The 60,948-nt window shown below is 36.7% G+C and overlaps 3 protein-coding genes across 4 annotated transcripts; 2 read left to right on the top strand and 1 right to left on the bottom strand.

Annotated features, from left to right (window-relative positions):
- Positions 1-24,901: 24,901 nt before the first annotated feature.
- Positions 24,902-26,312, top strand: LOC113283980 (tropinone reductase homolog At5g06060-like). 2 transcript variants are annotated; one of them, XM_026533374.1, is made up of 6 exons: positions 24,902-25,062; positions 25,149-25,356; positions 25,454-25,670; positions 25,770-25,876; positions 25,959-26,152; positions 26,243-26,308. In XM_026533374.1, the coding sequence occupies exons 1-5, from the start codon at positions 24,983-24,985 to the stop codon at positions 26,145-26,147; spliced, it is 801 nt and encodes a 266-aa protein (XP_026389159.1). In that variant the 5' UTR covers positions 24,902-24,982; the 3' UTR covers positions 26,148-26,152; positions 26,243-26,308. The 2 variants fall into 2 exon arrangements, with proteins under 2 accessions (XP_026389159.1, XP_026389151.1); XM_026533366.1 differs by having other exon boundaries at positions 25,959-26,312.
- Positions 26,313-26,457: 145 nt separating this feature from the next.
- LOC113283973 (tropinone reductase homolog At5g06060-like) lies at positions 26,458-28,221 on the top strand. Its single transcript, XM_026533356.1, has 5 exons — positions 26,458-26,852; positions 26,934-27,141; positions 27,250-27,466; positions 27,560-27,666; positions 27,850-28,221. The coding sequence occupies exons 1-5, from the start codon at positions 26,770-26,772 to the stop codon at positions 28,036-28,038; spliced, it is 804 nt and encodes a 267-aa protein (XP_026389141.1). The 5' UTR covers positions 26,458-26,769; the 3' UTR covers positions 28,039-28,221.
- A 56-nt stretch (positions 28,222-28,277) lies between these two features.
- On the bottom strand, positions 28,278-29,693 carry LOC113283963 (tropinone reductase homolog At5g06060-like). The gene is made up of 4 exons (XM_026533343.1): positions 29,245-29,693; positions 28,946-29,162; positions 28,753-28,859; positions 28,278-28,640 (listed from the first exon to the last, which is right to left on the bottom strand). The coding sequence occupies exons 1-4, from the start codon at positions 29,542-29,544 to the stop codon at positions 28,452-28,454; spliced, it is 813 nt and encodes a 270-aa protein (XP_026389128.1). The 5' UTR covers positions 29,545-29,693; the 3' UTR covers positions 28,278-28,451.
- Positions 29,694-60,948: the final 31,255 nt, after the last annotated feature.

The raw sequence follows: 60,948 nt of genomic DNA, 5'->3' as shown, positions 1-60,948 counted from the left end.
TCAAACATGTTTGTCAATGTAAGGTCTAAAATCGGTTGAAAGATTCTAGTCCGCGAACTTGAGTAGGTTGTATCTAAAATCGGTTGTTCTTGAACGCATGTTTATATGAACTAAGGAATGCTTTTGCAAACCATTCTACAAAGTTCATGAACCGATTCGAGTGAATCAAACCGTTTTTGCTTCGATTGTGTCTTGTGTAGTTACATAAGATCTAATCAATTGAAAAAATCTATAACTAGTTCATTTAAGTCATTTGAACTAGTTATGGTGAAGTAGAATATGGTTGATATGAAAGTGATCATATGGCTAACCATTTGATTGACTATTGTTGAACCAACAAATGTGCAAGTTTGGGTACGGTTACACAAGCCTAGAAACGTGCATTTCATTTGTATGTAAGAATCTAGTTTTCGATCTAACGGTTCAAAGATATTAGCTTGAATCTAAATCAGGTTTTCATCTAACGGTGAATATTGAATGCTTTGTTACCAAGCTAACATTGATTGCAAACCCTGATTTGAAAGACTATATAAGAGAGAACTCTAGCAACTGGGAAACCTAATCCCCACACCTTCTGTGTGATACTAATTATGCTAAGCTAGATTCGATTCTCCTTTAACCTTTGGTTTCTTCTTCTAAACTAGTTTAACGACTTAAAGAATTCATTGGGATTGTGAAGCCAGACTGGTACTACTTTCTCGTAGTTGTGTGATCTGATCTTGATGTTTCTATCGTACAAGTACAATTGTAATAATTGTATTGAGATTGATATCTCCGATAGGCAAGATATAAAAGAAATCACAAACACTTCGTCTCATCGTTTGTGATTCCACAATATCTTTTTTCGCTGCGTCGATTAGGATGATTGTGGGGTGATTGATAATACTAGGCTGTTCTTCGGGAATATAAGTCCGGTTTATCAATTGGTTCATGTTCACCTTGATTTATCAAAAGAAGGAACAAAACTCGTAAGTATATTCGTGGGAGACGGATTTATCTATCACCGTATACTTTTCTGTGTGATACAGATTTGTTTATTAAAGTCTTCGACTTTGGGTCGTAGCAACTCTTAGTTGTGGGTGAGATCAGCTAAGGGAATCAAGTACGTAGTATTCTGCTGGGATTAGAGACGTAGGAGCATAACTGTACCTTGGATCAGTGTGATATTGATTGAGGTTCAACTACAGTCCAGACCGAAGTTAATTTGGAGTAGGCTAGTGTCTGTAGTGGCTTAATACAGTGTGCGTTCAATCTGGACTAGGTCCCGGAGTTTTTATGCATTTGCAGTTTCCTCGTTAACAAAATTCTGGTGTCTGTGTTATTTCTTTTCCGCATTATATTTTGTTATATAATTGAAATATCACAGGTTGTCCGTTGCTCAATCAATTAGAATATCCGACCTTTCGGTTATTGATTTAAATTGATTGGCACTTGGATATTGGTCTTTGGTACCATCCAAGTTATCTCTCTAGTATTTGATAAAGACTCGCATATTTCTATTTGCTTGAGTATATATCAAATCGAGAGATTGAGATATAAACTCTTTGATATACTTTTTATCTAGATTGAGTCTGACTGTCTAGTTGATTCTCTAGAAAGTGTATTGGAGTTTGTCCATACAGATTGTTAAGTGAAATATTGGGTGTGGTTGTTGTACCCCCACTTTTTCAATTTGTATCAAAGCAGGCAAACACGTTTAAGATCTTACAAGTCTGTGTCTGTAGCGATCTGACTCTATGGACAGAGGTGTTATCTCAATTAACGTACCACCAGTCTTCGATGGCTCTAATTACTTATGGTGTAAAATTGTTATGCGAGCTTTTCTTCAAGCGCGTGATTTTTAATCATGGGTATATGTTGTTAATGGCTATAATGCTCCCGTCATGGCAGTTGGAGATGCAAACGTTCCCAAGCCTATTGGTGAATACACCCTTGCCGAGATAAATGCTGCAAAGCAAAATTCCGACGGTTTGAATGCCATTATACATGCCATTACCCCAAATCTTCAGCACCATGTGTCAAATTTCACGAGGTCTAAGGATGCGTGGGATATCTTAGAAACCGTATTCGAAGGTAACTCCAGTGAAAAGGAAGCTAGGATTCAAAACCTTAATTCCGATTGGGAAAACCTCGTATGGCATATGAAGAAACATTTGATGAGTTTAATCACAAAGTGTCTGAAATTGTTAATGCATCTTTTGCATTGGGTAAGACTATTCCTGAAAAGGACATTGTGATGAAAATTCTCAGATCGCTGCCATCTAGATACGACTCTAAGAAGCACGCCATAGTTGAGGAAAATAACCTTGATATACTATCCATAAATACTCTTGTTGGAAAGTTGAAAATTTTCGATCTTGAACTTGAAAAAAGAGAAAAAAGTCATCATTTTAGCAATCATGTTGCTGCATCTGACCATAAGTCTCGACGTTCTAGATTGACTGATAAAAGTAATGAGAATTGATCTAATTTGACTTTGTCACTGTTTATACAACAGCTTTAGAAAGCCCTTAGACAGAGGAAAAGAAAGTCTCAAAAGAAAGCTCAGTCAATCAATAAAAAAGTTCAGAAAAACTATGTCAACAATTCTAGTTTCAAGTGCTATAGAAGTGTTCACAATGCTTCTATTCATCCTGATACGGAGAAAAGAGATATGACTAAAGCATGGATGGATACTCTTGACTACTATCCTGAGGATGAAAACTATGAAGGTTCTCTTAATCTATTTGTTGATAATCACGCGTGTCCTCCTAACAGTCCTGATTATTCCATGATAAACAATCTTACTTCCTCGGAAATACTTCAACTTGAAAAGGAAGTCTTAATTAAAAGGATTGAAAATATGGAATTCCAACTGTATAATTTAAAATTGGAGATGAACAATCGTGATTCTTACAAGACGACCTTGTACTGCCAGCAAATTTCTCCTGATTCTATATCACTCTTAAGTCACCTTGACGACAAGAATCATACAGAAGATCACAAGGATTTATCTAATCTCAAGATTTCCTCATGTGATCACCAGGATCATCCTAAAACCCGTGACACCTTGAAACAGGAAAAGTACCCCTCTGTCAAACGTCGTTTGCAGAAGAAGAAAAATAAATCTCGTATAAAACCCTCATCTTTTGTAAAAGATATTTCAAAAAGAATGCTTAGTTTACGAAAATCAACAATCAAGGTATTCAAATCTGTGCTAAAAGAAAGAAAGGATGAAGTACATAACTCTTCTTTCTTAAAAACAAGACAAAAACAAAGTATATCAAATACTTCATCCCTTCGAAAGAAGTTACCCAGTCCTGCAGAGGATTGGAACAATTACAGTTTATAATATTGTTTTAATGATTCTTGTCTATCCCTCTTAGACAAAAATCATAATCTTCAAAAGGGTTGTGATAAGTTATTTTTGTTATTGTCTTAGCCTAGAACTGTTTTGTTTTCAAACATATTTTCTTCTTAAGACTCGTTCTGAGGATAATCATTTAGGGTTTTGGTCAAAGGTTATTTTGGATATTTATCCCTTATCCTCAGTTCCTCTTTAAATGAAGTTTTTCTCCTTTGCATAAACATTTTATATATCTCTTCCATTATTTCCTCTTCAAGTCTTTCAAGCAAGGAAAATGATGTTTGGACTGTTCTCTTTCCATCTAAGAAGATACGGTTTGATTCTTCTGATAATGCGATGAGCCCTGATCTTCACGGCTCTTTTCTGTACGGGGACGTCTTTGTTTCTCATTTTTATAAACTCTCTTTAACCATGAATCTCGTTTTGGAATAAGTTCGTGCCCTAAACAGTGAACTCGAAACTTCTTCTAAGAAACTTGAAGAAAAGATGGATCATCTGGAGTCGAGAATTGATCTGATCGAAGATGAGCTTGATGAATACAGAGAATATGAGAAGAGTATTCAAAGTAAGTAAAATGCTTTATAGGAGTTTATTTACCTAGTAAATCTTCTATTTTCTTGTTTTTGTTAGAAGAATAACTCGAGTTTGGAATATCCATTATTGTGATTACACATTGCTATGTCCAATGTTTTCATCTTCATGTTTTTAGATTTATTGGTTTAAATTTTAAATTTGTTTGGAAGATGATTTTTTCAGTATTAATCTTTATGGTTTTATATATTGCAAATGTGTTATGGGATATGTGTGTTTACGTCCGTGAACTTAGACTGTCCCATACCTTGTCAAAAGTAAAGTCTTTCGTATGTTGATATGCATGTATTGATAAAAGAATGAATAGACTTTTGACAAATACAAAAGTTAAGCCTATTATGTCAATTATTGATGGAAGATAGGTTAAAATATTTTGTTTGCAAGGATTATGTCTATTGAATGTCGTTATGCGAATAGTGATGGAAAATAGAATGAATCCTTGTGTATTCCGCAGTATTGATTTTCCCTGATCCATATTTTATGTATTACTTTGAGGCTCCTCAAAGTGTCTTATGTTGAGCATTGAACGACCAAGTTGATTATTTTTATGATTAACTATGTTGTTGTTTCGTGAGGTACTTTATGTCGAGCATATTCAACTAAATTAATCATCTTGTTTGGTTATTTAGTTGTTGCTCCGTAAGTTTTCTTATGTCGAGCATGCCCAATTAAATTGATTACTTTTGTGATTAGTTTAGTTGTGTATTTCGATTAGATTAATTATGGGTTCTCTTGTGATTAATCTAATTGTTTGTTTTTAAGTCTCCATAAGTTCACTTATGTTGAGCACTTGTCGATTAAATTAATCATGGATTCTCTTGTGGTTAGTTTGATTGAATGTTTTTGGATTCAAATTCGTACTTGTATGTGATTTTTTATGTCCAAAGAAATCCTTCTTTTCTTTCGAAATTAAGGTCGCTCTTGTTGTTCTTTCGGGAATGACATTTTATGGGGGAGAGTTCTTAATTGAACTTGTGCTTAATTGCCAAATATTTGTGGGGAATGCGACTGTGGAATATTATAGGGGTTATCTTGTATCTTTACAAACTACTTGATGAATGCATTTGGCTTCGGCTTTATGATTGCATCTAAATAAGATGATATATTTTTGCTTTCTTTTGGTCAAGAAATGTCTCTTTCGGAAATTTCATTAGGATCCCGTTCTTGTATCTTTGCCAATTTTATTGACAAAAAAGGGGAGAATTAATATATAGTTCACACTACAAATACATATGGTTTTTGGATCATTATGTAAGGGGGGTGGTTTCATGTGAAATGGAGTATTGACTAAGGGGTAGTGATACATATCACCATAATATTGTTGTTGAAGTTGTGATACAATTGGACTTTGACACTGTGTAATGATACTATGGCATTGTATGACAATGATTGAGAACTCTTGTTTTCTTGTTGTTATAGCTATGGATTTTCGACAACGATGATGCTGAACTTACAACCTTTGGGATCATTGGAGTACTTGGAAGTGACAAAGATTTCAAGTAATGTTGAAGATTAGGCGTATGGAATAAGATCTACAAAAGTTACTTTATTTATTTTTTTGTATTCCATATGTATTGTTAGTTTTATCACTAAAATTGACAAAGGGGAAGATTGTTAGAGCATTGCTCGGTCGAACTCGCATGCGTTGCTACCTCAAGCATGTTTTTCGATTTTAGTGATCAAAACTATAAGTCTTGATTTCTAGTCTACTATAGCTAAGGTCGCGGACTAGGATAGAAAGTGTAGTCGAGCTCAAGAACTCCATGGCAATCATCATACAAGACGAAGGACTACTCAAGGAACCGGTGGATCTTCATCGACTAAAAGGTATGTGGAGACTTGAACTTATCTATCACTCAAAATTCTATCTATTCTATCTCCTACTCTTGAGACAAAAGTCGTGCTGATGTATAGACTTTCATTATACACATTTTCTATTTCGAGCGAGTTTAACTCGCCTATCTATTTCTCGAAATATGTGTTGGTAAGCTTTCAGAGCAGAGAGAGATCTTTTTTGAGTAAGAAAGAAGTATATAGGAGAGAGAAAGTTCAGAGCAGAGATCATTCTTGACTTCTTTATCTTTCTTGTAAGAACATTCAAAAGTTAATCAATAAAATTAAGAATATAAACCTAAAATTGAGTTGATCAACAATGAAATCGTATGAGGGGTGTAGTGTAGGATTTCCTGCAACTACATAATGGCGCTAGAAACAGGGAATTGAAGATCAAAAGTTGAATATTGTTGATTGAGAATATTCAAATCAAGAAAGTGATTAAATAAATCAGTGAATCAGTTAGAAGAAAGATGAGTACAATTAATGAAAATGGCAAAACATTGGAGTGTAATATGATAAAAAAAAGATTGATTAATGAATTTGATGAAAACATCAAAGGAAGAATACATAAACGAAATTTTGAAGGAAAGAAAGTTATGGCGGTAGAAAAAAAATCACCCTTGAAAGATTGGGAAAAGCAAAAAAATTGCATTCGTGGCAGAAGAAATACCAAAAGAAAATTTGAACCATACATCTACGTTAGTCATCACAGTGCCTATTACACGAAAAGAGAAGGAGACAACAATAAAATCCACAAGAGAATGGATGTTGAACAGAACTTTAATCGATACAGGAAGTTCAGTTGATATAATATTTTATCATGCATTCTGGGGAATGGGATTTAAAGACGAAGAAATGTCCAGTTCAACATATTTTGTTCACGGGTTTGGAAAATCCATAACAAAACCTAAAGGAGAAATAGTGGTACGAATTCCACTTGGAGAAATCGAAACACATGTAACATTGTGCGTGGTGGATATGGAATCGCCATATAATATGTTATTAGGAAGATCATGGATACATGCGATAAAAGATGTGATATCAACGTTGCATCAATGTATTAAATTCCCCACTCCAAATGGAATAGGTGAAATCAGAGGAGATGTTGACAATGCGAAATTATGTCATCAAATTGAAGTAAAACATTATGAAGAACAAGCAAAAAAGAAACAATTTCGCAGAAAATTGGCAAAAGAAGCAAAGAAAGAAGAAGAATTTAGAGTATATATGATAAGGGCAAAATAAGGCAAAGGAATACCCAGCGAAATTTCGGAAGAAGGGGAAAGACCCATAAAAGAAATAAAATAACCAACACCAATGGGAGAACCTAAACCCAGTTACACTGCCGCTGAACCAACAAAAGAAGTAAATGTTGGGACTATAGAGGAGCCTCTAATGTTGAGAATTGGAACCAAAATGGATATTAAAGAAGAAGAAAGAACTGTTAACTTGTTGCGAGAATATAAATATATTTTCGCAGGAAACATGGATGAGATACCAGGAATAGATCCATCAATTGCATGCCACAAATTGGAGATTAACAAAAATGTGAGACCATTTAAACAGAGAATAAGAAAAATAGCAACAACTTACCATTCTCAAATAGAAGAAGAATTACATAAAATGCTTGAGGTAGGAATTATAAGAGAAGCTAAATACCCAGAATGGATAGCGAATATGGTAATTGTCTCAAAGAAAAACAAGGGAATCAGGATTTGCATAGATTTCACTGATTTAAACAAAGCTTGCCTCAAAGATAGTTTTCCGTTACCAGATATTCCTCAAATGGTGGAATCCGCGGCGGGAAATGATAGGGTATCATCTTTAGATGGGTACAAAGGGTATAACCAAATCCCTCTCGCTGAAAAAGATCAAGAACATACTGCTTTCTTTGCCCCTAGAGGTCTATATTGTTACATGAAAATGCCATTTGGTTTGCGAAACGCGGGAGCGACATATCAAAGAATGGTAGAGAAGGTGTTCGCAAAATGGATACATAAAACATTAGAAGTGTACGTGGACGACATGTTAGTAAAGAGTAAAGAAGCTAAAGACCATGTGCAAGACATGAGAGGAGATTTTTGAACAAATGCGGCAATATAACATTAAATTGAATCCTGAGAAGTGTACTATTGGAGTTGCATCGGGAAAATTTTTAGGCTACATTGTATCAAAGGAAGGAATACAGGTTGATCCAGAAAAAGTGCAAGCAGTTCCTGACATGCCAACACCAGCAACAATAAAAGATGTACAGAAATTGAATGGCTTGTAGCTTCACTGGGGAGATTCATTTCGCGATCATCAGACAAATGCAAATATTTTTTCGATATACTCAAGAAGGGTGCAAAATTTAAATGGAGTGATGAATGTGAAAAGGCTTTGTAAGGAATAAAAGAACATCTTATGAGTACAACTATTTTACAAAAGGCAGAACAAGGAGTAGAATTATTAATTTACCTTGCGACAACGTCGCATGCATTAAGTGCTGTGTTATTGCGAGTAAACGCAGGAGTGTAGAAACCCATTTATTACATTAGCAAAACTTTTAATACCGCTGAGAAGAATTACTCAAAGATTGAAAAGTTAATCTTAGCATTAGTTTATGCATCATTTAAGCTCCGCATATACTTTCAAGCACACAAGATAAAGGTATTAACAAAAGTACCAATTGAATCAGTGATGAAGAATTCTAAAAGATCAAGAAGGGTGGAGAGATGGAATGCACAAGTAGGCCACTTTGTTATTAAATATGAAATTTTGTCTTCACCAAAATCACAAGTTGTTGCGGATTTCTTGGCAGAATTTCCTTTAGAAGAAGATGAAGCAGTAGAAGAAATGATGGATGTAGAAGAAGAACATGGAGATCCAAAAGATTTATTAACAGAACCAAATAGATGGGAAATATTGGTAGATGGATCATCAAATGGAGAAGGAAATGGAGTTGAAATTGTTTTAATTTCGCCAGAAGGAATAAAGATGGCTTTTTCATTCAGATTGGAATTTGCATCCACTAATATGAAAAAGAATATGAAGTTGTGATACATGCCTTAAAATTCGCAATAGAAATGAAACTAGAAAATGCCAGGATCACTAGTGATTCGCAGCTAGTTATTCGCCAAATAAAAGGAGAGTATACTACAAATGAACCATCCTTGAAGAAATACAAGAAGCTGGTTGAAGAATTATCAGCGAAAATCCCAAAGATAAAATGGAGGCACATTTCAAGAAATTATAATAGACTCGCAGACGCTTTTGCTTTCATCTCAAGCATGATGACAGATCCAACTGCGAGATGCATAGAAATACAAACACTTCTGTTACCATCAATAAATAAAGAAGAGGAAGATGTGGATGTGATGATAATAGATAATGAAAAAGAAGAACAAATAAACAATATCGCAGACTGGAGAATGAAACTTCATGCATATCTGGCGAAAGGAGAAACACCAAGAAATAGATTGGAAACACACAAGTTAAAAAGCCGAGCAACGAATTATGAATTAAAAAATGGGTTGCTATACCGAAAATCCTTTAGTGGACCATCACTCAGATGTTTGACACGAGAGGAAGGAGAAAAGGTGCTGAAAATGTTACATAGTGGAGATGCTGGCAATCAAAGTGGAGGAAGATCTTTGGCACATAAAGCAAAAATGCAAGGTTATTATTGGCCATACATGCATGAAGATGCAAAACAAATATCAAGACGTTGCAAAGATTGTCAGCGGCATGGAAAGAAAATACATGCACCAGGAGCACCATTGTCATCTTCAACCAGTGTGTGGCTTTTTGGAAAATGGGGCTTAGACATTGTGGGGCCATTTTTTACCAGGAACTGGACAAAGAAGATATTTAATAGTCGCAACATATTATTTCACAAAATGGACAGAAGTGAAGGCGGTACAACATATTTGCGACAAAGATATCTTTACATTCATATTCGAAAATATCATTTGCAGATTTGGAATTCCTGCACAGTTGGTATCTGATAATGGGAAACAGTTTGAGGGGCAGAATATAGAAATGTTACTTAATGCATTCAAGATAAAATGTGGAAAGTCCACTTCTTTGTATCCACAAGCTAATGGGCAAGTAGAAGCAACATATAAAAAAAATTGCAGATATATTAAAGAAGAAATTGGAAGGACATCACAGATCATGGTGCGAACAAGTACATAATGCAGTATGGGCTTATAATACAACTAGAAGAGAAGTTACTGGAATGTCACCTTTTTGTTTAACATACGGAGTTGAAGCGGTGTGACCAACAGAAGTTGTTATTCCGACAACAAAAAGATAAGCTTGGGAGAAAAATCTTAGTGCGGGCTTAATTTTAAACAAACTTGATGAATTAGAAGAAAGAAAAGAAAAAGCTTTACAACATATGGAGAATTATCAGCGAAGATTAGCTCGAGAATATAATAAACGTGTCAAAATACGCGAATTTCAACCAGGAGATTTAGTTCTGCGAGAAACACCAATATATCAGCGAGAAAATGGTGGAAAATTAGCGAAAAAATGGGATGGACCTTACATCATTAAGGAGATAGTTGGAACAGGAGCTTATAAATTAATGGATCCAGAAGGAAGAGATGTTGGTCATAGATTAGACAGACCATGGAACAGGTTGTATTTAAAAAGATATTATCAGTAAGAAGCTTTGAGAAGTTATGAATTCTAAAAGAATAATTGCAGAATTACTCATATCAAAAGAAGATCATGATGTGCGAAATTGTCGCAGAGATAATCACAGAACAATGACATAAAAGAAAGGGGAGAACCTTTATGGCGTACACCCTAGTTCGCGAATAAAATTTCACAAGAGGCAAATGTAAGACCTAAAGTAGGTCATATTAGGGGGTACCTGTTACATGGCTCAGGGAAAGGCTACTCCGCCACCGTAACCTGAGTCATGGAGATTTGGGGTCAATGAAGCCCATCCGGGAGAGGCACCTTGGATTCTCAACTTAAGCGTATGACTTAGGTTTGGCGACTAAGGTAATAAGGACTCTCTCAAGGAGTGCAAAATATGTTCAAGGTTCCGAGATACACGGTTGAATCAAGAGTGCCGGGGGCGTTTGAAGCGTCCTTGCCATTCTTGACAAGTCTTGGCTCATACTGCACTCGGCCTGAAGAAAACCCCACTTAGGGTGCAGTCTCACAACCATAATCCCTATAGGCAAAAGGGATAAGAGGCTGCGAAAACAACTGGTTGTTGTTAATACTGGATGGGAGTACGCCTCCTTGAAGGGTAAACCAGAGGGAGATAAGGGCGGCACCCTCCATTAGGGAGCTGATAAGTGTCTTAAGACGCAAATGTTATGAGGCTTTTTATTTGCAAGGATATTAAGGCTTGTCATATTTTTGCAACAATCCTGAAGAGGCAATAATACAAAAGAAAAGGATAAGACGAGATCAATGGGTTTTCGCATGAAAGTGCGAAGACGTCCTGCGATTTCGTCGCAAGACGACAATGTCATGGGGCTTTATTTTCGCAAGAATATTTAGGCCTGTCATATTATCGCAACATTCCTAAAGAGGCCATAATACAAAAGAAAAAGTTAAGACAAGATCAATGGGTTTTTGTATGAAAGTGCAAGGACGTCCTGCGATTTTGTCGCAATGACAAGAGATGGCATAATAAGACCTTAAATTAGGAAGGAAAAATAAGACCATATGATAAAACAAATTAATTATAAGCATTCATAACAGATTATTTTTTGCAAGAAAGATAATGAGAGGCAAGTATGGGAATCGATACACAAGAAGCATTATCTTTCTTATCAACAAAATATTAAAAGGAAAAGTTGACTCCAAGGTCGATTGAAAAATGTAACTCTCAAAAGTGATAAAAATAAGAGAGTTCAAGCAAACAAAGCTAAATTAGAAGTTCAAGATTCAATATTAATGTCAGTAGCAGGAGATGACAGAAATTCTTCGCCAACATTCTCGCAAGCTTCTCCTTCATTTCGTCTTTGATCTTCGCAATGACTAGCATCTTGATTTTCGCCAGCAATTACTTCTTCAGGAGAAATTTTTTTCTCATTCTGATTAACACCAGCAGATACTTCTTTAGAATGAACCTCTTCTTCATCTTCCAGGAAATTATCATATGCACCGCTTTCGTAATCATAATCACTATCAGCAGGACGAGGAACTTCATCATCATCTACTTCTAAAGGATCAATTGATGTAGGAGGAAGAGAGTTGGACAATAAAATGTCATTTACAAGGACTTCAGCCCGGAGATGAACTTGGCGAAGAAGTGCTCTTTGATGATTCCTATCTTGAATATCCTTAAAATAAGCAAGATAATCAAGTCTTCTTTCTACTCGGTCGCGAGAACCAGTAAGGTTAGAGACGAGCAATGCATTCTCTTTGCGAATTTTAGCATATTTAGCCTCCATATCAGAAATAGAAGAATGAAGATTCTTCTTAGACTCTGCGAAAAATAGAATACAAAATTTTATTAAGATAAGGAATTCAGAGAGATATAACAAAGAAAAGATAATTAAGGCAGACAAACTATTATGACTACCTTCCTTTTGCGAAATAAGGTGTTGAATCAAGGATAGACAACTATTCTCCCAATGGTCCATTGCGTCATCAAATTTATCTCCAACTAAACCTTTAAGTCGAGACTGAAGATTTTTCTCTTTAGAAATAAGAAAGGCATTCTTCTTCGCAAGAGAAGAATAAGATTCTTCTAATTTGGAATATTGTTCTTTAAGATGGTTTTCCTTCACACTTAAAGCTATTCTACCTTGAATGAGTGTATCTCTTTCAGCGATAGATGGTTTTATTACTTCTTTAAGTTCATTTCTCAAAGAGCGAAGAGATTGCTCTTGGTCATCACATACTTTTTGGAGAATACTAAGTTGTTGCGAAGATATCGCCATCTTGTTTAAATGAGATAAGGTTTTATTCTCATATGATAAAGTTTTCATCCCTAAATTAGCTTTAGTAAAAGAATAAGAAAGACGAGATACTTCATTATTTAATAGATCTTTTCTTTGAACTAATTGGGTATTTTCATTGGTAAGATTATTTATCTGATCAAGAGAATATGAATAGAGGTTATCTAATTGGTTATATTGATCCATCAAGATTTATTTATCAACACGTGCTTCTTCAACAGCTGATTCAAATTGATATCTCTCCATTATTCATTTCTGATTTAATGCTTAACATGCGAAAGAGGGATTTAAAGGATAATTAAACATGGGAAGGATAAAACCATTGAAAAGGCAAATTAAAGACATAGATAAGGAAATCATACCTCTTAATTCATCATTCTTCTTGCGAAGATTGTCGCGATCCAGCAAAACATTCTGAAGCTTCTGATTTTCAAGGCGAAGAGCATTACATTCTTTTTATAAAGCTGTCTGCGAAGCAGCTCTACCAGAACCCAAATGCTTGCTCAAAATCTCGCAAACATTAGACTTGATGGGACCAGTAGAAGACTTCTTGCCGTCATCCAGAATTTCAGATAAAACTTTGAAAGCAATATATATCCCTTTCACGGTCTCTTTCGACAGAGGAAGAGACTTGGGTAGAGAACTGGTAGAGACAGAAGGTTGAGAAACATTCTCAATGGGAAGAGAATAGGTTTCATTCGCAGAAGGATCCACAAGGGCAATTTCAATTATAGAAAGGTCAACTGAAGAAATGAAATCAGAGGAAGCATTTTCGCGAATTGGAGATAAAGGTTTATCTTGCGAAGATGTGCAGGAGATTTGGAAGAAATGAGTAGGTGGAAGGGAACATAAGTTGGAACAGTTTTAAGGTGGCGAGATTTCTTGTGAGGTTTATGAAGATCTTTATCACCCTGCAAATTACAATCCAGATAAGAAACAGAGGCAACAATATTGTTATTAGAAAAAGATAGTGTTTCTTACTACCTTCTCATTCGCAGACTTTCTTTTATGTGCGACAACCTTATGCTGTGATTTGGGATTGTTAGGGTTCTAAACTGTAAATTTAGTGTTGGAGCCGCTTTTGCTGAAATAACAAGAGTATGGGAATCATATAGACAACATCAAATAAGGCAATAAACAAGATCAATTTCAAATATATCAATTCAGCAAAACTCATAAAGAAGAAAAGAGAAGACTAACCTTGATGAATCCATGAAAAATAATAGCAGGGAGATTGTCTCGAAGAAAATTACGAACTATGAAGATCTAGTATGAAGATGAAGAAGAACTTAAGAAGGTTGAAGAAGAAAGAAGAAAAGTTGCAACAATGGAATTTGCAGGAGAACGATGAAGTTGCAGAGAAAATAAAAAGAAGAAAAAAGAGAGTGAGAAGGAATATATATAGAGGGAATTTCTCCTCGATAAAATCAACACGATTAATACGGAAAGATATAAGCGGTTAAAAGGCAACGATTACAAAAGACGTGTCGAGAAATAAATGGAAGAAAGAATACGTGTGATAAATGCAGAATATAAAGAAGAGAACAGTGCGGCATTTCTCACATCATTCTCTACTTGGTAGAGAAGATATGAGAATAGGAAAGATGTAGGATCAGAATCTCGCAACAATTATGCCTCAGCGAAGTTGTCAATGGTACAGCACAATAGCGTCGCAGAACAATTTCAGAAACGACGTCAGTAAGGATGTTGAGAAAGATGTGATAATCCTGCGAAAATTAGAGAGATTGCGAAATTAATATTTGTAAGGTTGCGAGAATGTCGCAAACCATATCCGAAAATAAAGGACAGATTAGCTGTCATCCACTATGTATATCCTTATAAATAGTAATTTGAGTTGTGAAGGAGGGAGAGATCTTTTTTGAGTAAGAAACAAGTAAATAGGAGAGAGAAATTTCAGAGCAGAGATCGTTCTTGACTTCTTTATCTTTCTTGTAAGAACATTCAAAAGTTAATCAATAAAATTAAGAATATAAACCTAAAATTGAGTTGATCAATAATGAAATCATATGAGGGGTGTAGTGTAGGATTTCCTGCAACTACATCAGCAATTGCTTGTTCAGTAGCAGAGAATTGAAGACCTTCAAGACTCGATGGAGTAAAATTCTGCAACAAAATTAACAACATTGGCTTCATGATTCTAATGTTAATAACAATGAAAGTCACGGTGAGAAATATTGGGAACTCACCAAAGCACCAACTGGGGACTTTACGGTATTGGGTAACATCTTATAACCTTTATGCCTGCCTTCTCCGCCATGAATAACCGCCTAAGTCTCTGAGAAATATACACCGATTCGAGGTCGTGTATTACGACCGTCCTGTGGTGAAATCCAGTAATATAATCATAATACAGTTCTTATAATTTCGGGAAGATTATATAAAAGAAAATACCTGAGAGCATCCTGGAGACGACTTTCGTTTATCACCAGAAAGATACTTCAATCTTGGTCGACTGGAAATCATCTCAGCCGAAGGAAGATCCTTGAATGGAGATCTGGGAAATCTTACAAAGCCACGCTAACGCCCAAGTTGTTGATCCCAGAACTCTACATAATCTGGGGTTATATAGGCGAATCTATCAGAACCAGGAAACCAGTAGCTACTCCCATCCACGTGGGTATGATCCAAATGAGTCTTGAGTTGCTCAACTGATGGCTTCCTTCTCCGTATGGTTGGAACACACTGATCCATACCCATTTGTCGAGCTGCTCTATCAATGTTATACTCCTCCATTGAAATCTCTCCAAACGTGGATGATAGCAAATGACCAGGGGTGCAACTCAACATGAAAGATCTTTCTCCATCACTCAGATGCACACCAGACGTCAAACTCGTGCTTTCTCCAGTATTGAAAGTCATCGGCTGAGAAACATAATCAGGGACTGACACCCACGGGCGAAAATTGAACTCGGATTCTTCATCTAACACATCAATAAAGCGTATTTTAGAATGAGGCTGCTTTGTGGACCAATGCATGATCCTAGCATTATCTTTCTCAAGGAAAGTATGGCGCGCATCAGTATTCAGTCCTTGCAGAACATTACGTGGAGTAGGTGCATAATTCTTAAAATGCTCCCACATCAAAGCTTGAAGAAACATCGTGTTGGCATAACACTCAATCTTCATAGAGTCGTTCGACACACTGGAGTCTATAATCAAGGAGTCCAGGTTGTAATACAAGGAGCCTAAGAATAAACTACCTATTGGAAGTTGCTCACCTTGAGCCATCTTAATAGCAAAGGGAATCAGAAAAGGCTTCAACAAGTTTCCACTATCTTCAAAAACGTCTATGGACAACCATAAACATAAGAAAGCAGCAATGGGTAACATACTGTCGATGGGTTTATCAGAAACCTCGTCTTTAGGCCACCAATGTGTCAACCAGGAAGCATAGCATCCTTTAATACCAGCTTTATTCGCTTTCTCCATTGCAGCTGTTAAGACATGAAATACGGCGGTCTCCTCATCTGAAAGATCCCAAGGAAGATTGCCCGTGACCGGGAGGTGCATCAGAGCCGCCACGTCTTCCAAGGTAATGGTAAACTCTCCCCATCTACATATGAAAGTGTGAGTGGGAATGCACCAGCGAGCAAACAGAGCTACAATACCACTTGCGTCATGATAAATGAACAACTCTCTAGAAGCTTGAATAGCTCTCTTCACCTGCGCCTGGTCGAGCATAGTCCTCACATGGGGAAAACCCAACATATGCCTCGCCCAGCCGGCAAATTTCTCCAAAGGTCGTCGAGAAAGCTTGAACTCTATGATTGATGAGGCGAAGACCCCTCGTTCAAGACAAAATCAAATCACTGTCTTAGGAGTCACCAATTTCTTCTGAGTAACAGTTCTGGGATTTATCAAAAGACAATACACCAGAGATTTCAGATGTTGCTCAGCTCCTGGAATATCTTTTTCAAAGAATGCATCATCTATGTTTGGGACATTCTTAATCCCAGGGATTTCGTCTTCGTATACCCCAACGGAAGTTTCATCCATGCATGTCTCATCTATGGAGATATCATCATCAACGCACATCTCTTCCCTCGAGGCGCCGTCATCTTGGGAATTGGACATCTTTTCTAAGTAGTTGAAAATGTTCACACTACATTCTACTTCAGTATGCCGTCCAGATATAAATCAAGGAAATACAAGAAAAAAAGGTAACTCTTAACTCTTACCTTTTATACTTCCACTAACAATAGTGATAGTAATGCTAGAGTTAATACCTCAAAATCGTTCGTCTCTTCGAAAACTGCAAAAACGAACGAAACTTTATTTAATTTCCGAAACTGATTTTTCATGAAATCACGGACACAATTTTCATAAATGTGAACATTCACACAACTGGCCTATGAATTTTACAACAATAAAATATTTCATCATAAATGTATTGTCTATCTTCAAAGGTTCCTCAAAACACACGCTTTGATTTTTCAAATAAAAAAACAGCAATTAATGCAACTTGCATACATAAACTCTCAAGGATTTTATTTAATGAAAATAAACTCATGAAAATAAAATATATCATCATATTTTGCACAATATATATCACGGCTGCATATACATATATATATATATATATATATAAAAATTCCTTCGTATCGTCGTTATTTGTCTTTAAAACGAAGGTTTATTTCAAAAAAAAATATTGTGAAAGTTCACATCTCATATATATGATAAAGTTTTGTATTTACATGAAAGCTCATAAGCAAAATTTTATCACTGGACACATGTTCATCATACATATTTTCCTTCGTGTCATCGTTATTTGTCTTTAAAACGAAGGATTATTCCGATTTCATGAAAATTCACTTCTTTTATGATAAAACCTTGGTACATATGAAAGCTCATAAACTAAGTTTTATCACTGAACCTAGGTTCATATACTAAAAAAAATTCTCTCTTAAATCAGGAATTATAGCTAGTTTACAAAACTAACTATCGAACGAACGTACGTTTTCAAAAACGAGGGTTTTCATAAAACTCACACTAATATGCACACATGTATATAACTTCATCATGATTAAAGCATGAACAACTCATGAGGATCATAAACATCAGCACAAAAAAAATACACGTACCTGGTCGGCCGGAATTTGGCCGGCGGTGAACGGACGGCGACTGGCGGCGGCGGCGCCCGGCGGTCTTCTCCTGCTGCTGGCGTGAAGGCGCTGAGGTGGTGGAGAGATGGTCGTGTGAGGAAAATAAAAAAAAAGAAGAGGATTAATCCCTTTTATATCAATTTTATTTCCAAAACCTAATTTTCTAAGGATTTCCTTATTGGGCCCGACCCGCGAATCCTAACCGACCACAGACTCGTCATCCAAACCAGCGGTCCAACACCAATTTATTCTCATCAAACGATGCTCCAATCATGACATTGAAGCCTTCATAGAGTCGTGGTTTGCTCATGATCTATAAATATGGTAACGCCTCAACTTACGACTAAGTTCAATTACTAGTATTATTATTTATGGCCGGAAAATCACCATTTAATGTCACCTGAGGAACACAGCTTTCCTCAGTAAGCAAGGGACTTAATGTGGATGGTGGATTTTCGACAAAGGCTAAATTCGTAAAATCATAATTATACGAAACTTTGATCCAGCAATCGGACGTGAGTATCGAGACACGAGTCTCTCATCGAATTCTCAACAGAGAGTACTTTCTCTCAGAGTACATGTAGATATGTAGTCTCACGAATGGACAACGGCATATCTCATGAATACTGAATACTTTCAGTGATTATTTCTATACAGCATCACGTGATGGACGACTCCTAGACAGCTTGCTCTGCTAGTATAGAGCGACAACATCTTCAGGAATAAACAACGAGTTTACCCTGACTATATAAAGGATATGACTTACCGACAAGCTCATATCGGGATGATTAATGCTCCTAGACAGCTTGCTCTGCTAGTATAGAGCCACAAAGTTAATTATTCCTAATTACAATCGCTCATATTCCATGGTCGAATCCACGACTGGTCCCATGGAATGACAATAACAATTTTTCTGATTCTATGAATGAATCCACAACTTTATCTCATAGAATAACAATAACCATATTATCTCATTACTTCGATTTCATGATCGAATCCACAACTGGTCTCATAAATGGTAATAGATAAACCTTAATTACTCCGATTCTATGGTCGAATCTACGATCCCATGGAATGGTAATGCTCACTTTATTATTCTGAATCCGCAGTTGAATCCTCAGCTGATCCTATGAATTAATAATAAACATATTATTACTCAGTTTTGTGAAATATTCTCCATTGAATTCCACAATTAGTAATAAATAATCAACAACTGGGCGTCTGAGCTACCTCTAAGTAAGGCCCGATTCAAATGGTGAAGGTGTATTCAACGATGATACACTAACAGTCACCGCACGAACGAGTATTTCAAAAATACAACGAAACGATGAACCTATGCAAAATAGAGAAGAAAATAATAAATAATTAAAAATATTGACCAGGGTGCTGGGAGCACGGACACACGACCGACCGACCGTGTCGTGGTCAATCCCACGCCAGTTTTATATTTTTAATGCATTTTTATTATTTTCCATGATTTGATGAAAATCCTCTCATTTTATCAAATCTCCTTCGTCTCGAGGAAACTCCTCGGTTTCATGGTACTTCCATAAATCCATAAAAAATAATACAAAATTAAGGAAAGGAGTGTGGGGCGTGACCATTGGCCAACCGGCCATGCCTTGGTCCCAATCGGCCCCACACCCATGGTTCTTTATTATTTTATTATTATTATTATTATTTCTCTAATTTCATGAAAAAACTCCTTGATTTCATGGTATTTTTGCACAAATAATAATAAAATAATATAAATTATGAAAACTTGTGGGACCGGGCCTTGTCCGGCCAGCCATGCCCTAGCCGGTCCCACATGCCCTTTTTTTATTATTTTATTATTAGTTTTCCTTGAATTCATCAAATTCCTTGATTTCATGGTATTTCTCTCAAATTAGGAAAAATTCTCTCAAATCATCAAAAATACCTAAAAAATATTAAAAAATTATGAAAACTCGTGGGACCGGGCCCAAGCCGGCTGGCCATGCCTCCACGGTCCCACATGCCCTTCTTTTTATTATTTAATATTTTTTGCTTCCCTGAACTCATGAAAACTCCTTCAGTTCATGGAAACTCCCTAAATTCATCAAATTTCTCAAAATTCATGAATTTTTCATAAAATCATTATAAAATTAGGAAAACTTGTGGGATCGGGACCTGGCCGGCCAGTCATGCCTTCCACGGTCCCAGACGCCCTTGTTTTATTAATTTAATATCTTTTGCTTCCTTGAACTCATGAAAACTCCTTCAATTCATGGAAACTCCCAAAATTCATCAAATTTCTCTAAATTCATGAATTTTTCATAAAATCATCAAAATATTATAAAATTAAGGAAAAGGCACCACGAGACCGTGGTCACGACCGTTCGTCCGTGCCTTGACCACGGCGGTCCCACGCCTCCTCATTCCTTATTTTATAATTATTTTTCATCATCTCATGGTGTTTTTCCTCAGTTTCGTCGAAACCCTAATTTTGGCATATTTTCTCGAATGATGCTCAATTGCACGCCAGAAAATATCAAAATTCTCAGGACTGAGACGCGGACGCCTTGGGGACACGAGCACGCTATCTTTACCGACTAAGATTGGCTCTTTGGCTCACGGAAGCCGGTCCCATCAATTTTCACAGTTTTGACCTAATTTGCACAATTGCTCGTATTAGGTCCAAAACTCTCCCAAACACTTTGGATTTTCATGAAGTGATCGTCAGGCGATCACGGGATAACCCAGGGCCGGTTTCATGACTCCATGGTCGGTCCCTCGCCTCGTCATAATTAATTAGGTTTTCTCACCTAAGGCCCAGACGAGCATTTTTTGAATAAATGATTAAACCAACAGTTAATCATTCTTCCACCAACAAATCGTCAACTCTTCAGGAGTTCTTTGTATTTGCTCACGTGAGCATATGGACACTACATGGTTGATCCATGGTCCCATGTAGTCACTCCCTCCTTCGTCCCATGGTTGAAATTCTGACAACCATGAATTGATCATCAATTGATCAAATTAGGGTTTCTGAATCCAAGGATCATCATTCCAGATTCCAACCTTAATAATTTTACGACGGCCTCATGGTCATTAATTTCATTAACTATGCTCGGTTCAACGACCAGAATTCTAATTAATATTTTTGATACGCTTCCAATAATCCATCATATGAGCAACACATGCTCAGACGATCAAATATTCAACAATTCATCGCATGAGCAGCACTTGCTCAGATGAGGAATATTTGCTCAATATTGGTTCAACAATCAATATTCAACGATCCATCGAATGAGCAATACTTGCTCACTTCATCGTAAGAACTATTCCTCTGCCTCATGACATGTTAAATTCATGAGTTTCATAACATCATGTTCAACTCAACGACTACATGGACTCATCGTCCCATCAAACCACGAAGTCATCAATTGACTAACAAACCACGAGACGTCAATCGTGTCACTTGGGGGGATATCACTTAGGGTTTTTGGTCTTGCGGTCTACGGCACGTGTGTTCAAATAAACAATGGAATATGAGCAAGTCGTGCAATCAGTTGAAGGAATTCACGAGGTAGTGGGTGGAAAATCGACCAAGTATCCACACGTTGAGAAACTGGTTTCAAACACGATCTCCACTTACCCACTCCTTGATTCCATCAACTGTCACACTTCATGGAATCATGGTGTCTACAATTCTAGCAATATAAATAAGTCTCTGAATCATGATTGAATCATCATCAGTATCATCAATCTCACGTCAAACTGACAACACGAGATCATCAACTCATCAATTGAGCAACTACTCTCAATTGAGCAATTTCAATCACTCAGAGCTTATTGCATTCAGAATTCACACACCCACAATCTTTGATTACCATTGATTCCACACATTTCTCAGTTTCCCTCCTACAGATCAACCCATCCTCTCTTGTAACCGAATTTACTTTGGAACGGTCATTGTCTTGATTTAAGCCGGAGTACTACAGATTGATCTCTCGAATCTAAAGCACCCCCTTTGCAGCGGTGCATCTGTGTGAGGTTTAATATTTCGCTCGGTCCGAGGAGTCTCCTCCGTACGGTCGTCTCCTCAATTCCTTAAAAACCAACAAATCGTTTTTCCCCATCTATAACAAGTTTGGGTACGGTTACACAAGCCTAGAAACGTGAATTTCATTTGTGTGTAACAAGCTAGTTTTCGATCTAACGGTTGAAAGATATTAGCTTGAATCTAAATCAGGTTTTCATCTAACGGTGAATATTGAATGGTTTGTTACCAAGCTAACAGTGATTGCAAACCCTGATTTGAAACACTATATAAGGGAGAACTCTAGCAACTGGGAAACCTAATCCCCACACATTCTGTGTGATACTAGTTTTGCTAAGCTAGAGTCGATTCTCCTTTAACCTTTGGTTTCTTCTTCCAAACCAGGTTAACGACTTAAAGACTTCATTGGGATTGTGAAGCAAGACCGATACTACTTTCTCATAGTTGTGTAATCTGATCTCGCTATTTCTATCGTACGAGTACAATTTTAATAATTGGCTTGAGATTGATATCTCTGATAGGCAAGATATAAAAGAAATCACAAACACTTCGTCTCATCGTTTGTGATTCCATAATATCTTTTTTCGCTGCGTGGATTAAGATTATTGTGAGGCGATTGATAATACTAGGTTGTTCTTCGGGAATATAAGTCTGGTTTATCAATTGGTTCATGTTCACCTTGATTTATCAAAAGACGGAACAAAACTCGTAGGTATATTTGTGGGAGACGGATTTATCTAAAACCGTAGACTTTTCTGTGTGATACAGATTTGTTTATTAAAGTCTTTGACTTTGGGTCGTAGCAACTCTTAGTTGTGGGTGAGATCAGCTAAGGGAATCAAGTACGTAGTATCCTGCTAGGATCAAAGACGTAGGAGCATAACTGTACCTTGGATCAGTGTGATATTGACTGGGGTTCAACTACAGTCCAGACCGAAGTTAATTTGGAGTAGGCTAGTGTCTGTAGCGGCTTAATACAGTGTGTGTTCAATCTGGACTAGGTCCCGGGGTTTTTCTGCATTTGCGGTTTCCTTATTAACAAAATTCTGGTGTCTGTGTTATTTCTTTTCCGCATTATATTTTGTTATATAATTGAAATATCACCAGTTGTGCGTTGTTCAATCAATTAGAATATCCGACCTTTAGGTTGTTGCTTTAAATTGTTTGACATTTGAATATTGGTCTTTGGTACCATCCAAGTTATCTCTCTAGTATTTGATAAATACTCGCAGATTTATATTTGCTTGAGTATATATCAAATCGAGAGATTGAGATATAAAATCTTTGATATACTTTTTATCTAGATTGAGTCGGACTGTCTAGTTGATTCTCTAGAAAGTATATTGGAGTTTGTCCATACATATTGCTAAGCGAAATATTGGGTGTGGTTGTTGTACCCCCACTTTTTCAATAAGCACCTTCAACTGCATTTTCACTTTCAGCATCACTTGAATCTTCATTGTCTTCATCACTATTATAAGCAGCTGCAGCTTCAAGATCTTCTACAGGATGGAACTCATCCAGTTCTTTGTTCTCAAGTTGAATTATAATCTCATCTAGTTTATTTTCTTTCATTTTCTTTAACCAATATTCATCATCAAAAATTTCATCATCAACTAAAATTGGTTCCTCATCTATTTGAATTGGTGTACTACTTGATCCTTCTCTCAAATTATCACCAACAACACTTGCTTGAGTAGGTTGTGAACTGCCCTGCCCAAACAACTTCCTAGCAGCGGCACCACCATCACTTTGGTTCATCTCACCTCCAAGTCTTGGGCTTCTTCTCACTTGAGGTGACTTTGATACTGATTTCTTAGGTGTTACATCTCATTCTGGATTTTTAATCTTGACAACCAACTTAATGAAACCATTGCCATTTACCACAATATTGTCCCAAAACCAAAAAAAAAAAAGATTGATCATTCTTTAACGTCCATGGATGTTCATGTTCTGATATCCACATTAAAATAACTTCATCTATATCTTCCAAACACAACTTCGTGTGAATCATTTGCTGAAGCATCCTCAGATTCGTCTTATCTCTCTGTAACTTTTTGAAAGCAAACTCAATCTTATTGTCAGTACAATAACAACTTATGTCTCTAAACTTGCTTTTTCCCTTATCAATGTTGCTACTGAAATATACAGAAATACAAAACGGTATTATAAGGGATTCATACAAATACAAACCAAATACAGACTCAATACACATATAAATACAGACCCAATACACATACAAATACAGATAGAAATTCTAACAAAATTAAACAATTAATTTTCAAGTTTAAATAAAAGTGTTTCATCAGATTCAACTGCAGATTCTTCACATCATCATTTGTTTTCAAGTTTAAGTGACAGACAAATACAAAAGGAAGATTCCCTTTGTTTATCACAGACAAAACAAAATAAACAGATAAAAAATGATGAAAAAGTGAGGGTTTCAAAACATAAAGTCATGGGTTTCACTTTCTATTGATCGAAAAAGCTTCCAAATCATTTGATTAAATCATGCAAGTACAGATCTAACAAAATCAGAACTTAGGGTTTCAAAATCTCTTACCTGAACATCACCTTTTCCTTTCCAGTCGTCGTCATCGATGAAACCATTCAATTTAATCTTCAATGGAATGATCAATCATACCAGAAACATTTATCGATTTAACTAACCTATCGATTCAATTGAACCGCCAAATTTTTTTCTCTGAGACAGAAGAAAAGAGAAGAAGAAAGAGAGTGTCGGTGAAGATATTTTTCCCTTTTAAGGATAAGTGCTGGGTTTATGGTAATTTGACCCAGTTTTTGACTAGTTAAACGACCATTGACTCCATTATGCGGGCCCAAAGGGTGAAAATAAACGGTAAGGACATTTTAGAAAGTTTGAACAAAACGGGACATTAATTTATAGGTTTAGAAAAACCGGGGCACTTTATCAAAATTCCCTATTTTCATATTTCCACCATTTGGTCCCAAGACTCCCCAACCAACACTGCTGGCCAAACAAAAGGTTAGGAACGAAGTATGTACGGCTCTAGTTGTGAGGTCTGTAGATGGCCACGCCCTTGTTTATCTACTCTCCACATAACAATAGCTAAACTGTGTACTTTACTGATAGTAAAGCTACTTCCAGAGAGGAAATCAAGCAACCATGGCCGACAGTAATCTGAGTCTAAGATGGTCTCTCAAAGGAATGACTGCTCTAGTCACTGGTGCAACCAAAGGAATTGGGTACTCATGGTTCTTTTTTGTCTGCTTAGATTTGAAATTTTCTAACGTTGGTTTTCTGCACTTAAAAATCTCTTCGTAATGAGCAGGTATGCTATTGTTGAGGAATTAGCCGGGCTAGGTGCAACGATTCATATTTGCGCCCGTACCAAAGACGACATTGATAAGTGCTTGAAAGACTGGGAGGCAAAAGGTTATCAAGTTACTGGTTCAGTATGTGATGTTTCTGTTCCGGCAGAACGCGAGGAACTGATGAAAACAGTTTCTACTGTTTTCGGTGGAAAGCTCAACATCCTTGTAAGTTGACTCAACCAGCCGTAGCTAGTCATATGAATATTTGAAATTATAGAGATGATATCGGGTATGACAACCGAAGCTCTTTGTACGATTATAGGTAAACAATGCTGGTTTATACATATTTAAAAATACCTTGGAATTCACTGCTGAGGATCACACAAAAGTCATGACAACAACCTTGGATTCTGCTTACCATTTCTCAACACTTGCACAACCTCTCTTGAAAGCATCCGGTTCAGGAAACATTGTTTTCATTTCCTCTGTTGCTGGTGTCGTTGCTTTACCAATGGTATGCAGTTATTCAGCTTGTAAAGGTAATGGATCATTTTCATTCTGACAAAAATAGAAGACTGAAGCAGTTTCAAATCCGTGTCATTTTCATTCTAAATCTCTCTATGAATAAAATTTTGCAGGAGCAATAAATCAAATTACCAAGAATTTCGCCTGTGAATGGGCCAAAGACAAGATTCGTGTCAATTCCGTGGCACCATGGCTTATCAAAACTCCACCTATCGAACAGGTATAACTTGTTTGTGGCGCCTAAATTTGTCGAATTTTTCCTTTAGTGCCTCGCTGATTCACTAAACCTTTGTTCATTACAGCTAATGCAAGACAAGGAGCAGCTAGATAGCGTCATCTCACGAACCCCAATCCGTCGCCTAGGAGAACCAGAGGATGTCTCATCTCTGGTTGCTTTCCTATGCCTCCCAGCTGCTTCTTACATCACTGGCCAAGTTATTTGTGTGGATGGCGGATTTTCAGTCAACGGTTTCCATCCATTACATGACTAGTAGCAGTAAGAAATTGGATATTCCTATATGTTGGAGAGAATAACAATTAAGTATGCTATTTGATTAAATCCTTGTCTGTTTCGTTGATGTGACAGAACAACATATTAAAATGGCGTAAGAAAGAAACAAGCACAAGCAATCAAATTTAATAGTTGTATTTTAAGAGCCAATTTCTTCCCGGTTGAGTTCTTTATAAGCCATGCTGTCAGTGAAATCCCATCATCCGTCATTGCAACTTTACAAGGGGATTGGTCGGCTACTCAGGCGGCCAACTAGAGCCGTAGAGCCCCATATTCATTGACATATACCACAAATTCCATTTTCCCACAACTCCTTGCAACACTATCAACTCAACAAAAGTCGGTGCATGCAGTTTATCCAATTTTGGCAGATGTGACATTACGATGAACCACAACCCCTTACCTGAAGGGGGTTACCCAATCACAAGATCAATCAGAATCATTAAGCAGGACTTTAATAATAGTTAAAAATTACGTACACGTAGATGTTGACATTTCTGTTCTATCTATAAATCCTAGCTGGTTAATGATCCCATTGTATCATCAAGGAGATTAGTGCTAATTAATAATAGTACTACTTCCAGAGAGGAAATCAAGCAACCATGGCAGAGAGTAGTAATCTGAGTCTAAGATGGTCTCTCAAAGGAATGACTGCTCTAGTCACCGGTGGAACAAAAGGAATTGGGTAATTTATACTACTACTAGTCATGGGATTTTGCTTATACCTGAAATTTTTTCTACTGTTCACTCTTTGTTAAATGAGCAGGCATGCTATTGTAGAGGAATTGGCCTGGCTAGGTGCAGCGGTTCATATTTGTGCCCGGACCAAAGACGATATCAGTAAGTGCTTGAAAGACTGGGAGGCAAAAGGTTATCAAATCACTGGTTCAGTCTGTGATGTTTCGGTTCAAGCTGGACGCGAGGAATTGATGAAAACAGTTTCTACTGTTTTTTCTGGAAAGCTCAACATCTTTGTAAGTTGGTTCATTATACTTATGTGTGCTATTCCACATCCTATTGTTGCTTTGATTGAAATATGCTATTTCATATCCTTTGATAAATATGATACTTGTGCGTTGCAGGTAAACAGTGCTGCTGCATACATATTTAAAGATACCTTGGACTACACTCCTGAGGATCACATAAAAGTCATGACTACAACCTTTGAAGCTGCTTATCATTTCTCAACACTTGCCCACCCTCTCCTGAAAGCATCAGGTTCAGGAAACATTGTTTTCATTTCTTCTGTTGCTGCAGTCGTTGCTATACCTCTGGTGTCCAATTATTCAGCTTGTAAAGGTAATCATTTTCGATATTGACAAGTTTAGATTACTGAAACACTAATTGAGTTTCAGAAGGACTAATTCAAATTTGTATCAATAAAATATCCAGGAGCAATAAATCAAATTACCAAGAACTTTGCTTGTGAATGGGCCAAAGACAAGATTCGTGTCAATTCCGTCGCACCATGGGTTATCAGAACTCCACCTCTCGAACCGGTATAACTTGATCTTTCTGCCTTAACTTGTTGCAGTTTTCTACTTGTCATTTTGTATGAACTATTATCGCAACAACTAAGTGACATTAGAGGCAACAGATGCAACTTAAAGGCCGGAGATGAATACTGATAATGCCTATGATAAATGGAACTTATCTTGCTTTTCTCCTTTAACTCCTTGCAGAGGCTGCAAGACAAGGCGTATGTAGACACCATCATTGCACGAACTCCGATCCGTCGCATAGGAGAACCAAGTGATGTTTCATCTCTGGTTGCATTTTTATGCCTCCCAGCTGCTTCTTATATCACTGGCCAGATTATCTCTGTAGATGGCGGATTTTCAGTCAACGGTTTCTATCCATTGCATGACTAATAACAGTGACAATTTTATAATTCTGGATACTGTATTTCAGTAATTGATACATTGCAGCAGTATGTGTGATTGCTCAAATAATGGCTCTGGTTCCTGCATTTCAGCATCTGGTGCAGCGAACAATTTATCTTGTGTGTTCATTTGAAATAATATCAATTACATGCTTGCTTCGGTTGAATTTAACATTAATCCTCTGGAACCAGAAACAAACACTTTACATTTCTCTTTTTTCGCCCGGATTCATGTAAAATGATCTCCATGAAAATGTACTCAAACTTATATACATTACGATGTGAATGAAGTAACGAATAAAGAGAAACGATAAATATACGTTATTTGTTTTATTTGACACTTGATTCATAATTCAAATAATAACACAACACTGCAATAACCAATTACTGAAATTCACTGTACTAGTCATGTAGTGGATGGAAACCATTGACTGAAAATCCACCATCTACGCAAATAACTTGGCCAGTTATGTAAGAAGCAGCTGGGAGGCATAGGAAAGCAACCAGAGATGAGACATCCTCTGGTTCACCTAGGCGACGGATTGGGGTTCGTGAGATTAAGCTTTCTACGTGCTCCTTGTCTTCTAGCATCTGCAATGGAATTTGTTTTAGAGAGATTTCGTCATGAGCAAACTAGTTACATATCAGTCAAGGCCATCAGGCGCCTTGCAGTCAACTACCTCGATGTTTATACAAGTTTTACCGTTTGGAGCTTAGGGGTTCTGATAACCCATGGTGCAACACAGTTGACTCGAATCTTGTCTTTGGCCCATTCGCAGGCAAAACTCTTGGTTACTTGATTGATTGCTCCTATTAGAAATAGTAATTATATCTTGAAATTAGATTTTTGATCAAAACTTATCTAGTGCACTTACAGATTTTATCACAAAATTTACCTTTAAAAGCTGAATAATTTGAAAGCAACGGTATTGCGACGACTCCAGCAACAGAGGAAATGAAAACTATGCTCCCCGAACCAGATGCTTTTAACAAAGGGTGTGCAAGTATGGATAGACCATAACCAGAATCAAAGGTAGTTGCGAAGGTTCTAGCATGATCCTCGTCGGTGTAATCCACGCTTTCCTTGAACACACCTGTCCCGACATTGTTCACCTGAACAGTAGCACAAACCGGCAATCAAGAGCTATATGATATCGTGATAAAAATGATGAGGAAGTGACAGTAAATTACTTACAAGGATGTTGAGTTCGGCATCAAATACACCGGATACAGTTTCTATTAGTTTCTTTCTTTCAGCCGGAACTGAAACATCACAGACTGAAGCGGTAACTTTATAACCTTTTTCCTGCCAATCTTTCAAGCAGTTTTTGATACCGTCTTCGTTCCTAGCCGTAGTGTGAACTGTTGCTCCTAGTTCAGCTAACTCCTCTACTATGGCATGTCCAATCCCTCTGGTACCTCCAGTGACAAGAGCAGTCATTCCCTTGAGAGACCATCTCTGCTGTGATTGTACTGTGCTACTGCTGCTTGTCATGGTCTTTTCGCTGTTATCCTTCTCTGCAGTTGTTAAGAAAATAAATCAAATGGTTGAAGAGCGATTCACAATTCATTCAATTTTTTGTTTTTAATGGAGTTCATTATGGTACAGACCAAAAAAAAAATGTTTATATTGTGTCAATTCTTTTTGGTAGTGGGTGGAACACTGTAGTGCTGGAAAAGAGTGTGTGATATCAAATAGTGGAGCCACATCAGAATGATCGCATGTATCTATGGAGAATCAAATCCTTGTCTAAAATAATCTCTAGATTCAATAATTAAAGAGAGACTAACAATTAATTAATCATGTCTTTTGGTTAGGTTCTTGTCTATGTTAACATCCGACGGGACATATATTAAAAAATAAAAAAATCAGACAAACCAGTTTCCTGGTCAAACAAAACAAAAATACGTTCAAATTTTGCAAGATTGCTAATAGGGGTATCAGATTAAGCGGGGTATACCAAAATCAAGATAATACAAAACAAATTTTCATATATGACAAAACAAGTTTTGCCTTGGCTTGGTATATCCCCACTTAACCTGGCACCCCCATTAGTAGCCTTGAAAATTTGTGGCCTCGCAAGTTTCAAGAAATAAAGGAAAGGGTTTATGCCTTATGGAGTTCACTCTAACTGTAAGAACCATGGAGACTAGGACACTGGGAGTATAAATCAAGATTGCTACGGGGTAGCAATTTAATCAGGTGTACACCAAATCTGATGTAATCATATACGTCACACAAGATATCCTGAAATGGTACATCCCCGACCAAACTGGTACTATTAGCAGCCATACTATATATTAACATCACAGAAAATAAAAGAAAGACACTTACTAGCATAATTTTGGGAAACTCAATCCATACCAAATTTACCTCTCCGAGGAACTTCCGAAACCAATCAAAAATTTCTTTTTCTAGTGTACCGCTGTCTGATTATCATTTTTTTTATAAGCATTCAGATTATTAATTTGTTGTATTCATATATTATTATTTTCTGACCATGACATAGCTACACCAAATATGAGGATATTTTATAATCTACCAATTGATAATCACGCTATGGTTTATGACTGATTTTGCATGACTGCGATAAAAAAATACCAGATTTCATTGAAACTATTAAATTCATATAAAATAAAACTGAGGTTACCAAATTTCATTAAGGACACTAAATTCGTATAAAATAAAACAATCAACACCGCTAGTTTTACCCGATTAGTGTCTTTCTAGAAATTTAGTAACTCTTATAACAACCTTATGATTTTGCATTAAATGATTTTGAATACTTAGGTCTTGAGTGTGCCAGTTGATTCACAAGATGTGCACAAACCTAACCATTTTGTTTGAGCGACGAATCACTTTGTTCTGGAACTGAAACGATAATTTGGAACTAGTGCTAAGAGTTACATGATTCGTAAGGGAAGATCAGAGCATCATTAATGTTAGGAGTCAAGGTCATCCTATGTGGAGGTCCGGATAACACCCTTTTTTGTGGGTCATTGTTATATACTTATATGACAAAAATAAGGTGAAAACAAGGCTTTCTGCCATAAAATACATCTATAATGTTAGGGACCAAAAAATTCCCGGACACCAAGTGGGGAGCTCCAGGACCCGATGGATTTCAACCGGGGTTTTTCAAGGCTAATTGGGAAATTTTCGGTTCAGATATTGTTAATACAGTACAAGAGTTCTTTAAAACTGTTATTCTTGATACTGATATAAACCACTCCTATATTACCCTTATCCCACAGATTTCAACTCCTCAAACTCCGGGTGATTTTAGACCAATAAGTCTAAGTAACACCATCTACAAACTAATCTCGAAAATTCTCGCGAATAGATTAAAGCCTATTCTTAATCAAATTATTTCTCCCAACCAATCTGCTTTCCTTCCGGGAAGACAAATCACCGATAGTATTATAATCGCACATGAGCTCATCCATTCTATGAAAACTTCGAAAGCGACAAAAGGGTATTTGGCCCTTAAATTAGATCTCTCTAAAGCTTTTGATAGAGTGGAGTGGAATTTTATTGAAAGGGCCCTTCTTAGCTTTGGATTTGATGAAAAATGGATAGATCTCATATTACAATGCATTTCCACTACTTCTTACTCAATCCTCCTCAACGGATCTCTCGGGTCAAAATTCAAAACCTCGAGAGGTTTAAGACAATGGGACCCCCTTTTTCCATATCTTTTTCAGATCTGCATGGAAATCCTATCTAAGCTTCTAGAATATGCGATAGTGGAGAAGAAAATTTCCGGCCTCCGAATCAATAAAAATGCTCCAAATATTTCCCATCTCTTTTTCGCAGACGACTGTTTCCTTTTCGCAAAAGCTGATCTGAGGGAAGCAAAAAATCTTCTAGACATTCTATCGTTATTCGGGGATATAACGGGACAAATGGTAAACCTAGAAAAATCCAGTGTCTACTTCAGCCCCAAAATTCATCCTAAACATGGAAAAATTATAGCCAGAATTCTTAAAGTTCTCCTGATGACCAAAAATGATAGATATCTCGGAACTCCTCTATTTTTTGATAAAAACAGGAAAGCGAACTTCGAGACGCTTCTACAAAAATATTATTCCACTTTACAAGGCTGGAAATCCAAACTCCTATCTCAAGCGGGGAGGACGGTTCTGATAAAATCTATCCTTCAATGTTTCCCAACGTACCAAATGCAGGTACTTGCCTTACCGAAAGAAACCTTGAATCAATTTAGATCGTATCCAAAGAAATTTCTGGTGGAATAAAGAATGGCAGAAAAGACAAGGAGGGTTTATCAGAGCTTGGAAGTACATATGCAAGCCTATTGCTCAAGGTGGTTTAGGTATTAAAAACCCTCATCAATTTAATATAGCACTTCTCACTAAACTAGCCAACATATTTTAATTTAAGAAAAAGACCAACTATGGGAAAAAATTCTCAAAGCAAAACATTTCTCAAATTCTAATCCTCGGGAAGCTTCTAAAGTTTCTAAATTATCTTGGATTTGGAAAAGCATCCGAAAAGGTCTAGATTTAATTAAAGGAAACTTCATCTGGCAAGTTAAAAATGTAAACTCAGTTAAAATATGGGAAGACAGATGAATTCCAAATCCGAAAATAATACCGCAACCACAAGACTCGCAGGACATAGCTCCAAAAAGAGTTCAAAGGCTCATAACTGTAGAGAATAAATGGGATCAAGGAAAACTAGAAAGTTACTTTAGCGCGGAGGTTTGAAAGAAAATTCAAGCCATTACCCCGAGAAAAGAAGAAGAAGACAAAATCCAATGGTTACACCATCATTCAGGACTCTTCTCGGCAAAAAACATTTATAATTTCTTAGCAAATCAAGCTCAAGAAGATGATAATTCATTAATTGATTTCCCATGTAAAAGTATATAGAAAATTCAAGCAATTCCAAGAATTAAACTTTTTGTGTGGAAGCTAGTTGGAAAAGCTTTGCCTACATCTTCGAGGCTAGGGGCGCATAACCCGGAAATTGACCCAAACTGCCAACTATGCAGTTCTCAAGTTCTGGAAAACGAGAATCACCTATTCGGATCTTGCCCTTTCACCAGAGCTGTTTGGTTCAGATTTTCGCTAGGAAATTTAACTTCTTCAACTAATACGGATCCAATTACATCATGGGTTAAAGGGTGGCTTTTAAACCTAGATTTGGATAATTTGGTAGGAAAAATCTCAACCATTTTATGGTTCATATGGAAATACAGATGCTCGGTGGTTTTTGAAAAGATAACCCCAAATCCAATGCAACTAATTGATCAAACCAACAGATTTTTGCAATCCATACCTCAAAAGAATATAACAAAGGGACTGGATAACAATCAGTTAATGATGATCAATACCAAATGGTCAGATATAAACACAGGCTGGATAATATTTATTGATGCTTATTTCAAGGAAGAAGACCTTTCAATGGGATACGCTCACATCATTTATTCAGTAGATCACCATACATTTATGCACATTTCAGCAGGTTCAGAGACAGCTACTTCAGCTCTTCATACGGAAGCGAAATCTTTACAAAAATCGGTCATATGGCTAAGAGACAACGTCTTGTATAGCGTTTCAGTAGTAACTGATTGTAAAGTCTTGACAGACAGCATCAACAAGGACAACCCAAATCTATCATGGACTGCCGAAAACACCGTTCAAGAAGCCAAGAAAATCTTAAAAGATCTTCCTCAAGCTCAGGTAAAGTTTACAAATAGAAAATACAACTCAGCAGCGGATCAAATTTCCAAGGAAGCAAGAATAAAGAGCCTTCAACATATGTCTACGAAATTGCAACAAAAAATTAAGCATTCTAGCATTATCTCTAATGTATTTGATAAAAACGAAATTGTAAATCTTATGTATTATATTTGCTAGTTAATTTATTCATTTTCCCATCAAAAAAAAGGACCAAAAAATTAGAGAGTATGCTAACGTGGACCTAAAGTGAGGATCATGAAGAAAGTATAAATAAGACTTTCTTTGTCACCCCACTTATCCATGTCATATTTCCTAATGACCTTGACCCATAATACTGAAGTTGCTCTCTCATAACAAACAAATTCATATTCTTAATAAAATATTTTAGTCTTAGGTCACGTACAAAAATTTGTGCAAACAGAAATATCAAAATCTCAATTTAATGCCTTCTTTTCGCAAAAACCCAGATTTCTATAATTCTAAAAATCTAACAAGTTTCAAGCTATTGGAACAAAATCATCAAAGAAAAGGGTTTATATATGCAAAAGAATGAATCACCGTAAAATTTGACCAAGTATATTTTGATGTCTTTTGTTGAGATATGAGAGTGTAGTACATCAAACCAACACCATAAAAAAGAATGCAGCCTCGGGAGCACCCGGTTTCATTTCGCCTCGACTTTTTCCTCACAAGTTGGTCAAACATATATAATACGATATAAATGAGTCTCACATGTATGCATAATTAGGATGAAAGAGAGAATATTTGCACATCGATAAAGGGTGACGTTAAAACTTGTTTTTTATATTTTAATATTTTGAATTTTTTAATAAATTTCTAGTGATCTCTAAGAAAGAAAATCAATCATCATGCGAGAATATGAATGCTCACTTACCTTCTCATCCGATCTACATTCGGCACCACTCCCAAAACGAATACAAATGTCCTTGTTTTTTTTGTCTTCGACTTCAACTATTGATGATGAACTTCTGAACTTCGTAGAACTTTGACAATTTTTAATCGTTATTTATTTAATTCGTTGTTGCTTGAAAATTCTTTATATATTTATTATTTTCCATGGCCTTAACTAATGAAATAACATACTAATTATATGATTAAAATGCAAAAGTTTTAGTATTGTTGGACTTTTGTTTTGTTTTGTTTTGTTTTGTACTTATAGTATGATACAACAATAATAAAACTGAAATTAACCACGGAGAAAGGATTTAAGCTTCTGATTCTTAACAACTTGTATTTCCTTGGTATCATATAAAACTTCAAGAACTTATATCTTCTGATTTTCTTTCTTTTCACTTTGTGTTCACTGTTGATATAAAACTTTGCTCATCTTTTTGTTGCTTGCAAACCTTAAACATCTTCAACTTCTTAATATACTTTTGATATCGCTCTGCTAGTTGATGATAATGATTTGTTTTTATTGCAACGTCGAGAGAGAAGGATTCCAACTGGAAATAAGACTACAACGCATAGCAGCGCATGAAACACTATAAACGGACAAGAATTGAAGGTCTGGTCCTCATTTTTATCTCTTATGGATAATATCCACTAGTGATGGATTAGCTCTATCATACTACATTAAATCTACACCTAATTCTCCACTTGCATGGTTAGGTTCATCACGGTTACCCTCTCAACGATTAAGAATCTCGAATTAAATTCTTCATGACTTTTAAGTTCAATTATTCGGTAAAAACTCCATATGTAAACTTAAGCAAATTAAATGTATATACGCGACTCTAAAATCCTTAAAAGTTAGAGGTTTTGCACAATATTTACAAAAATTTGAAAAAAAAATCCACACATGAAAGTGAAATTCCTAATATGATATGAAAAATATATAAAACCTAAATATAAAAGAAATAAAATAAAATATGAAGACATAAATAAAAAACTAATGAGTTGCCTCTCATTTCGCGCTTGGTTTAACGATGTCAGCCCGACAATAGACTCTTCCACTACTCCTTATCCTGCATCTAACACATTAGCATGAATATTCGAGTGAACGTCACTAGAATACCACACTACTCCAAAAATATTGAAGCGAATTTTTTCATTATCAAGGTCTATTGTGGGCATTCCTTTATCAACATCAATAACGATTTTAAACGGTTTTATGAAAGACCTCCCAAGTAGCAAAGATATAGATGCACCAGACCATCTAACCATTTCAAGTGAGTTTTCACATCCTTAGTAATACCCTTAGGGTAGACATTAGTACGATCATATAGTTCAAAGAAAATACACGTTTCTTTCAAAGGAACCAAATTCAAATATTCATAAATAGATGCAGGCATAACATTAACTAATGCTCCTAAATCAAGTATAACTATTCCAATCACAACAGATATGTCGAAACTTTTCCGGATTTTTTATTTTACATGGGAACTTCTTTTGGAGGATAGCCAATACATTTCCCCACACACTCATCACCTTATAACCGGTTAATCGTTGCTTCATGGTGCATAAGTCCTTCAAAAGCTTTGCGTACTTAGAAACTTTATTAATTGCATATCTACCAGCATATAATTCATATGATTTTTGTTGGAGACATCTAAAAAGTTGTTTTAGGTGCCTTATCGGTTTGCGGAGAGTCAGAAAAAATATTTGTCAAGAACTGGCCCCTTAGGATCTTTTTTTTTCTTCTTAGCATCTTCTTGTTGCACAGTTTTTGTACCACTTCTCAAAGTCAAAGCTTTGATAGTTTCCTTACGATTTAGAGGTTGAATGGGATTTCCCACTATTCTGCATCTCAAAATGATTAAGCCTGCCCGCCATAGGGCTCATATGTGTCTGCAAGTTCTTGATTGAACTATCAGTTTTTTGTTGATTGACAACCGATTTATGTTGATTTTGTTACACTATTATTTAGGCTCTCCTTCATAGCAAGCATCTCTGAGAAATATGAGTTCTGAGTTGGTTGTCGATATTGTAATGGTTATTGAAACTCGTTCAAAAAATTAGATACCGGTCCTGGAATGAAAACTTGATTATTTGCATAACTGAAATTGGGATGATTTCTCCATCTTGTATTGTACATGTTATGAAGGGATTATACCTCTGCCTTTGCTGATCTGAGTAAATGGCATTAGCTTGTTTCACATTTTCTTAATCTTGGGGAGATGGTCTGACCATGACGACTGTGATTTGTTGCAGCATAATTGCCATGTTACCCAGTTATTGACGAAGCTCAAATGCTTCGCTCACTTCATTTAATCTCCTGACTAGTGGTTCTTACCTATGAGTTGGAAACTATTGAGAATTTGCTATCATCTTCTTAATCAGTTCTCTAGAATGAGTTATTGTCTTGTTCATCAATGCACCACTGCAACGTCAAGAAGGTTTCCATCACTTGTTTTAAGACCTTCGTAAAAATACTGAATTATCAATAAGTCCCTGAATTAATGACGCGAGCAGCTTGCCACCAATCCCTTGTAACGTTCCCAACATTCATACGATGATTCTCCTGCCATCTGTTTAATCCCACAAATCTCTTTACGAGTTTGAGTTACCATTGATGCAGTAAAATGCCTCTCGATGAAAAGTTTCTTCATGTTGTGGCACTACCAGAAGGTAAATAGTATAAACATTCCTTCGCGACATCTACCAAGGAAAATGGAAAAGCTCGTGGCATGATTCCCATCAGCATCAATGTCCTTTGGTATCGTGGACATGATAATATTATGAAAATTCATTAGATGTTTATTTGGATCTTCATTAGCCATCTCATGAAACTTTGGTAACTCTCGGATCAACCCTGGCTTAATCTAAAATGTAAATGTCGTCTAGAAACACCAATGTTGTGTATCCATATTGTGAGAAACTAAGTTCTTAAGTGTACGGTTTGCATCACCCGTTGCTTCCTCTTGTTTATATCCCAATTTATCTTTCAGTATTTTTCCCTTGGGAGTCTCGATTCTAATTTACGGATACCCAACAGGCTTTGGTTTTGGTTTGGGAGCAAGAGGATAACTACCAGTTTTTTTTTTAATGAAATCAAAAACAAAAAATCAAAATGATTAAAAATAACAATCTGTTATGCCTCCCCAACAATGGTGATTCGGTTGGTTGTCATCCAAGAAAAATTATTTCAAGTTCTTTCACTTCACAATTATAAATAAGGATAGAACAATAAGAACATATTCTAACCACATGGAGATATGAGTTATTATTCGTATTTGAGAACTTATGTAAACAGATGGATTTTATGATTTAAGTATAAAGTACTTAAACTAACTATACTAGCAAAGAATGAATAAAGATAATTGATAGGTTTAGAATATTGGTCGAGGATACATCATCAATCATAAGCCATGCACTTTCATAAATAACTAGACTTTGTCACTTAACCATTCATTATTAGAATACCCTATCGAGAGCATACTCCGGTAAATTTCTTATGTCATCACATACCATAACGATGAATATGCAAATACTACCCAAAGAACAACCTAATGCAACATTCTATCAAGTTTAATCCTACAAGAATAAGTTCTATGAATTAGACTAATCAATAGAATACAAATTCCACGGGTGACATTGGGTGAGTCTGATGCGTTAGTGAATGTTGTGCATCGCTGTCTCACTAATCTCTACATGTGCCATCAGTTGGTCGTCTGCCCTACTTAAAAAATCATTTATCGCTCCCTAACTAACATAGGTCAAGCTTCTACAATCACACAAAGGTTTTCAATATAGTTAAAGATCATATTATGCTACTTAAGACAAGGTTTATTAACAATTACGTATATCAAAACCCTAGTCTAGCTATAAATATGCATTCATGGTCACTTAGTGATGTATTTTCAAAAGTTGTTGTAAATTGTGGTAAAAGGGTTTCTTTTCGAACCTGTGAAGGTAACTCTTTTTTTTTTAGATTTAATAAAAATAAAGCAAATTAATTTTCAAAGAGTGATGTCAAGATTTAAAATGGACTAAGGCTCCGGATTCACTATTACTTCAAGTTGATTGGTTACAAAAATATTTCATAATTATTATCTAGCTCTTTTTCCATTAAATCACTTATTAATCAATAAGGTGTCCAAATAATAAATTGTAATCCTTAAGCATGATTTATCAAAGAATTAATTCTAAGCATAAAACATCAAACTGATTCACAACTAATTAAGAAAACCATTTTTATCTCTTTTTTTTATTGATCCAAGTGAATTAAATAAAATAAATAATTAAGAAATTATAAAAAGAATTTACCAATCAAACATGAGTGAATAGCTCCTCCGTCGCCTCAGTCACCAGGTATTTTAGCCGCTCATCATGTTGGAAAACCTCTCAAAATGATTCATTGATGCTCAAATGTTGTTTACAATCAAGAGAAAGGCAAGAAAAATGGTTTACAACAGTGTTTTGCAACGCACAAAAAGAGTTCCGGATAAACGATACAACGAAAGTGATGTTAGCACTGTTCCTTGGTCGCGGGAAAGGAATTGAAAATAGTCGCAATTAAGCGACAATTTTCAACGACTTTCTGGTTCCGTCTAATGTTCTTCGTTCTTCCTCTACACCAGCAGGAAGCTTTCTTCTATGCGTGTTCTTCTTTTGATTTTTTCTCGACTCCCAATCTCTCCCCAAGACTCTCCCCCCTAACCAGAACTTGGGTGCGAATAGAAGCTGCCTTGGGGTGACCCTTGGGTGCCCCTTAGTAATTAGGTTACCCCTTATCCAAAAGCGAGAGTCCGAATAACACTTGTCCTCCGGGTGACAAAATCAACTTTTCGAGCCGAATTTTCCAAAAATGTTTATTTCCTAAAAATACATAAAAACACAATATTAGTACAAAAATAGAGTTCCAACAATACAGACATTGAGGACAAATTAGACACAAAAATGTGTCTATCACTTAGTAACCTCCTAAACAAACATTATGCAATCATACACGGTGAAAATAAATAGTATAACAAGAACGATAATGATTTTATTAAGGTAACAAAACTAATGTATTAATCAAGTAACATGCTTCCTGATATCAATGGTACCGAGACTACCAATTATGGGCAGTTTCGGTATCAGAAAAACCTTGTCTTTGTGCTCCTACAATCGGTAGACATGCAGAGAATTGAGTATTCCGATTATACCAGTTATGGGTATAGAAAAAATCATCTTTGATGCTCTAACAATCAGTATACAAGAAGGATTTGAGACTGAAAAAACGGAGGTCTAACAACCATACCCAATATTTCGCTTAGCAATATGTATGGACTAACTCCAATATACTTTCAAGAGAATCAACTAGACAGTCAGACTCAATCTTAAGAAAACTATATCAAAGAGTTATATTTCTATTTCTCAATTCAGTCTTCAATCAAACAAAATAGGAATTTGCGAGCCCGGTTGAATATAAGAAATAACTTGGACGGTATCAACCAATATCTAAGTGTCAATAAATTTAATCAACAACCAAATGTTGGATTTATATTTGATTGAACTTACGCACAACTTGTGATATTTCAATATAATGCGGAAAAGAAATAATACAGACACCAGAAGTTTTGTTAACGAGGAAACCGCAAATGCAGAAAAACCATGGGACCTAGTCCAGATTTGAACACCACACTGTATTAAGCCGCTACAAACACTAACCTACTCCAAGTTAGCTTCGGACTGGAATGTAGTTGAGCCCTAACCAATCTCACACTGATCAAGGTACGGTCGTGTTCCTTACGCCTCTAGAACCACACCGGATTCTGCGCACTTGATTCCCCTAGCTGATCTCACCCACAACTAAGAGTTGTTACGACCCAAAGTCGAATACTTGATAAACCAATCTGTCTCACACAGAAAAGTCTATTGAATAGATATATCTATCTCCCACAGATATACCTATGGGTTTTGTTCCGTCTTTTGATAAATCAAGGTGACAATTGATATACCAGACTTATATTCCCGAAGAACAGCCTAGAAATATCAATCACCTCACAATAACCTTAACTGTATGGTAGCGAAACAAGATATTGTGGAATCACAAAAGATGAGACGAAGATGTTTGTGACTACTTTTTATCTTGCCTATCGGATATTAAATCTCGAGAAAATCTTAGAGAAGATAGTACTCAATCACGACAGAAAATAGCAAGATCAGAACACGCAACTACAGAGAAAATAGTTGGGTCTGGCTTCACAATCTCAATGAAGTCTTCAAGTCGTTAACCTATAGGGTTTTAAAAAAACCTAAGGTTAAAGGAGAATCGACTCTAGTCGTAACTAGTATCACACAGAAGGTGTGGGGATTATATTTCCCAGCTGCTAGAGTTCTCCCTTATATAGTCTTCAAATCAGGGTTTGCAATCAATGTTACCTTGGTAACAAAGCATTCAATATTCACCGTTAGATGAAAACCTGATTAGATTCAAGCTAATATCTTTCAATCGTTAAATCGAACTTAGCTTGTTACACACAAATGAAAAGTGACTTCATTTTAATATGAGTAACCGTACCTACACGTGTACTCCTTTGTTGTCTCAACAATAGTTAACCGAAGTTAGCCATATGAACACTTTCATATCAACCTTATTGATATTAACCATAACCAGTTCAAATGACTCAAATGAAACTAGTTCTAGAATTGTTCAATTGTTTATATTCCCATAGAAGTATACGAGACACAATTGAAGCAAAACCGATCTTGATTCACTCGAATCAATTCATGAACATTGTAGCCACGGTTTGCAAAAGATTTCATTCTTCATTATATAAATGTTTTAGTTCATAAACAAACCGATTTTAGAACATAACTGACTCAAGTATGCAAACGGGTATTGTTAGAGCATAGCTCGGTGGACCTCGCATGTGTTGCTATCTCAAGCATGTTTGTCAATGTTAGTGATCAAAACTATGAGTCTTGATTTCTAGCCTACATAGCTAAGTCTCGGACTAGGATAGAAAAGTGTAGTTGAGCTCAAGGACTTCATGGTGATTCATCATAAAACGACGAAGATATACTCAAGGAACCGTGGAACTTCATCAACAAAAGGTATGTGGAGACTTGAACTTATCTATCACTCAAAAGTATATCTCTTGTATCTCCTACTTCTTATGAGACAAAATTCGTATGCTATATAGTCTGGATCATACACATTTGATATTTCGAGCCGAGTATATCTCGCCTATCTATATATGATTAAGATTTTTGATGGGGTTGTAGTAAATAGGATTCGTTTCAGACTTGTGAAGGAAATGGAATTTTTAGATTTAAAAAAATAAATATATATACAAAAATATTAACAATGGGCGAGAGGTACTGGGACTAAGGATTTGGCCGAATTCACTACACAGGGTTCATTCATATATTCTTTGACAATTTAAAACTCAATAAAATTAACATGGACTCTGATTTTGCCAAGATAGATTCTCAAAACATCGATTGTAAGTCCTAAGCATGATATCAAAACACCTAAGCTAAGCATACATCATCAAATTAAATAACAACCAATTAATTCAAATCATATTTCAATTTTAAATTAATGCAAAAGTCATAAAGAAGAATAAAATAAATTTACCCGTGTATGAAATTCACCCTCCTCCGTCGTCCCAGTGTTGGGTTTAGCTCATCATGATAAAAACACGCTCAAAATATTTATTTATTGCTCAAATGGTGTTTACAATAAAGAGAAGAAGAGAAAATGGTGTAAACAGCTAATGTGTGACCCACAGGAAGCGTCACAAAAGAACGATAAAAGAGAAGTACTATTGTCGCTGTGGTTTTAAGACCCACACCTACGACCCACGCCTGTGAGTTTGCTTCACTGTTGATAAACGACTGTCCCTGCGAGTCTGTTCTTCGTGTTCTTGGTGTTCTTCATCATCAGCAGGGGCAGAAACAGAGTTTCATCAACTCTTGATTTCTCGCTCCTGAGCTCTCCTATCGACCCCAAACTCTCGACACCCTTCCTGTACTTGGAGAAACTTATTTATACTCAACAGGGCCCTCGAATCTCTCCATAACTTCAAAATATTTCCCATGACTCGGCAGTAAAGAGAAAATATTCTCGGATTGTTTTCCAGATCATCAAGGAATGTGTCAAGACGTTGCAAACGCATGCCATCTTCCATACAACATCGACAAAATCCCGAGTATCTTTTCTCAACCACGTATTCCCTGATTTCTTTAAACCGAGAATCAAGCCCAACTGGATCGATTCCAACAACCAAAATAGCTTCCCATATCCATATCACGTCTACCCAACAAGAATCAGAGGTTTAGTCTACCTCTAACCCCTCCAAATATCCGATTGAAATCTGCCAGGAAAGAAAAAAAAATTCCCGCCAAAACTGAAATTTGAATTTGAGAAGAAGGACACCCCTTATCCAATGGTCGCCCCTTATCCGTTGCTGGAGTCCGAATAACACATGTCCCTTGGGGTGTCTTTAGTAATTTTTCTGGGGTGTTTCCAACATTTTTTCTGGGTTCATCCGGTGCATTTCTGGTGTGCTTCCGGTGCATTTCTGCGGTGCTTTTAGTACTTTGTCTTGGGGTGTAAAACACCACTTTTCGAGCCCATTTCGCCGCAAGGACTTATTTCTCTAAAATTTCCTACAAAGACATAAAATAACACAATAAATACAAAATCGAGCACTAACAATACATACAAATGAGACATATTAGACACATAAATTCGTCTATCAATATCTCGAAATCATGTGTTGGTAAAGAGTTTCGCTTTGATCAAGTTTATCTTCACCTAGTGACGAAAGTCATGAAAAGTTTCAATTACCTTGAGAATTGCTCTGACGTGAAACAGTCTGTGAATAACCGCTATATAACGTCCTCTGAGAATGTCTCAATGATTGGAACGAGAGTTTAGATTACATAACCATGTTCTTTAATCCGAAGTTTTCGAACTTTGTTGATTAAGAGAAACCGCGGAGGAATTGGCTTTGCCAAGTCCGCGAACCCAGTCCGCGAACTAACGGAAGTTCTCGACCGAGAATTTCTGCTGGGATTTTCCAACAACTCGTTTGCGTGTAAGTCCGCGAACCTAGTCCGGAACTGGCGAAAGTCTCCTTGCCGAGATTTTCTGCTGAGTTTAGAATACTTCACTGGTTATCTTAAGTCCGTGAACTTGTTTGTGAGTTTAACTGGTTATGATCTAAAGATGTGCTCTGAACATGAAACTTAAATTACTAAGGAATGCTTTATGCAAGCCGTGGCTATAAAGTTCATGAGCCGATTCAATCGAATCGAATCATCTTTGTTTCAATTGTGTCTTGTGTAGTTACATAAGATCTCATAGCAATTGAACAACTCTCTAACTAGTTCTTTTGAGTCAATTGAACTAGTTATGGTGAAGAAGAACAAGGTTAATATGAAATGCTCATATGGTTAACCTTTTGGGTTACTATGTTGAACCAACATACAAGTACATGTTTGGGCATGGTTTTCGCAAACCCAGTAAACGTCTACTCAAGTGTGTGTGACAAGCTAAGTTTTCGATCTAACGGTTGAGAAATATTAGCTTGAATCTAAATCAGGTTTTCATCTAACGGTGAATATGGATTTCTTTATAACTAAGGCAAAACCCTGATTTGAAGGCTATATAAAAGAGACATCTAGCATTGTGAAAAACTAATCCCCACACGTCTGTGTGATACTTGTGCGCTCGCTAGAGTCGATTCTCCTATAACCTTTGGTTTTCTTCTCTAAAACCAGGTTAACGACTTAAAGACTTCATTGGGATTGTGAACCCAGACCGATACTACTTTTATCGTAGTTGTGTGATCTGATCTTGCATCTTCTATCGTACGAGTACAATCTTTGATTGCCTTGAGATCGTGAGAGTTCTCCGATAGGCAAGATAAAGAAGTCACAAACATCTTCGTCTCACTGTTTGTGATTCCTCGACAAACCGCATGTGTAGTCAGGAAGGATTGTAGAGAGGTGATTGATTAATCTAGGCTATTCTTCGGGAATATAAGACCGGATTATCAATTGGTTCCTGTTCACCTTGATTTCATATCTTAAGACGGAACAAAACCTAGGATTTATCTGTGGGGGACAGATTTATCCTTTGATAGACTTTTCTGTGTGAGACAGATTTGTTTATTATAAAGTCTGCGATTTTGGGTTGCAGCAACTCTTGGTTGTGGTTGAGATCAGCTAAGGGAATCAAGTGAGCAGTATCCTACTGGGATCAGAGGCGTAGGAGTACAACTGTACCTTGGATCGGTGGGAGACTGATTGGGGTTCAACTATAGTCCAGTCTGAAGTTAGCTTGGAGTAGGCTAGTGTATTTAGTGGCTTAATACAGTGTGTATTCAATATGGACTAGGTCCCGGGGTTTTTCTACATTTGCGGTTTCCTCGTTAACAAAATTCTGGTGTCTGTGTTATTTCTATTTCCGCATTATATTTGTTATATAATTGAAATAATGCAGGTTGTGCGTTTGTGATCATCAATTGGAAATCCGACCTTTGGTTGTTGATTGATATTGATTGATCCTTGGACATTGGTCTTTGGTACCGTCCAAGTTATTCCTTGTATTTGATAAATATTCGCTATTGTTTTTAGCTTGAGTAAAAATCAAAACAAGAGAGAGATATTAACTCCATGAGATACGTTTATCTAGATTGAGTCTGACTGTCTAGTTGATTCTCTAGCAAAGTATTTCAGAGTTAGTCCATAAAGATTGCTAAGCGAAATATTGGGTGGTGTTGTTAGACCCCCGCTTTTTCAATTGGTACTAGAGCAGGCAAACATGTTTAAGACCTTACAAGTCTGTGTTTGTAGCGATCTGACTCTATGGACAGTAGTGCTATCTCAATAAATGCACCACCAGATCCAGGGATTTCATAATTCTCTTCCATGACTGATTTAATAATGTCTGTAGAAGAAATTCTACTAAACCTCTACCAGGTTTAAAATCCCTTGAAGTGTTTTCAGGGCTTGAAAAGAAGCGTGAGAGCTTATCTCTTGATGTTGAGTTATACCTCCAGAAAGAGCAAGAATCTCTTGACAGGCTAAATCAAGTTATGATGAATAATATTCATGTTGAGGTTAATGTTGATTTACTAATCAGTGAGAGCAATGCTCCTCCTCTGCGTAATCCAATTAGTTGTGATAAACTAAACGAATTACAAGAGGAGTTTAAATCTCAGTCATCTGAGTGTATCACCTCAAAGCATGAATTGATTCGTTGCTCAATTCCTGACACTTCCTATCAAGATAGTTGATGAGTGCTAAAAAATGCATATTTCTATATATTTTTCTTGGCATTTAACTCATCTTCTGTGCATTAATTCTACATTTTATCCCATATTCTGTATTTTCATTGTTTTCAAGAATAAATATTTTTATTAATTAATTTTGTATTTTTAGGTACTAAATAAAACTTGGATGAATTGTTGAGCGAAAAGAGCAAAGAAACGGTCAAGACTCCCGCAGGAAGGCAGCAAAGAATGATGTTTGCAAGAGCCGGATAAACTAGAAGTGGGCTTGAAGAGGAAGAATTGTTCTTAAAGAAGATATGGGCTTGGCATACCCAAGGCCCAAAACCCTTACCCAAATCCATTTCCAATATCCATACCCATTTCCATGAGAACCGTCAGATAGGATCCATCACATCATCCTACGGTCGGCTCATCATCGTGCATCAAACTCTGAAGTTCCTGTCAAACATCATAGTACCTAACCCCATCTGGAACCGTTAGCTTCGTTGTATCTCGCAATCCAACGGTCGCTACAAGCTGTTTCCCTTCTTATCGTTCGATTCGTTTCAGATGTGGTCATCCAACGCTCTCGTCTTGCTGGACATCAAGATTGCTGATCCCGCCCAACACCGGAGCACACCCAACACATATAACCCAAAAACCTAACCCTAAATCGCTCATTCTCTTCTCCCCTTCTCTTTATTCTCTTCTCCCGCCTCTGCAGACACCATGTCTGTCGTACCACCACCTTCTCCACCATGTCCGCCACCACCTACTCTGCCACAACCAAACCACCAACTCCACCTGCTCGAACATCATCACCCCCTCTTTCTAGCCCCCTATTTGATTGATATTTCTTCTCACCTTTCTCTGAAACCCTAGAAGAAAAATCAATCGATTAGGCGAGTCTAGAGTAGCAATTGGCACATGGGAATGGAGCAAAGGACCAAGGGGAAGAATGGGTCGAAGACAAACTCGTCAAATCACATCAATATGGGTAAGAATTACCAAACCCTAAATTTTCTGATTTGGGGGAATTTATTAAAGAACCCTAATGTTCTGTTAGGGAGAGCATTAGAGAAGATATGGGTCTGTTTTGTACTGTCAAATTAGGTAGAAATAATTTACCTAATTTCTGTTTAAATTGGGGATATTTTTGGGGAAGAACCCTAATTTTGTAATTTGGGGGAAAACCCAAATTGGGTCTGTGGTTATAAATTGAGAATGTGGGTATGTTTTAAGAGGGACGCCTGGATTAGCCAGAGCACCACCAAGAGGTCTGGAATAGCCAGGACCTCAACTGTTAATGTTGTTTCAATTTCAGTTCAAGTTCAGTTCAATGTTTTAAACAATTTCAATTCCATTGTCATTTGATTTCATTATGTTCTAACTTCATTTGCTAGGGGTTAGATGATACTCTTGAATTGTAATCTAGGATAGTCCTTGTTCATGTCACTGTTCTTGTAGTGCTGAAACTAAGTAGGATTGATAATTACCTAGTTGAGTGAATGCACCTGTGATCAGTTGTGCTGTAAGAAGACAGCTGATTCTAGGGGTGTAAGAGTGAGAGTAGCTAAGGATTCAGTCCATTTGAAGGATTGTACTTAATTGAAGTAGGGAAGTTAGTAAACTTAGTGATCAAATGCACCTGTGATTGAGTGTGCTGTAAGAAGACACTCAATGCTAGGGGTGAACTAGAGAACTTAGGGGATTAACCTTCCACCAATGCGGATTGCTAGATAACTGGTTGAGCAAACAAGCCTGTGATCAGCTGTACTGTGAGAAGACAGTTGATGCTAGGGGTAAGTTAGTAAGATTAGTTAAGTAAATCATCCACAATCTTCCCTGAGATGAAACAAGAACATGATTTGATTAGGATCTGCCTTAGTTTAGGATCAAGATGTGGATTCAAAAGCCCTAGCATGTTCTTGTTTACTTGCTTTACATTCTACTGTTTTTCAGTTCAGTCACTGCCATCATCTCAAGTGTGTTTTAACACAACCAAGACTCTTTGTTACAACTTATTTTTAGTGAAATCTTAAGCTTCAACTACACACACCTTGTCCCTGTGGATCGACCCGTATTTGCATTGTTCTACACCTCGACACCGTGCACTTGCGGTATTAGTTTGTGACTCTTTTAGAGAGCCACCAAGTTTTTGGCGCCGTTGTCGGGGACTGGTGCTGTGTTGAAGTTGTTTTCTTGCTTACATTTCTGCATCATAACTTGCATATTCATCTCTGCATTGCATTCCTGCATGAGCATTTAGTGTAGCATCTAGTGTAATTTTCCTGTTCTTTGTAGCTTGCTCTTAACTGATAACTCTGTTGAGTAACAGGTGCCTTCTCCAACTGACCTGTTGCTTGCCAAGGACCTGTTGCTGCTTTACGTGTGCTCAACCCTTGGTGCTGCTGCCAACCTGAGATGATGTGGCTCCTGCTGTTGCTGGCTGCCTGGTGCTGTTGCTGTTGCTGCTGTACACCTGTTGCTGTTCCCTGTTCTTGTTGCTGCTGCCAAGACTGCTGCTGCTGCTGCATGTTGCTGCTGCTGAGTACTGTGTAGCCCTGCTGTTGCTGGTGCTACTGTGCTGCTGAGGAGAAAATCACAAGCCCAACTGGGCCTGCTGAAGTTGCTGCCAAGCTTAACAAGTTGAGCCAAGCCCAACTGGGCCTGAACAAAGACAAAAGCTTAGGATGATCCAAAGCCCAACTGGGCTTTTGCAACCAAACTGAGCAGCTGGGCTGTGCTTAAGCAAGTAATCCTAAATCCATTAAGAGAACCCAACCTGTGGGCTTCCATTTTTAATTTGTGGGCTTGTAATAATTTTTTCCATTTTTCTATTGGGTTTGTAATTAATTTCTTGTGGGCTTGTTTGTTTAATTTCTTGTGGGCTTGTGGTTTTAGATTTATTTGGGCCTGTTGTTTAAATTAAAGAAAACTGAACTTTTGAAAGCCCAGTTGGGCCTCATATTTTAGTTAGTAGCTAGCCAAAGCCCAACTAAATTTCTGGGACTGTGGGCTTAACATCCATTTGAAAACTAAACATTTACACTGTGGGCTTGACCCAAAAACAGAAAACGTTTTCAAAGCCCAGTTGGGCCTCGACCTTTGGCTATTTAAGAGCCCAAATTTCAAATTGTTACCTGGGCTTGTTTCTGAACTGTGGGCATGAACCAAAGTTCAAGTGGGCCAAAATTTCAAAATTCCAAAAACCAACAGTGAGCTTTACTCACCAGCAGTGGGCCTGTTTTTTCAAAAACGTAGCTGGGCTTCGCAAAACCCAATAGTGGGCTTGGTCTTCTTATCCCATTAAAAACCAAATGTTTTTCTCCTATAAAAACCAAAGTTTTCCAAATGTTTCCCTAAAAACCAAAATTTTTCTTTTTCCCATCAAAACCAAATGTCTCCCGACAAAACCAAATTTTTCCCAAAAAGTCCAATCCCATTAAAACCAAATTTTCTTGTATAAAATCTAGTAGATAGTTTCTTAGTTAAATATTTTGTTTCTTTTGTACATATTTTGCTAATCCAATGTGACTCTTAACTGAAATATGTTGGATTTTTGCGTTGAATAACGGAGTTCTAACTTTGCTTTCGCCGTCAAATCGGGTATTCTCTTTCCTTTTTCTCTACTCAGCATAATCCTCTTCGTATGTTATAATTCTTTTCATCTTTTGAAACATTGAGGACAATGTTTAGTTTAGGTTTGGGGGTGAAAAGTAGATACTTTGATAATATGCCATAATTGAAAACAAGAACTCCTTCTTTTTGAAAAAAAAAATGAAAAAATCAAAATAAAAAATAAAAAATTGAAAAAAAAAACATAAAAATGGAGCTCATTTACCTTGAAATGTTGACTCTTGTGCAAATATGTAATTATTAGGAGTCGTAGTCTAGATATTTAGGCACCCTGATTCTAGCACAATTCACATAGTGATAAGAAACTTGCACGCGCACGATCTACCAATACATGTATAGCCTCATCCTTGAGGTGTTCTATCGGAAGTTTTAGTTGCCAATCACTTTAGAATACTGAACGAAACTTGACTAGCTTGTTCTTTGGTTGGTTGGGATAGAAGGTGGAGGTTACATTAAGAAAAACAACCATCGAATTTAACTGGGTGCATCAAAAAGGGCTACCTCTTGCAAAGTGTCATGTAATTTTTTGTTTCTTTTTGCTCATGTATCAAAAGTGTTTCCTTAGTAAAAAAAAAAAAAAAATCAAGTATTTTCAATTCCATCCTCTCTTGTTCCAAAAATAAAAGAGAGTAGTCAATGTAAATAAGAGTCATGTAAAGAGTCATTTTGTTGTTTCATTGTAATAAGCAAGGAAGGGTGTATGCCATTGATGTACAAAGCGAGTAATTGTGAAATACCTCCAACTCATTCACAATTCTCGTAAAGTCCGGACAGCTAGCTAGATTTCGACCTCGGTTCTTAGCCTGAGAAACTATCTCTTGGTGATTAGTAGTCATAACATCCGATCTTTCTTTACACATGTGTGGATACACTTTACACTCTTATCACATGTCTTTAGTTGTTATCAGTGCTAGGATTGTGCCTTTGATAGCTAGATTGACATCTCCATTTTGCTGTGAGCTTCTACTGTCTTGCACATGTCACATTTCATGGAATATGAGCTTATACCTTATCCTAGAACTTTGTAGGTACGTTCTAAGCAAACCTTCACGAGACTTCACTCGTCCACTAGGGACACTTAGTGGTTTAAAAGGCTTAGTGCATACGCTAAATGCATTCGAGAGACCAGCGACAGTGGTATAGGTAGGATTTCCTTAGTTTTGTTTTACTTGAGGACAAGTAAAATTCAGGTTTGGGGGTATTTGATGAGTGCTAAAAAATGCATATTTCTATATATTTTTCTTGGCATTTAACTCATCTTCTGTGCATTAATTCTACATTTTATCCCATATTCTGTATTTTCATTGTTTTCAAGAATAAATATTTTTACTAATTAATTTTGTATTTTTAGGTACTAAATAAAACTTGGATGAATTGTTGAGCGAAAAGAGCAAAGAAACGGTCAAGACTCCCGCAGGAAGGCAGCAAAGAATGATGTTTGCAAGAGCCGGATAAACTAGAAGTGGGCTTGAAGAGGAAGAATTGTTCTTAAAGAAGATATGGGCTTGGCATACCCAAGGCCCAAAACCCTTACCCAAATCCATTTCCAATATCCATACCCATTTTCATGAGAACCGTCAGATAGGATTCATCACATCATCCTACGGTCAGCTCATCATCGTGCATCAAACTCTGAAGTTCCTTTCAAACATCATAGTACCTAACCCCATCTGGAACCGTTAGCTTCGTTGTATCTCGCAATCCAACGGTCGCTACAAGCTGTTTTCCTTCTTGTCGTTCGATTCGTTTCAGATGTGGTCATCCAACGCTCTCGTCTTGCTGGACATCAAGATTGCTGATCCCGCCCAACACCGGAGCACACCCAACACATATAACCCAAAAACCTAACCCTAAATCGCTCATTCTCTTCTCCCCTTCTCTTTATTCTCTTCTCCCGCCTCTGCAGACACCATGTCTGCCGTACCACCACCTTCTCCACCATGTCCGCCACCACCTACTCTGCCACAACCAAACCACCAACTCCACCTGCTCGAACATCATCACCCCCTCTTTCTAGCCCCCTATTTGATTGATATTTCTTCTCACCTTTCTCTGAAACCCTAGAAGAAAAATCAATCGATTAGGCGAGTCTAGAGTAGCAATTGGCACATGGGAATGGAGCAAAGGACCAAGGGGAAGAATGGGTCGAAGACAAACTCGTCAAATCACATCAATATGGGTAAGAATTACCAAATCTTAAATTTTCTGATTTGGGGGAATTTATTAAAGAACCCTAATGTTATGTTAGGGAGAGCATTAGAGAAGATATGGGTCTGTTTTGTACTGTCAAATTAGGTAGAAATAATTTACCTAATTTCTGTTTAAATTGGGGATATTTTTGGGGAAGAACCCTAATTTTGTAATTTGGGGAAAACCCAAATTGGGTCTGTGGGTATAAATTGAGACTGTGGGTATGTTTTAAGAGGGACGCCTGGATTAGCCAGAGCACCACCAAGAGGTCTGGAATAGCCAGGACCTCAACTGTTAATGTTGTTTCAATTTCAGTTCAAGTTCAGTTCAATGTTTTAAACAATTTCAATTCCATTGTCATTTAATTTCATTATGTTCTAACTTCATTTGCTAGGGGTTAGATAATACTCTTGAATTGTAAGCTAGGATAGTCCTTGTTCATGTCACTGTTCTTGTAGTGCTGAAACTAAGTAGGATTGATAATTAGCTAGTTGAGTGAATGCACCTGTGATCAGCTGTGCTGTAAGAAGACAGCTGATTCTAGGGGTGTAAGAGTGAGAGTAGCTAAGGATTCATTCCATTTGAAGGACTGTGCTTAATTGAAGTAGGGAAGTTAGTAAACTTAGTGATAAAATGCACCTGTGATTGAGTGTGCTGTAAGAAGACACTCAATGCTAGGGGTGAACTAGAGAACTTAGGGGATTAACCTTCCACCAATGAGGATTGCTAGATAACTGGTTGAGCAAACAAGCCTGTGATCAGCTGTACTGTGAGAAGACAGTTGATGCTAGGGGTAAGTTAGTAAGATTAGTTAAGTAAATCATCCACAACCTTCCCTGAGATGAAACAAGAACATGAGTTGATTAGGATCTGCCTTAGTTTAGGATCAAGATGTGGATTCAAAAGCCCTAGCATGTTCCTGTTTACTTGCTTTACATTCTACTGTTTTTCAGTTCAGTCACTGCCATCATCTCAAGTGTGTTTTAACACAACCAAGACTCTTTGTTACAACTTAGTTTTAGTGAAATCTTAAGCTTCAACTACACACACCTTGTCCCTGTGGATCGACCCGTATTTGCATTGTTCTACACCTCGACACCGTGCACTTGCGGTATTAGTTTGTGACTCTTTTGGAGAGCCACCAATAGTAGTGTTGACTTCTTTTATGAAGAATTTAGGAAGTCTTTTTTTATCAAAAGAGTTTCCCTTCGCAGTACTAAAAACTATCTGCAGAAACTGTTTTTTATAAGTTGGAAAACAAGAAATCAGAAACACAAATCTTTTTGGGTTCTCTTGAAGTTCTTTGATAGACTTATAAAAACAGTTCCTTGGGTGTTTCTCAACACTACAAGATTTAAGAGTTGTTGGAAATAAACTCTTTCTTGGTGCCATGGTGAGCAAGACATTGTTCACCTCAACATAACTTGTTTGTGTTGAAAGTTCATTCTCACCAAGAAATGCCATGCTATGTATACGGTGAGGGAAGCACAACAACTGGGGCGCACAGATTATATTCGATAAGGATGTAGAATTCAACTGGACTTTTCTAAAAAGGTATGTCTATAAACTTAAGCAAGTTTTATGTTTTTATTACTTGTTTGAGTACTTATAATGATCCATGTACCTTGATTATCGTTCATTTCTACCTAACTTGATCTGTGTTTAAGGTTCTTAAATGTTTAGGTTTGAAAACATGAGTTTGGGATGTTTGGACTTCATGGTACACATACCAAGTATGCATAACATCATTAAAACCAAAATCCAGGGGTTTAAGTTCGCAAACCCAGTTTGCAAACTTTTTTAGTCATGAAAATTCGTTTTCAAACCCGTATGCATACTTGCCTGTAGACGTCGATATTCGGTAAACTTGTTTTGGAAGTATTTTCTTCGTCCGAACTCGGAATGACCTCATTCTTTTTGCATTCTATTTCTTTTTGAATTCTCTTAAAAATGAAGTTGAGAAACCTTGAATTTGGATGAGTTAAGATTGGTATTTGTCCCATCTTTTGTTTTGAGTGTTTTGCTCCATTTCATCGCACTTGTTCCAATTCTCTTGGACTTGGGCACTTGGATTCATGGAGTACTACTCTTCTAAGCTCATTTGTAGATTTAACAAGAATATTTTTGGTGAATCACAAAGAAGGAAGTTCAAGAATAGGCAGTAGTACGCATTACTATGGAATTCTTGAATGTTCACAATCATTTTATGTGAACTACGGTGCATGGTCGTTAATGACTTTGTATGATCTTCTTTGTTAATAAAATCTTTTTATACGCCTTTGGTAGTTATTCTTGGTATAAATCCGGGTGAAAAATATTGATTCTACCCTCTAAGGACAAATCATCTTATATGTGCATTACGAGTTTGTCATGATGCTAGGAAACTTCTTATGAGAATTTATTCTTGCTTTTGAGAAGGATTACTAGAGTTTAGAATAGACATTATTGTGATTACACATAGCTATGTCCAACGATTTCATCTTCATGTTTTTAGATTTATTTATTTAAATTCTAAAACTTTTTTGGAGGATGATTGTTTGCAGTATTTAATCTTTTTCATTTGTGATATTGCAATTTGATTATGGGATATGTATTGTTTGCGTCCGTGAACTTGAAGGTCCCATATGCTGTCAAAAGTAAAGTCGTTCATGAATTGGTATTCGTATTGATGAAAGGACGAATGGACTTTTGATAATTACAAAAGTTATGCCTACGCAGTCATGTATTTGATGGAAAATAGGATAAAATCTTTTGTTTGAAAAGGATAAAGTCTATTATGTCGTTATGATGGAAAATAGAATAGATCCTTGTATGTTATCCACAGTATTGATCTTCATTGATCAATTTTGTTATGTTTTACCGTGAAGGCTCCATTGTGTGTCTTATATTGAGCACCTTACAACTATGTCGATTAATATTGGCCTTGTTGGTTGTTCCATAAGATGCTATATGTTGATCATTATTGAACTAAATTAATCATCTTGATTGGTTATTTAGTTGTTTGCTCCGAAAGTCTTCTTTTGTCGAGCAAATCCTTTGACAATTAAATTGATTACTTTTGTGATTAGTTTGGTTGTTTGTATTCCGATTATATTAATTATAAGTTCTCTTGTAATTAGTCTAGTTGAGTTTTCATATATTCCACAAGTTCTTGTATTGAGTATATGAACGGCTATACAAATCATGTTTTATTGGTTAATGTAGTCGTATATTGTTGTAGTTTTGAAAGTGGTAGTAAAAGTTCGTTGCTCGGACTTGTAAAGATAATGGATTTTTAGATTTAAAAATATATATACAAAAATATTAACAATGGGTGCGAGAGGTAACCAAGACACTAGATTCCACTATTACGCAAAATTGATTGATAAATATTTCAAAACTCTATTCTATTCTTAAGTCCTCTTTTATCTTTAATTCACTATCAATCATACAAATTCTCAAATTTTATTTGTAAACTTTAAGCATAGATTATCAAGAGATTTAACCAAGTATAACCTATCAAACTGAATAACAAATAATTAAGACAATCATTCAAATAATTTAAAACTCTGCAAAAGCAGCGATTAGGTGAATTTTATAATTAAATGAAATAGTTACCCATTTATGTTGCGTGAATAGCTTCCTCCATTGCCTTGGTTACGAGGGAATTAGTCGCTCATCATATTGGAAAACCTCTCAAAGAATTTCATTGATGCTCAAAAGTGTTTTACAATGAAGAGAAAGATAAGTAAATAGTATAAAACAGGATTCTGCGACCCACAGAAGGCGTCCAGAATCAACGACACAGATATAGTGTTGTTGGTACAACGACTCAGTCGCGGAAAGGAGTGGAAAAGTGTCGCAATAAAGCGACAGTTTTTAACGACTTTCCTGCCTCGTCCAATGTTCTTCGTGTTCTTCAGTTCCAGCAGCAGCAGGAACTTCTTCACAGCGTCTGGTTCTTTGATTTTTACGTCTCTAACTCTCTCCCAACTCTCGACAGCCTCTTCCCAATGACCGATACTTGTATTTATAGTTTTTTGGAGCAAGAAATCCGACCATTGATTGCGTATATTTTCTATTTAATTCGATTATTTTTTGCTGCCCAAAAATGAGAATACTTACCATTTATAGAATTTCCACACGTTAACTCGCTCCCAAAACGCTCCAAATTAGTTTCTTCATGCCTCAGAGGCTTTCCCGCACCTCCACATCACTCCATGCACAGCAGAAACACACTTGAGCTCGCTTACAGTGCGTGTTGCTCTGTTTTGGTTTGGTGAATCGAACCAGGAATTTTAGCCAAAATTGACCGATTCCATCACCCATATTGTGTTCCTCAACCTATATCACATCTCTATACCAAAATTCAGCCATTGAATCGACCTAACAATACTTCATTTCTTCGGTCGAAAATTCTCCTGTGCTGTGAACATTTCCCCCGCCAAAATCGATATTCAAATGAAGAAGAGGGGTGTCCCCCTATCCTGTCTTGGTGTCCCCTTAGTAATTTGGGCTGAAATAGTAAATCTTGGGTTGAAATAGTAATTTTTCTGGTTTCCTCCGGGACATTTCTGGGACGTTTCCGGGACATTTCTGGGGTGCCTTTAGTACTTTTCTCCGGGGTGTAAATCATCACTTTTTGAGCAACTCTTTCCATACAAGGGTATTTTCTCCAAAAACACCTAAACAAACATAAAAACACCATAATGAGAACAAATGAGTACTAATAAAATACATAAAAGAGATCAAAATAGACACATAAATGCGTCTATCAAATACCCCCAAACTAATTATTTGCTAGTCCTCGAGCAAATTTTATTCTTGAAAAGAGACCGAGTTAATCTCGGGTGGGTTTATCAGAGGTGTACCCACAAAAACCAATACTCCAGACCCTAGCTATCTACGAAAAATCTTGGAAAGCACTAAAGAACCTCCTTGGTTGGCATACTTATTAATTACAGGAGGAAGTACCCTGACGCGAAATCCCAATTGCTGTATACGAGTTTGCACTCAAGCATACTAAAATTAAAATATAAGTGACAGAGCTCTACTAAGATAGTTTCACGATGGACATCATACTCGGAGTCGGACTAATCACATGAAAAGATTAAGAATATGGAAAAAGAAAAATGTAGATGGTTGAAAAGCGAACGGTGTTTCCCATATCTGTCTGAAGGCCTCTGCCAAGATGAACCTAACCTAAATGACTGAGATACCGGTCTGACTAATATTAACACACTGGCATATACAAGGGAACCAGTGGTCAATAACTTAAATCTAGATCAACAAACTGGCAAATACAAGCGAACCAGCAGTTGACTACACATAACAATAACCATTTTTTTTTTTAACTTAACGGCATGAATAGATCTTTTAGATCCAAGCGCATGCTTCTTGTCAGCAGATTACACGATAGTTCCCACGGGTCCTGCATTCCACGCTTGCTTAGGCGACGGAAACAGGGAGAACACACGCATATTGCTATCCAAGTGTTAATACTTATTCCGATTGGTCTAACTGGTCCGGTATAAATTTTTTTTTTTTTGAAAAGGTAACTCAGTCACTGTATTTCACCCTAGCAAAGGTAACAACTTGAATCGTGTGCCCCACCAAATCACTTGAAATAAAAGAAAACTAAAAATAGAAAGTGAAAAGGACTCGACGAGATATGGCGAAACTATCATGTTATTTCTAACACCTGAGCTCTGTGCTTTTATGAATAGACTCTATAGATGTTTCCATCTAGTCAGATTGGTTCCTCAGCTCCTAAAACAAAAATGTTTCCATCCACTTAGATTGGTTAGTGCTATCCTTAATAGGCGTAAATTTCTAGGCTCTGGAGTTTATTTATTGCAACTTAAAACTAACAAAAAGTTTATTCCCCACCCCCAAACTTAAATCTAACATTGTCCTCAATGTTCTAAAGATAAAATTAAGAGCATGAACAAGGAAAAACTGTTACCACTTGAAGAAAAAGAGTTAAGGAAAGATATTACCATGTTGCATGAGATTGGGTTACCTCCCAAGAAGTGCTAAGTTTAAAGTCTTCAGCCAGACTTAGAAAAGGATTGGTCAACTCGAACCATAAAGTAACAGTCGAAATAACTGTAGGTCTTCAAAACCAAAAAGAGCTGACCATAGGAAACTGCAGTGAACCAAGAAAATGGACAAGAAAAGCATGCCCTTACCTAGTTTCCTGAAAACTATCGCTAATTGTGGTTCAGGTTCAGGTTCTATGAAAGGGTCTAAATAGAATATTTTCATTGGCTGCGTTTCTTCATAGGTTGGATCCAAATTATTAGGTCCTAGAGTCTGGAAAAACTCAAATAAGAACTTCGAATCACAAAGTAATAACCTAAATAATTGCGGATCCTCTAAGTCAATCAGGTATGACTTAAAAAATTGACCACAATGAGAATAGTGGTCATTCTTAAGCAAATGTGTTGATTCTAATTTCCTAAGGCATTTAGGTTTAGTCTCACAACTTAATATTCGACACATTTGGAATATAAACGTTCCCACAGTTGGAAGAAAACTATTTGGTGGGAAAACAAAGTCAATCTGGGGATCATAGCCTGGGCAAACCACATCTACCAGAGGATGGGTTTCTAACGACTGAACTTCTTCCTGGATATCATTAGGTTCGGGAAAACGAGTACGAAGGTAATCTTGTAAAATTGTCGAGGCAGAGATATCAAGTCTTAAGTGAAGGGACTTTCTGAGAGTTAAAGGTAAGGCACTATGAAGGTGATAATCACCCCCAAACTTAGAGTTTTTAGTGTCTCTAGATAGACTAGTAACAATCTCCCTAATTTCTGGATCATTAGATTCTTGAAAATGGTCAATTGATTCTTCTAATTTATTATCAGGTAGTGCATCTTTACTCATATCTACGGGTCTATCTTCTTCTTCCAAGACTATTGTTTCTAAGTCGCTAGACTCTAAAACAGTATTTTCGAAATGAACCCGTTCCTCTAAACCACTATCGGCTCCGTAATCAAAAGGAAAAACTACATCGTCTAAAACGGTGGTATCCCTAATCAAATCCTCGTCCTTTTGAATAGGTGAATAATCATAAAAATTATTTGGATTTGAACTAGAAATAATATAATCATTATAAAGCTCAATTGGATTAATAGATTCCTGATCACTATGCCTACATATTTCAGATTCTTCATTACTACTATCCTCATCATCATAATAGTACAAAGATGATTGAAACTTATCTAAATAAGTAGTGTCTTTTATTCTAACCTCGTCCTCTAGATTGGGAAAATATTCACTATTGATATCAAGGGTAGAATTGGAAACACTATTTTGGAAATTTAGATTATTTCGAGCAGCATTAGCTAACTGTTCATTTTCTGCCTCTAAACGTGCTTGAATTTCACTGAGCGTAACACTTATACGTTCACAAGTCTCATTGAATATCTTAGACCGTTGTGTACTCTCTTCTCTTGAACTAACTGCACGTTCATACTCCCTTCGAATTTGTTGGTAGGTTTCTTCTAGAGATTGAACAGGTTTAGAAATGTCATAATCAGGACTAGTTTTTCAGTAATTTTCCAAAAACGCATGACTAGTACTATAATATTCCTGATTTTCTTTCTCGTAAGACCAATTCGTGTGTGGATAGTAATTGGGCTCACTATGATATGAACCATAACCTTGAAAAGGTTGGCGTTCCCAACTACTATTCCCACCATGGTCATAAAACTGATGATGTCCATATTCAAATTCAGGTCGATACTCATTGTATTGGCTTCTATCATACCAGTTCGACATTCTTAATTGCAAGGGAATTCTACACAACCAAAAACAAGGCCGACTCGACTCCACCAAAACAAACCTAAAGATTTATAGAAAACAAAAAGCATGATGGCTCCACTTAGATTGTTTCTAGACCAGCTTCTATCTTTCGAAAGGGAATTCGTTGCAATTTGAGCAAACCCCTCTGGAATCAATCTGAGTCAAAGTAAGTTGAATTGAGGCGAGGGAAGCTCAGTGGAGCTTTGATACCCAAGGCCTCACCGCTATCACAAGGCGGCGCAGTCACGCATTCAACTCACAGAAACCATCATGAACTTTTAAGTGTGCTTAAAGATCAACCAATATTTTTCGAACGAGTTTCCTATTAATCTCGTTACCCTATCGGTCTCGTTCTATTCCAAATTTTAAAGCTTGGGTTCGCGTTAGGTTTCGTTTTCCTAAGGCGGGCAAGAAGGGAGCGGTGATGAAATCCGAACCCTTATCTTGTTTAGGCCAGGCCTTGCCCTTTACTAGGAAAATAAAGACAGTCCGGTTCGTCCTCAAACAATTATCACCTTAAGGCAGACAGTAACCCGCTTGCAGGAGATTCGCGGGTGTTTCGATTGGACTTACCTCCCGTACCAGACGGGCGATGAACCGTTGTCGTCGACTCGGGCCACGACTCCTATGCCGTGTGCGAACCCGAGGGGCCGAGACGATATAGTAATCGTCGTCCTTCCCTGCACACAATTTATATAATAATTTTTTTTTTTAATAATAATACCCTTCCGTAGGGTTAAAAAAAACAAAGTCCAATTGTTTAAAGTCCAAAGTCCAAAATAAATAAAAAAAAAATTACAGTTTTCCTCACACACTTCTAAAAAAAATACAAATTAAAAATTAAATCCTAAAATTGTCCTTTTTTTCTTCTCTTTTCGCTTTTCGCTTTAAGATTTTTCCTCTACAAGTCCTTAGTTTTCACTTTGAACCTGCAAAATAAAGACAAAAAGAAACGTAAAAAGGAACAAACAATTCTCACCAAGAAATGCCATGCTATGTATACGGTGAGGGAAGCACAACAACTGGGGCGCACAGATTATATTCGATAAGGATGTAGAATTCAACTGGACTTTTCTAAAAAGGTATGTCTATAAACTTAAGCAAGTTTTATGTTTTTATTACTTGTTTGAGTACTTATAATGATCCATGTACCTTGATTATCGTTCATTTCTACCTAACTTGATCTGTGTTTAAGGTTCTTAAATGTTTAGGTTTGAAAACATGAGTTTGGGATGTTTGGACTTCATGGTACACATACCAAGTATGCATAACATCATTAAAACCAAAATCCAGGGGTTTAAGTTCGCAAACCCAGTTTGCAAACTTTTTTAGTCATGAAAATTCGTTTTCAAACCCGTATGCATACTTGCCTGTAGACGTCGATATTCGGTAAACTT

Source organism: Papaver somniferum, chromosome 1 (assembly GCF_003573695.1).
Source record: "Papaver somniferum cultivar HN1 chromosome 1, ASM357369v1, whole genome shotgun sequence".
Classification (NCBI taxonomy): Eukaryota; Viridiplantae; Streptophyta; class Magnoliopsida; order Ranunculales; family Papaveraceae; genus Papaver; species Papaver somniferum.
The sequence above is the reverse complement of the archived record's forward strand: the minus strand, read 5'-3'. Positions and strand labels throughout refer to the sequence as shown.

Bases quoted from the DNA above. Each gene is read 5' to 3' on its own strand.
- LOC113283980 (XM_026533366.1), top strand. From the start codon at position 24,983: ATGGCCGACAGTAATCTGAGTCTAAGATGGTCTCTCAAAGGAATGACT. The intron at 25,357-25,453 runs GTAAGTTGACTC...GTACGATTATAG, and splicing joins GTGGAAAGCTCAACATCCTT to GTAAACAATGCTGGTTTATA. The intron at 25,877-25,958 runs GTATAACTTGTT...TGTTCATTACAG, and splicing joins AAACTCCACCTATCGAACAG to CTAATGCAAGACAAGGAGCA.
- LOC113283973 (XM_026533356.1), top strand. From the start codon at position 26,770: ATGGCAGAGAGTAGTAATCTGAGTCTAAGATGGTCTCTCAAAGGAATG. The intron at 26,853-26,933 runs GTAATTTATACT...TTAAATGAGCAG, and splicing joins GGTGGAACAAAAGGAATTGG to GCATGCTATTGTAGAGGAAT. The intron at 27,142-27,249 runs GTAAGTTGGTTC...TGTGCGTTGCAG, and splicing joins CTGGAAAGCTCAACATCTTT to GTAAACAGTGCTGCTGCATA.
- LOC113283963 (XM_026533343.1), bottom strand. From the start codon at position 29,544: ATGACAAGCAGCAGTAGCACAGTACAATCACAGCAGAGATGGTCTCTC. The intron at 29,163-29,244 runs GTAAGTAATTTA...GCTACTGTTCAG, and splicing joins ATGCCGAACTCAACATCCTT to GTGAACAATGTCGGGACAGG. The intron at 28,860-28,945 runs GTAAATTTTGTG...TATTTCTAATAG, and splicing joins AAATTATTCAGCTTTTAAAG to GAGCAATCAATCAAGTAACC.